The sequence below is a fragment of the Aulonocara sp. 'chitande type north' Nkhata Bay genome, linkage group LG15 (assembly GCF_057382095.1).
Source record: "Aulonocara sp. 'chitande type north' Nkhata Bay isolate Kocher_YH1m ecotype deep benthic linkage group LG15, A_spYH_male_GT1.1, whole genome shotgun sequence".
Taxonomy (NCBI): Eukaryota; Metazoa; Chordata; class Actinopteri; order Cichliformes; family Cichlidae; genus Aulonocara; species Aulonocara sp. 'chitande type north' Nkhata Bay.
The window spans coordinates 5,434,867-5,502,915 of NC_141358.1; the positions used below are offsets into that span (position 1 = coordinate 5,434,867).

The 68,049-nt window shown below is 42.9% G+C and overlaps 3 protein-coding genes across 5 annotated transcripts; 1 reads left to right on the forward strand and 2 right to left on the reverse strand.

Moving 5' to 3' along the window:
• Window positions 1-2,220: 2,220 nt before the first annotated feature.
• Window positions 2,221-33,420, reverse strand: actr10 (actin related protein 10). The gene is made up of 13 exons (XM_086263840.1): window positions 33,011-33,420; window positions 31,955-32,027; window positions 31,779-31,861; window positions 31,574-31,682; window positions 30,599-30,706; window positions 30,353-30,420; window positions 30,098-30,177; window positions 29,250-29,285; window positions 28,589-28,668; window positions 28,408-28,481; window positions 28,153-28,234; window positions 3,368-3,569; window positions 2,221-3,195 (listed from the first exon to the last, which is right to left on the reverse strand). The coding sequence occupies exons 1-13, from the start codon at window positions 33,085-33,087 to the stop codon at window positions 3,014-3,016; spliced, it is 1,254 nt and encodes a 417-aa protein (XP_086119966.1). The 5' UTR covers window positions 33,088-33,420; the 3' UTR covers window positions 2,221-3,013.
• A 2,173-nt stretch (window positions 33,421-35,593) lies between these two features.
• armh4 (armadillo like helical domain containing 4) lies at window positions 35,594-44,734 on the forward strand. Of its 3 annotated transcripts, none has more exons than XM_086263519.1 (8): window positions 35,594-35,940; window positions 37,048-37,952; window positions 39,198-39,569; window positions 40,107-40,259; window positions 40,387-40,539; window positions 40,719-40,750; window positions 41,195-41,329; window positions 41,459-44,734. In XM_086263519.1, exons 2-8 carry the CDS (start codon window positions 37,070-37,072, stop codon window positions 41,531-41,533), a joined length of 1,803 nt encoding a protein of 600 aa, XP_086119645.1. In that variant the 5' UTR covers window positions 35,594-35,940; window positions 37,048-37,069; the 3' UTR covers window positions 41,534-44,734. The 3 variants fall into 3 exon arrangements, with proteins under 3 accessions (XP_086119645.1, XP_086119644.1, XP_086119643.1); XM_086263518.1 differs by having other exon boundaries at window positions 35,597-35,940; window positions 37,051-37,952; window positions 41,195-41,344; XM_086263517.1 differs by having other exon boundaries at window positions 35,598-35,940; window positions 41,195-41,344.
• Window positions 44,735-44,804: 70 nt separating this feature from the next.
• Window positions 44,805-52,335, reverse strand: naa30 (N-alpha-acetyltransferase 30, NatC catalytic subunit). Its single transcript, XM_086263520.1, has 4 exons — window positions 51,254-52,335; window positions 50,445-50,568; window positions 50,180-50,235; window positions 44,805-48,403 (listed from the first exon to the last, which is right to left on the reverse strand). The coding sequence occupies exons 1-4, from the start codon at window positions 52,082-52,084 to the stop codon at window positions 48,266-48,268; spliced, it is 1,149 nt and encodes a 382-aa protein (XP_086119646.1). The 5' UTR covers window positions 52,085-52,335; the 3' UTR covers window positions 44,805-48,265.
• Between the last annotated feature and the right edge of the window lie 15,714 nt (window positions 52,336-68,049).

Here is a 68,049-nt window from a genome sequence, read left to right on the forward strand (position 1 = left end):
ATTTACTTTGAGTGACAACTACAATGACGTCTGCAGAGAACAAATCTGTTAATAGATTTTTCACATTACATATATTTTAAACCAAGAACTCAGACTTGATGCTGCCTTGTGTAGTGGATTAAATGCTCAATGAAAATAAATTCATGTCAGTTTCATTTATATAGCGCCAAAGTACAACAGTTATATTAGTTTTACAATAGTTTTTATTTCAATGTTCCAGATTTCTGGAACATTGAAATACAAACTGGATGGATTTCCAAGCATGACATTCCTGTGATTTGATGTTAAAGAGCTAAAATAAAGAGATCTAATGCTTTATTCAGGCTCGATTACAATACTGAAATACTAACTGGCACAGCACAGGGAGCACAAGGTGCATCTCTACTGATGTGGCTCCACTTCTGGATCTGGTTGTTAGTTTGAGAAGTTTATGGCTCCCAAACATTGTTTTTGCACTCGGGACCTTCGAGTGTTGCGTGTTTAGTCTCGGCACACATGCAGCAGACCTCAGGTTATCAGAACTGATGTGACAGGAATGAGCAGAATGTCTCAGAGCTACCCTTTCGCCACGTGTATGTGCACTCATGTGTGGCTGTTATCAGGACGTCTACTTTAGCTGATATATAAATGTCTCGTTTTACTTTACACAACACCTGCTCTCTTGCAGTTTGCTGATCCTCCTACTTACAGTTGACGTTGATTTCCTGATTACACGCATGTCCGCAAGTGCTGCGAGCTAGCCAAATCACACTTCTTGTTCTCGGATTCTGCAGGGCATGGCCTTACATTTATAAGGCGGGCTCAGATGTGCTTTCACAGCCACTGTGATTTATGGGATACTTAGTCTGGTGCGTTCTGAAAAATAGCCTCTGTGGAGGCGATACCAAAGACGGAGGATGTGTTCCCTCTCACCACAAAACTGATGTTGGTCTTGTTTGGTGCTCTTCAGAGAAAAATTACATTCAAATCTTAAATCTTAAATGAACAATGATAATCTTGTTATTTTAAAAAGAAAGCAAATATAGTGTACTCACCAAGCCTAGCACAGGCCTACAATGCAAGTTCCAACTTCATATATTTGTGGATTCTTCAAGGCAGCTTTGCACGACTTCTTATTTGTCTCTTATACCAAGTCCTTTTGAAGCCCTTCAATTCATCCACTGTATGAAATAGGCTGTTTTAGTGTAGTTTCCCTTCCTTACCTTTTAAACCAACTTTCTTTTGACTGGCTGCCTCTTACAAACAGAAGGTTTGAATGGCTTCCATGCTGACAGCCACAGCTCTATGGCTAAAATGACTGCATAAGGGCTGTCTGATCTCATTAACGTCAAAGATTTTGAGTATAGAAAAAAGTGAAGCCTGAGCTTTTGGCTCACATTACTTGCACATATGGTGAATTCATATGGTTAAAATTATAAAAAGTCATAACCGATCCTTTTTGATCAAATAAAGATTTTGTGTAATGACCGCTTATTGCAATCTAAAAGGAAGGGCTGAACCAATATCTGGGGAGTCCCCTTTCCAAGTTCCCACCTAGGCTTCCAAATCAGATAGACAAGAGGTCAGACAGAGAGACGGACAGCTGCTGTTTCCTGTCTCTGGGAACCACGCTGATACTCCAGTCCCACTTCTATTCAGGGGAACGTGGGGTTTCCCTCAGCTGCAGCAGAGGGAGCAGGTGGGACAGCGCTGCTCTGTATGTGCAGATGTGGGCAAGTCTGTTTTTAGTTGATGTTCAGTAAAGGATCATTCATGTACGATCAAACTTCTGCCTGTGCCTGAGCATTCACCAAAGCTTTCACTTTACACTCCAAATTGAAATGACGGCTTACTGCCGTCACTAAAGAAAATGAAAAAGAAACAAATGCACACCTTCGTTTCATCTGCATCACTCAGTGTTTATTCCTGTCACTGAAATCCAAACATTTGATTTCCCACAATTTTGTTTGCCAGTCTTGATATACAGGTGCATTGTGGGTAAATGCTACTGGTTCCCAAGCCGTCAGACAGAGCAGCACTGAGTGATTAATGTGACCCAAAAGGCCAAACAGATGTGACTCGGTTCCAGGACATGCAGGCATTAACAGTGTGTCGGGGCAGGGCTGAATAAGAACATAACCTACACCGTCATCTAAACACAGTGCAGCACGAGTGCAGAGGCAGTGGATATAACTCAATTTCTTCATTTTTCTTTTTTAATCCCAGAACTACACAAACATCCTCCTGTCAGTCTGGATATTTATTTATAAAACATTACAGTTACCACTTTTCATGGGAGAAAAATCACTGAAAGCATGTTTGACTGTGTATTTCCACAGGGTTTGAGGACTACAGAACAACACGATAAAACACCACACACACACACAAATCTTCTCAGTTACTCAGCCTGATTACACTTCATCAATATTGCGTACGTGTGGGCAAACACTTTGCATCACGCTGACCCACTAAATAGAAGCAGGAAGCGTAGCTTGTGACCAAAATAAATGACTTGCACAGCAGCATTTTCTGTAAGTCTGCTGACAAATCAATGACTAAGTTTACCTTGGTAGTGACTAGAAACTTTTCAGTGGATTGTGCGACTCACTTTAAGTGCAAAAACAGTACAGGAAAATAAAAAACAAAACAAAAAAACCAACCAAAAAAAAAATAAAACAGGAGGTGTGGATCAGAGTGAGAGAAGTACATACAGATTTAGCATCTCGCTAAATGAGGCTTTAACAGAAGACGCAGCTTCGTGGAGCTCAGACAATATTCCAGATTTAATAGAGCGAGAATTCATGTGCAAAAATATTCCAAATGCTGAAAAATCCAAACATCTGCTCTTTTCTTTTGATATTCTTTCCAAAACTCTGCTTGCCTGATCAAACAGTCAAAATAAAAACACATACAATAACTGTAAGGTTGATGACCTGACATTAAAAACACGTTGAGCTGTTTGTGTCGTTAAGAGTGAACTTCAAGTGTTGTGATGTTATGTTACAGATTACTGAAATGTTGGAATTAATATATTCTACTTCTCTGTAGAGAAGGCTCTCTTCATCAGTGGAGGAGGGGTCTTTCCTGCTTCATACAAAGACTCGGGAGGAGGGGAGCTCAAGCAGCACCAGTCTGGGATTCGCCCCATCTGGTTGTAGTAGTCCCGTGACACAGACCTGCTGCCTAGGATGTCCTGAAGGGCTCCAAAGATGGCACCTGGTGAGGAGTTTACAAATGTTACAAGAGGAGCCACAAACTTTTTTTTCTTCTTACTTAAAAGTAGAAAAATGCTGGCAGTGTGTTTTATCAGAAGTGATGATTGTGATGGATTTTTTAATCCACAAGCCTTCACTTCAGCATGAATATTCAATTTAATTTCATATCTGACCTCCAAGCCACGCAGTGCAGTTGGGCTTTGCAGGGGGAGAATGAATACGGAAGCTCTTGCTGGCCAGCACATTACTGTATTTGGGTTTCTCCACCAGGAGGCGAATCTCTGCCAGCAGGCGGTGCAGGAAGCCGGGCAGCATGGCGGTGCCTCCGATCACCACCAGGTTCTCAGAGAGCACTTTACGGGTGTCGATGGGGCACTAAAACAAACACAAACAGATATTTTGAAAAAAAAAAAAACAACAAAAAAAAAAACAACAACAACAGTGGAAAACATCTGTTCTTCACTATCCGACTGCTGCTACGGGGAAAAAGAGGCAGGAGGTGGGAGTCATCCCAGCATTACAGAAGGATTCTGGTAAAATGGGCTAAAACAACATGATACATAACAGGGACTGTGACGTTATTGTGAGTGGTCTCAGGGGAGCTGCAATACATCAGAACATTATGAGCAGTTCACTATTGTGTAACATCCGACTTAAACGTTTACATCATTACAGTAAAAGTGTGAAGTTGTGTGAAGTCGGCTGTTTGGGTTTATGAGTTTAAATAGGCTGTTCTGGACTGACTGGATCCCCGTAGTGAAGAGCAACAATGCTTTTAGTTGCATTGAATGGTTGCATCACAGCAGCCAAACAAAGTCAAACTGCACAGCCCGTTTAACTGCTGGATAATGTGCAGAACAACGCTGCGGGGGTTGCTAACTTCCTCCAGCCAGAGATGCTAAAGGTTCAGTAAAGGAGAGCAAGGAACAAACTAAAATCCACCACTAGGAAAGATCAATGAAGCAAAAATCAAAGGAATTATGAAGCCTGCATTATAGTACATAACACACTGAGCTGAAGCACACCAAATAGTGTGAACAAACGTTGTAGAATCGACGGGCGGGACTGTATGCATTAGATTAGGCTGACAGAGATCACTCCCACCTTCACTATTCCCAATCTAACAGATGTTCTATCAAAATCTGGTCATGTTGGTCACGGGTGGTGCTAATACTCAGTGTAGGGTAATTTCCAATAAACCAAGTTCAAAAAAGGGGAGTCTATGGCTGACGCGTGTTCCTGGTTTCCAAAAGAAATGCTTCCAGTTGCATTATGGTTTGAAGACTGTTTTATTTATTACAAACTGAGGATGTAACAATGAACTCCTTCCAAAAAAAGGCATGAAAATTCCAAAAAATAGCAGTTATCCAATACTAGCTGTGTACACGGTCAGAAAACCGTGAGACTCCTAACCTCTCTGTCCATGCTCCTCCCCTTCCCTCTCACACAGGGTTTCATGCTACTACTGCACTTATGTAATGAATCTATGAATAATAAAACAAACATGAACTCAATCGTAAATAAAATATAAAGCAGACGTCTGGCGCTTACATTACCGGCCCCTAATTGTTCTAATAATGTATTGCCTTAGAACAATTACCACATTTTTTAACTTTACAAACTTAATATGAACCACGTTTAGACATATCCAATGTTTAAACACATGACAAAATATTATTTATAGACAAATGAATTGTCCAATACTTTGCCAATCAGCTTTGCAAAGTATATTAAGGCTGGTTTCTGTCCATTTCCAAAAGAACAGATGAAAAAGAATAAGAAAGAAAAGAAGGAAAGAGAGAAAGAAGGAAAGAGCCAGAGGTTGCTAGCACATGGCTCATCGTAGGGGCTTAGTCTTTACCACTAGCCCATTCAGATTCCACAAGCAGACAAATCTTGGTGATGGGTCTGTCCAAAACATTAGTCTTTGTCTTTATCCGTACTCGGCGAACGAGACCCTTCTTGTCTGGAACAGTTTTGATGATCTTTCCCATAATCCATGAGTTTCGTGGTGCACAGTCGTCCACAAGAAGAACGACATCTCCTTCTGCAAAGTTTCTTGATGCTGTGGCCCACCGCTGACGTTCCTGAAGTTGAGGTAGGTATTCTTTAGTCCATCTCTTCCAAAATAGATTGGACATATATTGCACCTGTTTCCATCTACGTCGTGAGTAGAGGTCATTCGGGTCAAACAATCCTGGAGGCAATGAAGGTTTTGTTTTCAACAACAAAAGATGATTAGGTGTCAGAGCCTCCAAATCATTTGGGTCGCTTGATGCCCTGGTGATTGGTCGGCTGTTGATGATCGACTCTGCCTCGCATAAGACTGTATGAAGGCATTCTTCTTCCAGAACTTGTTCTCTCACAGTAGAATTCAGCACTTTTCGTATTGATCTTATCAACCTCTCCCATGCTCCGCCATGATGTGAAGCAGTGGGAGGGTTAAATGTCCACTTAATTCCATGCTGTTGAAATAGATGCTGAAACGGTGAAGTGTTCCAGTCAGCGATTGCTTCCTTCAGCTCATGATTGGCAGCAACAAAATTTGTCCCATTATCTGAGCGAATCGCCTTCACTTGTCCTCTCCGTGCTATGAAGCGCCGGATTGCATTTATGCATGAATCTGTGTCTAATGATGAGGCCAGCTCTATGTGTACTGCACGAACCGCTAAACAAGTGAATATAACACCGTATCTTTTTAAGATGGTTCTTCCACGTCTTACTTCGAATGGGCCGAAGTAGTCTACACCAACCCTGGTGAAGGGTGGATCATCTGGCAACACTCGCTCTTGTGGAAGATCAGCCATCAGTTGTTTCCCAACTCTCCCATGCAAGCGACGACATGTCACACACTTTGCGATGATCTTTCTAATGGCTGTGTTGGCACTTGGGATCCAAAACTTCTGTCGCAATTCAGAGAGCATGTGATTGCGCCCTCCATGCCCAGTTTCTTCATGTATCTGTTGGAGGACTAAGTCAGAAATGTGAAAGTCTCTAGACAGGATAATAGGCTGCTTAGCGATTTCCGGCATAGCTGCCCAGCTCAATCTTCCACCAACTCTCAACAGATCTTCCTGTAGTACAGGGTTCAGTTTGTATAAATGGCTGTTGCGCTTCACACTTTGTCCCTTGTGAAGAGCTGAAACCTCTTCCGAGAATTTCTCCTTTTGGCAAAATCTGATTATATCGAGCTCTGCTTGATTCAGGTCTTCCACTGAAATTTGTGTAGGCTTAAAGCTTGTCCTGAAACTGTCAATCTGACTTTGCCTCAGCTGTCGATCATTGTCAAAGCTATTCTCCACGCTGGTTACGCATAGCTCTTTACGTTTTTGACAGAGACTCCAAAGTAAGGCTTTAAGTTTCAGGAACCACGCCACCGCTCTTTTCAACTTTGTCCATGATGAGAAGTAATTTATCAGTCTCTTGAATGGAGCAACATTTTCTTCCACCTCTATTTTGTTTACTGTGGCCTTCTTGATCTCAGGATCACCAGAAGTGATTTCCGGACAATTCAATGGAGTGTTAGGCCAAAACTCTACTGGACTGCGAAGAAAATCTGGCCCAGACACCCACGTTCTGTTCTTCATAAATTCATCTACTCTTTGCCCTCTTGAGGCGCAGTCAGCAGGATTCTTGTCTGTGCTGATGTGTTTCCACTGTTCCACATCAGAGCCTTTCAGAATAGCTGCAACTCTGTTTGCCACAAACGTACGAAAACGCGTGGTCTCATTCCGGAGATACTGGAGCACCACCGTACTGTCTGTCCAAAAAACTGATTCTGCAAGGTTCAGTTGTAGCTCTCTTCTCAGGACACTATCCATCCTAATGGCTACTGTAGCAGCAGTCAATTCCAGACGGGGTATGGTAGGAGGCCTGAGAGGCGCCACTCTGGACTTGCCCATCATAAATGCACATTGTGTCTCATTGCTCGTGTTACGCATGAGTAGGTAGCTGACTGAGCCATATGCATCCTCACTTGCATCTGCAAAGTGATGTAGTTGTGCAAATACATCATTTCCAAAATCTTTGGGCTTGAAACATCTTGCAACTGAGAAGTGTTCCAAAGCAGGAAGGCTGGTTAACCAGTCAGTCCACCGCCTCTTTATGTGCTCAGGTAAGTCGTCATCCCACCCGATCTTCAATCTGCACAATTCCTGCAGGATAATCTTTGCTGGCAAGACTGCTGGCGCCAAAATGCCTAATGGGTCATACACTGATCCAATGACAGAAAGAAGTCCTCTTCTTGTGAATGGGCGATCCTTGATGTTGATCTTAAATCTGAATGTGTCTGACTCAACACACCAATTGAGACCAAGGGCCCTCTCAAGTGGAAGTTTGCCATGATCCAGGTCCAGGCTTTTCATTTCTGCTGCCAGTTCAGACTTTGGGATGGAGTCAAGCACCTTCCTTCGGTTGCTCACCCATTTGTTGAGACGGAAGCCTCCGTTGGCACAGATTTTCATTAGATCTTGACACATTGATATAGCTGCCTCCTCCGTAGCGACAGACTTGAGACAGTCATCAACGTAAAAGTTCTGCAATACTGTTTGAACAACTTCAGCTCTGAACTGCCTACTCTGGTCTTCAGCACACTTCCTCAAAGCGAAATTGGCACAACTGGGTGAGGATGTGGCCCCAAACAAATGCACAGTCATCTTGTGCTCAGTCAAAGCTTGATTGCAGTCGCCACCTGTCCACCAGAGGAACCTAAGTAAGTCAGAGTCACCGTCAGGCACCTTCACCTGGTGAAACATTGCTTCAACGTCTGCCATAATTGCAACAGGTTCCTGTCTAAATCGTATGACAACACCAATGAGACTGCTGGTCAAATCTGGACCCTGAAGAAGTTGATCATTCAGGGATGTGCCCTGATAGGATGCTGCACAGTCGAACACAACTCTTAATTTCTGCTTCACAGGGTGGTACACGGCGTGATGGGGTATATACCACACTTTTCCTTCTTTGTGCGCCAGTTCACCATTTGACAGTTGTACTGCATAGCCCTTTTTAAGAAGGTCTTCCATGAAGTCTGTGTACTCTTGTCGGAAGCAGTCATTCCTGAGAAATTTAAGCCTCAAGTTACGTGCTCGTTGTTCAGCGACTGAGCGATTATTTGGCATGTTGACCAATCTGTTCTTCAGAGGTAGACATATTGTATAGTGGCCATCCATCAGTTTTGCAGATTCCATGGCCATGTCCATAAACTGATGGTCCTCTCTTGACATTTCCACTTCATCATGTTTTCTTCCCTCTGGAAAATCCACCATGAACTGTTGAAGCCACAGGTTCTCTAAACGGCTCACTGATATGCGGTTTGCATTAGCCTTGGCTGGGTTTCTCTTGTCTGCATGACAGCCAGTTTCTCTCAAAGGTCCATTCACAGTCCAACCTAGCTTGGTTCTTACAGCATACGGTCCATTACCTACACTGCTTACAACCTCCCATGGCTCCATTGCTTTAGGTACATTTGCTCCTATAAGCAATCCAATGTCAGTCTCAATTCGAGGCAGTTTTACTTCTTTAAGGTAAGGCCACTTTTCGAGATCTTTCTGTAGGGGTATGTTTTCTTTTCCTACAGGTATTGTCCTTTGTGTGAAGACATCTGGCAGATCAATAAAGTCGTCACCAGATAAACTACTGACCTCCAAGCCTGACACTACATGAGTACAGACAGGTTTCTCTTCATTCATAGTTTTCAGTAGTATGTCAGTTTTCCTTCCAGTGATCTTCAATTTGTCCATTAATGTCTCTGTACAGAATGTGGCAGAGCTTCCTGGGTCCAAGAAGGCGTAAGTCTGCACTACTACACTTCCCTTTTTGGCTTTGACCTGTACAGGAACTATTGCAAGTGTGCAGTCATCTTCCCCGGCCCCAGTTGGCCCACAATCCTCAGACTCTGCACAGACAAAGGCACTTAAGATTGTTTGACTTTCACTGTTCTTAGTTTTCTTCTCTGTGTCAGCGTCTGTGTCCCTTTTCTTGATATGCAACAATGTATGATGAGCAAGAGAACATACCTCACAGCTCACCTTTCTCTTACAAAGTTTGCTCATGTGACCTTGCTTCAAACAGCTAAAACACAGTCCTTTGCCTTTCAAAAATTCCAACTTTTCGTTGTGTGGCTTGCCCTTAAACTTACCACACAGGTCTATGATGTGCCCACCGTTACAGAACAGACATGCCTGTGGAGTGGGTTTCACATAATTTGTGTTTTCCATTGTCTTTGTGTCTTTCTCCTGAATGTCCAATGGTATGGCACTGGTGGTGAATGACTTCTTCATTACAACCCTTTTCTGATCCTTGTTACTGTTTTGTTTAATGGTGAATGGTTTAGCAGTGGTGCTATCCTTTATGTCACCAAAAACAGGGTGAAGTGCAATTTTGGCTTGTTTATTAATAAACTCCACCAAATCATTGAACTTGACTCGTCTGTCGCCTCGCTCTTGCATACCACACACAACAGATCTCCACCTTTCACGTAACTTGTATGGAAGTTTTGCTACAATGGCTTTCAGGCTTGCGACGTTATCAAGTTCCTCCATGTAACTCACTTCAGCCATGGTGTTACAGCAAGCTGTCAGAAAGAGTGAAAACGCATTTAAAGCTTCTGCATCTTCTGGCTTGATAGGTGCCCAGTTTGAGACCTTGTTCATGTAGGCTACAGCAACTTTGTAGTCATTTCCAAAATGCTCTTTAAGGAGCTGTTTAGCCTTGTGATAGCCTACATCTGGCTTCATATGAAGGCAGCTCTTTATTAGCTCTTTCGGCTGTCCATTAGTGAACTGCTCTAAGAAGTAGAGGCGATCCTTAGGACTTTCAGTGCGAGACTCTACTCCGTGCTCAAAGGCGCTTACAAATGTATTGTAATCTAGAGGATCACCACTGAAGGTAGGGATGTCTAAAGGTGGCAATGTCATCATTTTTTGTTGTTTCACCATCAGCTCCGTTATATTATTCTGACGTGTCATAACAGTACAGAGTGTTTCAACTGCTTGCTCATCTGCTACAAAATCCACTCTAGACTGCTGCGTACCAATAGGGTGATTTTGTAAAGGCATGAATTCCCCATATCCATTTTCTGTGTTGGTGACTGGAGTTTGACTTACAGGTAATGGTATGAATCCAGAATCAATAGTCGTTGGGTATGCAGGACTCACATGTGACGAGCGCTCATTTTCAAAATTCTCTAATACCTTTATTTTAGCATCAGAGGCGGCAATAGCAGTTTGCAGATCTAGCTGCTCTCTTTTTGCTTTCAACTCAGTTTCCTGTCGTTCAAGCTCTTGTTTTTGTTTGAGCAGTTGCTTGTGCAAGCAATGTGGCTCTCTCCATTTCAGCTTTGAGGCGTACTGAGGAAGCAGTGGACACTTGGCTCCCAACGGCTGACCTGCGCCTCCTGCTTTTACTGCTTAATGCAGCGGACATCACAGAAACACTGTCGGAAGGCTGGATGTCTGCATCACACTGTCTAGCTTGTTCTGTGCGCTCCTCAGCTGCTTTAACCCACGTTTCCACATGTTGCATAAATCCACGAATACGACTAGCATTAGGTTCATACCAAGAACTTTGGTCCTTTTCAAATTCTTCCTCATGCATTAATACTCTCAAACTATCATTCATCTTACACAGTTCTCCAAATGAATCTTGGTAGTCTAAACGCAATTTCTGCTTAACAGCATTCACGTTAGCATCATCTTCCATTAGCCGTTCGAGCTGATTAGCTTGGCTAGTTAGGTGGCCTAGCTTAGCCTTTCTAGACTGGGTCAACCTGTGCAGCTTTTCCTCGACAGCCTTTTCTGTCATTTTTGGTTCTCTTTTTCCACACACTAGTTCTTCATCACTCTCATTCTTCCTCCAAGTAGGCTATTGCCTTCAATCCACAGTGCACGGCGTTGCTAAACATGATCCTTTTCAGTATTCCTTTTCCCAAAAAAGGAGCAAGAAGGTTTTCTGACTAAATGTAGGGTAATTTCCAATAAACCAAGTTCAAAAAAGGGGAGTCTATGGCTGACGCGTGTTCCTGGTTTCCAAAAGAAATGCTTCCAGTTGCATTATGGTTTGAAGACTGTTTTATTTATTACAAACTGAGGATGTAACAATGAACTCCTTCCAAAAAAAAGGCATGAAAATTCCAAAAAATAGCAGTTATCCAATACTAGCTGTGTACACGGTCAGAAAACCGTGAGACTCCTAACCTCTCTGTCCATGCTCCTCCCCTTCCCTCTCACACAGGGTTTCATGCTACTACTGCACTTATGTAATGAATCTATGAATAATAAAACAAACATGAACTCAATCGTAAATAAAATATAAAGCAGACGTCTGGCGCTTACACTCAGTTTAACTCAATTTTAAACTATATCAAATGAGTTACTAGTAATAACAAGAGCACGCAGAGTGCAACTCCCCCAAACTTTGATGTCTGATAATGCCTCTATCACAACATACTTTTAAAACTTTTATAAAAGCTTGCTTTTTGTAACCACATGCTGATGTATGACCTCTGCCTGACAACCTCGAGTAACAACCTAAAATGGTATTTTTTATGATTTTTACCCAAATGATTCAAAAAGCTGTAAACACTTGAGATTTCAAAATGCTCCATGCTGTTTGAACTTGCTCTAACACTGAAGGTCAAGGTCAAACGCTCAGCCAAACTAGGTACTCATATTCCCCAAGTAAGAAGGAGAGTGAGAATGGCATTAGGGCTGGGCCATATTATACCGTTCACGGTAATACCGGTATAATGTTAGGCAACGATAGGAAAATGAAATATCGCGATAGAATGGGAGTAAAACGCGCATGCGCAGTGCCTTTGTTTTCATACGCACATGGCCGATTGTTGAGTGAAACAGATGAACCAGAATTGGTTTGTAAAAATGGTGCAACTTCAGTGATGTGGAACTGGTTTGGCGTTTGTCTGTCAGATACACGACAAAGCACATTTTTTTGCAGAACATGCAAGCGGCCGTCGTTATTGTCGTATTTGTCGGACTAAGATGCTCTTAAATCTGGGAGTAATCTGGGTCCTAAACTCCGTACCTTCAGGTCAAACGAACACTGCAGCATCACTGAGAGTTTAAAAACTGTCTAAATTCTTTCATCTTTAATAAAACGATCAGCATTGCTGCTTTACCAGGTGTAACTATGAAGTTTAACTTCCAGGCATCCATGAAAACAAAATTTATTACATTTAACGGAGTTAGAAGTTAGCAGGAAGCTAGCGGAAGTTAGCTCGCTAGTTTCGCTAGTTACCCAAGCATGATATAGCATGTTCTGACTGAGAGATTTCTGAATAAATTCAAACGTACAGCTCTGCTATCACTTCCAACATAAATGAAGACGGGAAACTAAACAGCAGTGACGTTTGTAGGGTTACTGAAGTTGGGCTAGCTGCTATATAATGATGTGCTACGTGATCGCTAGCGACACAGCTATGTTAGCATGACATAAACAGTGAAGCTGGAGGACGAACACTAACACTTTTCCACTTATAAAAGTTAACGTGCCTGATAGTTAGAGACAAATGCAATCGCATGGCAGGATGCTGTAAACGGACCAAACTTCAGTCAGGAGAACAACTGAGATAATCCATAATGTGACACACTGTAATGTGTGGTCACATTATGTGATTTAAGCTTTTAGGTGTAGTTTTGTTAAGGAAGGGCCTTAATCTTGTGATTTTTGTTGGAGATCCAACATGTGGTGTGATCCCTAGTTACGCCACAAGGGGGCACTTCCGCCCCAGTGAGATGGTTTAGTGTGACGCTACTGCTCGTCTTCAGATCTGGCAGAAGCGAGAGAGGAAACACACTACCTGTCGTCCATCTCATAATTTATCTGTTTTTTTCAGGTTAGTAAGTAATAAGGCCACACATGTGGTCCACATAATTTACATGCCAAATAAGGGTAAAACCTGACCAGCAGTTTGTTTTGCTGGGATCTGTATTCGTCTGTTTTGCTCATTGAAATGTGTTACGATCGAGAGTAGGAGCTAGCTTAGCTCGCCACATCCTAGAGTAGCTGTTAGCTTTGTTGTTTTCTAAACTTAAGGCACCCTCTTGTAACAAAGGTACACCACGGCTCCTGTATATTTGAGTTAATGTGTTCGCAGAGACAGTTTGATATGTTGTCACTGTTATTGTCTAAAGTTAGTGTAATAACCTATAATAATTCTGATCGCTCTGCAATGTTGATGTGGAGATTTCCACTACACAGATACGCCATTAGTATATGGTACAATACTGGAATGTTTGCTTTATCAAACGATGTGTGAAAAAAAGTGTGATTTATAGCTCTTAGTAACAAACAACAGAGATGACTGTTTAGATTTTTGTTTATACTATTATTATACTATTTTAGTTTATTCTGATTTTGGGCTTTGGGAATGTGAGACAGAGATGTTAAGAAGTTTTTGCAACCTGTTGTGAACACATGAATGTGTTTAAATAAAGATCTGGCAGAAGCGAGAGAGGAAACACACTACCTGTCGTCCATCTCATAATTTATCTGTTTTTTTCAGAACCAGACATAATCTGTCAGCCGCCCTCTTGCTTGGGGTGTGTTACAGATTCTTGGGGGCTCGTCCGGGATTGGCTCTCCACATTGCCATGAGCTAATCCCACAACCTACAACACCTCGTGCTGGTAAAGCTGACAGCGTGATGCCGGCTGCCCCAAAGTGAGCTGTCTGTGTGAGACAAGCTGAGACCAAGTGAGGAAGAGGGCTGGACCCAAAAGCAACCTACTGCGAGAGACTGGGGAAGACGTCGTCATGGCAGACCAGGAGAGGAAAAGCCTGGTATGGGACATCAGGAAAAGCCTACTGTCGCTGTCATCAAACGAACTTTTCCAGATTGCTTCTACAGTCAGCCCTGCTCCAGGCAAAGATGCTGCAGAGCTTTCCAGCGGAGACGCAGAGGGATGTTTCGAGTACATCCACGCCTTTATGTACAGTAAGAACTTATTAGATGCTGAGGATAGGGGCATGGGAGAACTACTAGCCCTAAAAGATGTTGTCGATGAGGTTGTTCAGTCTCAAAGTAGTGTAATTTTACCTGCTGGGTCAAGTGTAAATACAAAGCCAATGTCCCCACTTATCACTGTCCCACCTACTGCATCAGCCCAACCAGCTAACACTGATGTACTATTTTCTGATGTAACAAATGTAACCACTCCTGTAACAGCAAACGCCAAGCTAATCACTGAGACAACTAATGAACTCAGTTGTGACGTTTCACCAGAGAATGTCCAAAAGATGCTGTTAGACTATGAGGATTTGAGCCGAAAGCTTGGTAGGCTGATGCACATTCCCACACCTCAAGCTACAGCACAACTTACACTCTCAGTCCCACATCACTCTGAGACACAGATGGACGTTTCCAGACACAGAGGACCCGAACAAGTAGTATCATTGAAGGATCTGTCCTACATCCATCGCCGTGAATTCAAAGTTCAAGGAGGCCAAATTGGAGATCACTCATCCGATATAAGCTTTAACAGTGTTTGCAGACAGATAGAGGAGGGGATAAAGGACAATCTCACTGAGTCTGAGATCGTGAGAGGTGTGCTAAGGATAATAAAGCCAGGAGATTTCAAGGACATGCTGGTCAATAAAGAAGACATGACTGTGGCTGAGCTCAAGGGGTTCCTCCAGTCGCACTTAGGTGAGAGGAATAGCACAGAACTATTCCAAGAACTAATGTGTGCCAAACAAAATGAGCATGAAACCCCTCAGCAGTTCCTCTACCGTGTTATTGGACTGAAGCAAAGAATATTGTTTGGGTCAAAACAGCCAGGGACTGATATCAGGTATAGCCCAGATACAGTACAAGATGTCTTCCTACACACAGTGTATCAGGGAATAGGACACAAGTACAACGATATTCGCAGGGAGCTTAAACCTTTACTTTCAGACAACACAGTTACAGATGAGACAATCCTAAAGCATGTCATGAGGGTAACAAGTGATGAAAGTGAACGACAAAGGCGTTTGGGGTCAACACAACGCTCAAGACAAGCTGCTGCACATAGTCTACAGGTTGAGGGAGAACAGGTTAAGCAGGCAAATATAAAGAAAGACATGACAGAGCATAGAGCTAAATCAGATGAAGTACAGAAGCTTGCAGAGAAAATAGATGTGCTCACCAAATTAGTAGACACCCTAGCAGAGAAAGTGGAGAGGAGCCAGTCATACAGCTGTCTACCCCCCAAGCCACAAGCAACCAGAAGAGGAAGCCGTTATGGTTGTCCAAAATGTGTGCAGGAGGGGTTACAAGATTGTAAACACTGCTTCTCTCGTGGCGAACAGGGACACAGAGCTGTGGGTTGCCTAAAAAACCCTAAGCAGCAGGGAAACGTGAACCGGTTGCTGTGGGGGGACAAACAGTAACCGGAGTCCTTCCCAAGTCCCAATTCACAGACAGGGGAGCTGAAACAGACACCACCCACAAGGTGACGGGGAACAGTAGTTTCAAAACAACTATTGAAACAGCTGCTGTTAACAAAAAGCATAGCCGTGAGAGAACTGCTGCTGACCCCCTAAAAGACACGATGCCTACCAATGAACCTGTTGCCAAATTAATAGGTAGGAAAGCTTTGACTAAGTGTATTCTCAATGGCCTCGCAGTCAATGCTCTCTTGGACACTGGGGCCCAAGTCAGCATAATAGACCGCCATTGGAGAGACAAGTACTTACCTGATCTTGACGTTCGCCCCCTGACTGAGCTAATTGAGCTCATGGAGGATAAAAAGACACTGGAAGTGTATGCGGTCAATGGAGGGCTAATCCCCTTTGATGGCTGGGTGATCATAACCCTGAACTTACCAGGAAATGAGGACCCAGATTTATCAGTCAGTGTACCCTTCCTGGTGAGCTCGTTGCCCTTAGAAATGCCACTTTTGGGATTCAATGTGGTTGAAGTAGTGATTCAGGGAAAACCAGAAAGGCTAGCTTCCACTTTAAGTCGCCTCCTAGGTGGGGCAATGTCCATCCCAGATGACACAGCAAAGACTATTGTCCATTTTGTGCAGACAAAAAAACCTGTTTCTGCTCAGGGGCGCCTGAGAACAGGTCCGAAAGACAAAGTCATCCCAGCTGGTAGCGTAACCTGGGTAAAATGTAAAGTACCACCACAGTTTGACTCTGGCGACCCACTAGTGCTGTTCGAACCTGAGGAAAATTGCCCACAGTTACAACAGCTAGATGTGGGTGAGGGCCTCTTAGAAGTTCAGATGGGCAGAACTCCACATGTAAATTTGCCTTTAGGAAACCAGACAAAACACGACATTATTCTACCTCGAAAAGCTTTGATTGGCAGTATCCAGCCTATCAAGAAAATTGTTGAGACTGACTCACTCCCAAACAGAGACCTGGAGATTCAGAGTCCTACCACTGCACCACCTACTGCAAGTTGTTCCACTCTATTGTGGCATCCACCCGTTGATGTACATCACCTCACAGAGGAGCAGCAGGGAGTTGTAAAGAAAATGCTGTTTGAGGAGTCAGCTGCTTTTGCAAAGGATGCTAATGATATAGGCTGTATTACAAGCCTAGAGCTGTCACTAAATCTTAAAGATGACATCCCTGTGCAAAAAGCCTACAGCTCAGTTCCAAAGCCATTATTCAACGAAGTAAAGGAGTATATCCAGGACCTTCTAGCAAAGGGCTGGATAATCAAATCAAAATCTCCTTATGCTGCCCCTGTTGTATGTGTCCGCAAAAAGGATGGCACATTACGCCTGTGCATCGACTACCGGTTACTAAACCAGAAAACCATACCTGATAGGCACCCACTGCCCCGTATCCAAGATCTGATCGATACGCTGGGGGGCCACTGCTGGTTCAGTATTCTTGACCAAGGAAAGGCGTACCACCAGGGATTTATGGCAGAGGGCTCAAGGCATCTCACAGCCTTTGTAACTCCCTGGGGGTTGTATGAGTGGGTCAGAATACCCTTCGGCCTCTCCAATGCGCCTGCAGCCTTTCAGAGGAGTATGGAGGAGATGCTGGATGCATTTAGGGATGAATGTTGCATTCCCTACCTAGATGACATCCTCTGCTATGCCAAAACCTTTGAGGAGCATGTTGAGGGCGTCCGCAAAGTTTTGAAAGCACTTCAGCATCACGGTGTGAAGCTAAGGCCTGAAAAGTGTGAACTCTTTTGCAGACAAGTAAGATATTTGGGTCGCCTTGTATCAGCAGAGGGTGTGCAAATTGACCCAAAGGATCTAGAGGCTGTGCAGTCACTCAGGGCCAAAACACCGCAGACTGTTGGCGATGTGAGGCGGCTCCTGGGCTTCCTCAGCTACTACCGTAGCTATATTCAGGACTTCTCACGTATCGCAAAGCCTGTGTATGAGCTTCTCCAAGCCAAGTCTGACATGTCACGAGCACCACCTCACCAGAGGAAAACCAAAGGCAGTCAGCTGTCTTCCAATACTCCTGTGGTGTGGACTGGTGAACACCAGGGGGCACTGGAGCAACTCATTGACATGCTCACCCACCCTCCAGTCCTGGCCTACCCAGACTTCCACTTACCTTTCTTGCTACACACAGATGCCTCAGAGCAAGGCCTTGGCGCTGTACTCTATCAGCAGCAAGATGGTAAGCTAAGGGTTATTGGGTATGGCTCCAGAACGCTGTCTCCAGCCGAGAAAAACTATTGCCTGCACAGTGGGAAATTAGAATTTCTGGCGCTTAAATGGGCGGTGTGTGAAAAGTTTAGAGACTACCTCTATTATGCCCCACACTTCACCATCTATACTGACAACAACCCTCTGACTTACATAATGAGCACTGCTAAGCTTAATGCTGTTGGGCATCGCTGGGTTGGGGAGTTGTCAGATTTCCGGTTTGAGATAAAATACAGACCAGGAAAGGTAAATATAGATGCTGACACGTTGTCCCGCATGCCCCTTGACATTGAGAAGTACGTGACAGCATGTACTGAGGGGCTCTCTCATGAAGTTGTGCAAACCACATGGGGTGGGGCCAAAGCAGCCCAGGAACAGGATGTAGCTTGGGTCGCCATCCTGGCTCTTACTGCTAACACGAACCAAGACCCCCCAACTTCACTTCCAACCATAAGCAGTGAGGAGTTGGTGAAGGCTCAAAGGGAAGACCCAGCAGTGGGAGAAATCATTCGGCTAAAAGAGACAAATGCTGTAATGACAAACGAGATACGACAAACAGTAGGTAAAGCTGCAAGGAGATTGCTTCATGAATGGAGCAAACTGTGCCTTGACAATGGACTTTTGTATCGACGTACTACTGAAAGACAGCAACTTGTTCTCCCAGCAGTTTACAAGGCCAAGGTACTAAAATACCTCCATGACAACATGGGACACATTGGTACTGACCGAGTACTGGCCCTAGCTAGAGAGAGGTTCTACTGGCCATTTATGAAACAGGAAGTTGAAAACTATGTCACAAGGAAGTGTCCCTGCATAAAACAAAAAAAACCGGTTGGACATGTCCGTGCCCCAATGGGCACAATCACTTCAAACTCACCTTTGGATCTTGTATGCATAGATTACCTGCACCTAGAGCCCAGCCGAGGTGGATATGAATATATCCTGGTCGTAGTAGATCATTTTACAAGGTTTGCTCAAGCATACCCGACCAAAAATAAGTCAGGCAAGACAGCAGCTGAGCGCATCTTTGGTGATTTCATCCAGCGTTTTGGATATCCCGGCAGGCTGCATCACGATCAGGGTCGTGAGTTTGAAAACGAGCTCTTTCGGACTTTAAGAGAGAAAGCTGGAATTGGACACTCAAGGACCACACCGTATCACCCCCAATGTAATCCCGCCGAGAGATTTAATCGGACTCTCTTGCAGATGCTTAGGACACTCGGCGACAAAGAAAAGCAATGCTGGAAAGATCACCTTCAGCAAACAGTGCACGCTTACAATTGTACGCGGCATGAGTCAACAGGGTATTCCCCTTACTTTCTGTTGTATGGGCATCACCCCCGTCTCCCAATAGACTTGTTGTTTGGCCTGGTTGGGGAGAAAAAAAACTGTGTCTCACAAACATTATGCTGAAAAGTGGGCAGAAAAGATGACTGAGGCGTACAAGATAGCCAGTGACAATAGTAAACTGTCCAGCGCACGAGGCAAATCCTACTATGACAAAAAACTCAGGGGTGTCGTCTTGCATCCTGGGGACAGGGTCCTCGTTAGAAATCTTGGTGAAAGAGGTGGGCCTGGAAAACTCAAGTCATACTGGGAAAAGAGTATCTACGTAGTCAAAGCACAAGTAGCTGACAACCCCGTGTATGTCGTCTACCGAGAAGCAGGAGATAAGGATAAGACTAGAGTGCTTCACCGTAACTTGTTACTACTTGTGAATGACTTACCAGTTGAGGCCCCACAGCACATTCCTGAACCTACACCAAAGAGACAAACAAAATCAAACAACCTGCCAGGGGACAGAGGCAGGAGGAGGCAACAGACTGAAACAAGTGACTCAGACTCTGAAGAGAGTACTGGAAAATTCTGGTTGAGGCTTCCTGTAAAAGAAAGAGAGCCCATCAAAGGAAAGACTTACCATAGGATATCTACTGCAGAACAGCCCCACCCAGCCTCCGGTGAAGAAAACAGTCATGCGAAGGTACCCATCAGGGAAGAAAGCTGTATTGGCCGGCCAGTCAGCCAAGATCAAGTCAGTCTAGGAGACAACTTTCCAGAGGCGCTTTCACTACATGACCCAGTTCCATCAGAAAGTGCAGATGATGAACTGTCAATTCCAAATGAGGACGAACTGTCTGCACGCACCCCTCCACGATGTTCTACTAGCGACATGAGAAGGTCGACTAGGGAGAGGAAACCAAGGCAGATGCTGACATACCAAACACTGGGTGAACCATCGTACCAGCCTCATCCTACAGTTGCAACGCTCTCCTCACCCTACATGCCACCATGGACAGTTCCTTATCATATTCCAACACCCACATGCTTTACACCTCACCTTTCATATGCTTACACACCTTACATATACACACCTTTGTTATATTGAATAAGTGTATGTGTCAATGTTTTTGAGAAAAATTGAGGTTTGAATGCCAGGAGCCATTCTTATTTTGTCAGGGAGCGTGTGACACACTGTAATGTGTGGTCACATTATGTGATTTAAGCTTTTAGGTGTAGTTTTGTTAAGGAAGGGCCTTAATCTTGTGATTTTTGTTGGAGATCCAACATGTGGTGTGATCCCTAGTTACGCCACAAGGGGGCACTTCCGCCCCAGTGAGATGGTTTAGTGTGACGCTACTGCTCGTCTTCAGATCTGGCAGAAGCGAGAGAGGAAACACACTACCTGTCGTCCATCTCATAATTTATCTGTTTTTTTCAGGTTAGTAAGTAATAAGGCCACACATGTGGTCCACATAATTTACATGCCAAATAAGGGTAAAACCTGACCAGCAGTTTGTTTTGCTGGGATCTGTATTCGTCTGTTTTGCTCATTGAAATGTGTTACGATCGAGAGTAGGAGCTAGCTTAGCTCGCCACATCCTAGAGTAGCTGTTAGCTTTGTTGTTTTCTAAACTTAAGGCACCCTCTTGTAACAAAGGTACACCACGGCTCCTGTATATTTGAGTTAATGTGTTCGCAGAGACAGTTTGATATGTTGTCACTGTTATTGTCTAAAGTTAGTGTAATAACCTATAATAATTCTGATCGCTCTGCAATGTTGATGTGGAGATTTCCACTACACAGATACGCCATTAGTATATGGTACAATACTGGAATGTTTGCTTTATCAAACGATGTGTGAAAAAAAGTGTGATTTATAGCTCTTAGTAACAAACAACAGAGATGACTGTTTAGATTTTTGTTTATACTATTATTATACTATTTTAGTTTATTCTGATTTTGGGCTTTGGGAATGTGAGACAGAGATGTTAAGAAGTTTTTGCAACCTGTTGTGAACACATGAATGTGTTTAAATAAAGATCTGGCAGAAGCGAGAGAGGAAACACACTACCTGTCGTCCATCTCATAATTTATCTGTTTTTTTCAGAACCAGACATAATCTGTCAGCCGCCCTCTTGCTTGGGGTGTGTTACAATAACAACTGAGATAATCCATCCACAATACGAGGTTAGTCATTAATATACTGCAACAACATGGGAATAGAGCAGCTGCCAGAGAATTCAACATTAATGAATCAATGGTACAGAAGTGGAGGAAGCAAGAAGAATGAGTTTAATAAAGTTTGATTTATCTGACTGCCTTGTTTCGCTTAATGTGCCTTATAATCCCATGCACCTTATGGTCCGAAAAATACGTACTGCACACTGTAGTTTAATGTTGCAAAGCACCTCTTTTTAACTTCAGTGGATATTATACATGGTTATGCTCAGGATATGTCAGCCCATTTCTACTGGAAATGCCTTTTGGTTAAACTTTCAGCAAGGAATTTGTATTCGCACTGTTAAATTTTTATATAGCTTTAATGTACATAAAAACCAGCTTCTTGTTTAAGTGAAAATAAAAGGAAGGTTGTCTTTTTGCACTAGTAATGTTGTGGAGTTGTATTTTGTCTTGCATCAATTATATCGTCAGTTATATCGTTATCGCAAATTTTCAAATATATATCGTGATAAATATTTTTGGCCATATCGCCCTGCTCTAAATGGCATCATGCTATGATACAGAGCTGACAGTGATGGTACAGGGGTCTGGAATTAAATGGGATTTGCAAACAGGCTCAGAATCAGTAAATGCCTGGACAAACTTCGATGCTCCTCGTATTTAGGAAAAATTCAATCTGAGAGAGCTGACAGAACCTTCCTCTTATAAAAACAAGGCTAGCAGGGGCAAGCAAACACATTTTAAGTTGCCCCGTGTTTACAGTCAGTGCACTCCAGTCATGGCTCATAGAGCAGGATCTTTAAAAGTGTTGGCTCACTTTAATGTGTTTAATGCAAATGCATCCAAATCCAAAACATTAGATGTAATAAGGCAGCGTTGTGTAAGTAGTGACACCGGCAACCTCTGGAAAGCTTATCAACTCCTTTTTTTCCCTTTTGTTTTACAGGAGCAGTGCAGCAAGTATGAGTATTTTGCTTTGGTGGGAGTTTCCAGTGCGGATGGGTTTTACAAAACAAAAAATGCCACCGTTTCCACTTCAAGTCAATTATCACTAGAAAAATATACATTTCCTGCGAAAATGCTGTGTGGATGCCTTAACGCTGAAGATGTCTGCTGAAAAAAGCTGAAAAAGTTGGAAAAAAAAAAAACAAAAAACGTTGCCCTGAGCAGGATTCGAACCTGGCCCTTCTGGTCTCAAGGCGGCTACTCATCTCACTGCGCCAAACTCTCTCACACAAAGAAGAGGTGGAGAGACTGATAATTCTGCTGAAATGAGCAGAAGCTGCAGAGAATTGTGGTGATAAGAGGTGAAAAGGCTAAAACTTTGCAGAAAAGAGGTGAATCAGCAGAATTTCTGCTGAAAAGAGGTTTTTTTTTCTGAAAACAGCTGAGATTTGTGCTAAAAAGAGGTGAAAAGGCTGAAAATTTTGCTGAAAAGAGTTGAAAAAGCAGAATTTCTGCTGAAAAGAGTTAAAAAAGTTTAACTGTTAACCGAAAGAAATGTTGCCATAAGCGGGATTTGAACCCGGGCCTCCCAGTCTGAGAACGGAAGCTCATCTCACTGAGCTAAAACACAGCTCAACCCGGCATGCAAAATCAGTGACCACATTGATAATGTGTTCCATTCATTTCAATAACACACATTAGCAGAAATAGCAGAATTTTTTAAAGTTTAAACATAGTATTTCTGCTAAAACTTAGTATTTATACTAAATAATATTTTTTTCCTGCCAAATCATAGCATTTGTGCTGAAACACAGAAAATTCTGCCAAATCATAGTATTTGAGCCAAATCATACAATTTGTGCTAAAACATTATTTATGATTTAGCAGAAACACTGGGAGTTGGTAGAAATACTATGATTTACATGAAATACTTTGACTTAGCAGAAGTACTACAATCTAGCAAAAAAGTACTACAGCACAGCAGAAATTCTATCATTGAGCAGAATTACTAGGATTTAGAAGAAATACTAAGATTTGGCACAAATACTATGTTTTAGCACAAACACTGATGTAAATGGTAAATGGTAAATGGCCTGCATTTGTATAGCGCTTTTCTAATCCATAGGACCCCAAAGCGCTTTACACTACATTCAGTCATTCACCCATTCACACACACATTCACACACTGGCGATGGCAAGCTACATTGTAGCCACAGCTGCCCTGGGGCGCACTGACAGAGGCGAGTAGTGGCTCAAGAACCTTTATTGTGCAATTATACTATGATTTGGAAGAAATACTATGTTTTAGCACAAATACTATGATTTACCAGTAATACTATGTTTTGGTACAAATACTAAACTTTGTCACAAATACTATAATTGAGTACAAGTACTATAAGATTACAGAAATACTATGATTTAGCAGAAATGCAATATTTTTGCACAAATACCATGATTTGGCACAAATGCTATGATTTAGCAGAAATACTATGATTGGGTACAGATACTATGATTTGGCAATAATACTGCGTTTTAACAACAACTACTGAGATTTGATTGAAATACTATGATTTAGAAGAAATACTATGACTCCATACAAATACGATGCTTTGGCACAAATACTATGATTTGGCACAAGTACTATCATTTAGTACAAATACTATGATTGGGCAGAAGTACTATGTTTCAGTACAAATACTATGATTGGGCAGAAGTACTATGTTTCAGTACAAATACTATGATTTGGCAGGAATACTCTGATTTAGCAGAAATACTATCTTTTGGCAGAAATTCCTGCTAAAAGGTACTATTTCTGCTTTTTAGCAGAAATACTGTAATTTGGCATAAATACTATAATTTGGGATAAATACTATGATTTGGCACATATAATATATTCAGCACATATACTATAACATAACAGAAATTCCTCCACTTAGTAGTAATACTATAACATAACGGAAATATTATGATTTGGCCCCAAAACCATGATTTTGCACAAATACCATGATTTTGCAAAAATACTATGATTTAGCAGAAATACTATGATGTAGCAGAAGTACTGTGCTTTAGCAGAAATACTATGATTGAGGAGCAGTGTTGGTCAAGTTACTTGAAAAAAGTAATCTGTAACTAATTACTGATTACTTCCCCCAAAAAGTAATCCCGTTACTTTACTGATTACTTATTTTCAAAGTAATTAATTACATAGTTACTTTTTAAAAACACGATTTACAACCTGAAGAGGTGATAAAGCGATAGATCTTTCAGCCCAATTCTACTTTTTCTACATAATCCATCATACAAAATGTAATCAAATGGAAAAGTCTCTTTTTTTAACTTGTTTTATCAGTTTTAATATTTTAACTTTATGCATCAAGCAAAAATTTAATTATATGCAACATTCTCTGACTTGAATAAATTAGTTTAACATTTAAACCTATTTTCTGCACATTCCAGCACATAAAATAAAATATTTTTTGTGTTTACACTCAGTCTTTCAAATAAATGCAAGTAAAACACAGCAGAAAATAAATAAAGTCAAAGACTCAGCGGTCCTGTTGCTCTATTTTCACCTGTAAAGCAGGACTGCGGTAGGCGGAGGTTTACCCTGGTGCAGAAGTGCCGCGGCGGTCAGTGGAAGAATCCGCGAGTTTCTCTGTGAATTTCCCATTACGTCGTTGCGCACTCGGTGCTTGCTCGGAAGTTTAGGGGTTTTTTCGCTGTAAAAAGAAGTTTTCTTCCCACGCACGATGGACGCTAATGTTTTTGTCACTTTTTATGGAATCAAAATCAAAGTAAGGTCAGTACTTCCACGCTTTAAACGCTGCACGCTCATACTCTCTCCCACAATCGATATGTGATCCATTGTTGATCTGCACACAGCTGTTGTCACTAACGGCGCACTCGCTTACGTCACTGTCGTGAGACATTCTCGCAAAAAAATCACGGTTTTAGTAACGCAGTAACGCAGCGTTCCTACGGGAAAGTAACGGTAATCTAATTACCGTTTTTGCAATAGTAATCCCTTACTTTACTAGTTACTTGAAAAAAGTAATCAGATTACAGTAACTGACATTCAGGATTTCCCTTGAACAAATGGCCATAATTTCCTAACCGTAGAGGCTAGAACGGTCATTCAGGTATTGTTTTGTTCAGAAGAGATGGGGGAATCTTCAGGTCTTCATAATTCAGAGATAAAATATAAATTATTAAAGATATATGACTTGTAATACACTGTAACTGAGTAGAGGCGAACCAAAAACTGCCTTGACTTGCTCTCAAACAACCTTTGGTAACTCTAAATCTATATGGAGCATCAAAATCATTCTTTCACCGTAAGAAACAGCAGGCTTTGGTGAATAGTCATGGAAATTTTCAGGGATCTGTGGAAATCCATCAAAAAGATATGACAAGAGAAAAAAAGTGCCTCATTTCCAGAGTTTGAAATCTGAAGAAATCTGAGCGGGGGACAAATTTCCTACCCTCAAACAAGTCTAACTCATCTCAGAACGGTAATAGGTGAGAAAAAAATTCTTGAATTGTGAGCATCAGGAGTGTCTGAAGATATATCGGGACAAGCCTTAAGTCTTGCTTAAAGCATCCACACAATTATCATTTTTAAAACACGTCTGTAGTCATCAAGTTGGAACAGCATTAGTTTCTGTTCTCCAGTAAGTGACAAACGGCTGCCACGGGTTGTTAGAGGACTGCACTAAACACACTTAAAGAAAACCTGTTCACGAATGGTAGACAAGGGAAAGTGATACAGGACAAAACAAGCATGACATGACTTTCACCAAGTTCACTGGGGAAAAGATTTCAGTGCTGGACAATGTGAGTACTTGTGTGCAAAGAGTATTTGGAGCTGTGTTTACACCTACAGGCCAGTGGTTCTTGTTACTAAACAGGGAATCAAGGAAGCCTTTTAGGTGAAAAGGGAAAGACCATCTCTGAACCGAGGAGGGCGCCTAGGGTACATTATTCAATATCTTACAATGCTGTGATTACAGTCACTCCCCAACTCTCCAAGAGTGAATGGCACTCTTGGAGACTGATCAGTGGTTATGACAATTTGCATATTGACGATCATGAAACTGAGCTCATTGATAGTGGTGCTGGTTTCACTCATTATGCAAATATACTGTTTATAAAGTTGGAGAAACCTGCAGACAGCTGAGACTGAAGGAGTCACTTGGATGAGTGAAAAACTGCTTCCCCTAGAGATGGAAATCACCAGACAGCTGACGATACAACATTAACACAATACTTCACCCGTGATAATATATTGCCGCAATTTTTAACATTTCGCAATAAGCTGAGTAATTCAGTGACACCATCATCTTTTTCAACTGCAAATTATTTCCTCCACGTTTAACTTCCCAGTATCCGTTTTATCCAATAAGATAATGTTAGCTCACTTAGGTTATGTCTTGCTGCATAATGCGACTGTAAAGCACACCAACACAGAGTAAAACCTGCCATAAATGTTGCCATGAGACAGAGTAGGTTTGCTATTCGTCTACAATTGAAAGGGGTCAAGTTGGCAATTACATGCAATCTGTTTCTGATAATACACCAATTACATCTGTTGCTGCCTACATACGCAGAAATCACATTTAACAGCAGTTCACTTTTAAAATATAAATTTTTCCTTAGTAACCTTTGTGCTCTTCAGGAATAACAAGAATGCAACCAGCTGAAAGCCAGCTGAGTTGAGTTGAGTTGAGTTCCCTCGAGATGTGGTCACTGATAAAGACTTAGTGAGAACTGTAAAATAGATTTGTGATGTAAAGTGGTTGTGAGTGTGCGACACTGTCAAGTTTACAAAACCGTGTAGTCACCACAAGTTGTGGGGGGGGGGAAAAAAAATGTAGTAAAATCTGGAAGCAACCACCAATTCATTTATTTATTTTTAAATGCAAGGGGTTTTAGTGTGTGACTGAGCCATTAGCTTGTTCTGAATTTTAGGTGGTAAATGTGTCCAGTGTTGGATGTTTTGTTCAGTAGAGGGAATTTAATGCGAGTTAGCTGTCTTGTTTGTAGTATTCCCAGAGTATTTTAATTTATTAAATAAAATGTCTACATTCTGACCCTCTGTATCGATACAATATCACCACACAAAATATCACGACACTGTGCTGTATTGATTTTCCCCCAACCCCGAGTTTATCCAACTGAGAACACTATGTCCAAAATCCCAAAAGGTTGATTCTGTTCATCTGGATGAAGCGTTTTCAATGGGAGAAACGTTTCGTCACTCATCCAAATGACTTCTTCAGTCTCACCTGACTGCAAGTTTCCCCAAACTTATAAACACTACATTTGCAAAATGACTGAAACCAGCACCACTAACAATGGGCTGGGAGGTCAGTTCCTTGATCATTAATATGCAAATTGTCATGACCATTGATCAACAACCACTGATCAAAGACCATTGATCAATGTTCATGAGTACCATTTCCAGACAGATGGGCAACGGTTGCAATCACAGCATTCTAAGATGGTGAAAGATGGACCCTTAGGCCTCCTCCTCGATTCACAGATGGTCTTTCCCTTTTCATGTAAATGGCCTCCTTGACTCCACGCTCAAACCAGCGTTCCTCCCTGTCCAGGATGGATGTTTTTCAGTAGAGGCTACGTCCAGAAACAACTTTCAAAGATTGCCTTACCTAGATGATTGATCATGCATCAAAACATGTGGAGTGAAAGCTTTTCTTAAAACGACTAGCCCAAGCTAGTATGATCTCTGCTGTTAGTGGTCCTCATGACCACAATAGCTTGCCAATGTCTCAAAAGTAGCCAAAAACCATATAACATATATTTATACCAAGGTATAAATAGTACTTTCAGTAAGTATCAGCACAGATAACATATTAACGATACACATTACTATGACTAAATGAGAAACTTGTCTTTACCTTAACCAGAGTATCGAGTATCAGAGTGGCCACACTCTTCTCCTCGTTGTCCTGTTCAAACAGAATCTCCATCACTGAGTCCCTGGAAAAAAGGAGAAAATGGCTTTATGATAATTATAACAGCAAGCTGAGGGTGATTACACAGTCATTTTAATTATAAGAACACGTGGAAATACCTGAAGCTGTATAACGTTACAGGAAAATAGAAGGCTCTCTCTGTCCAACTCTTTCTTTAAGCAGACTATGACAGCATACCTGATGGATCCTTTGATATGCAGGATTTTCTCTCCATCAAGCGGGTAATCGACATCTGGAGGAGGGGCGGGCCGCTATGAACACATTTAAAAGTGTTTCATTAAAAAGTGCAGCATTTGTCATTTACTCAGCACAAATGTTTGGGCAGTTGTGGTAAGCAGCATACAAAGAGCTGACTTACCTCTGCTGTGCCATCCAAGTTAAATTTGGCTTCTTGGATTTTGAGGCCTCTTTGCAGGTCACTGACAAAGCAAGTTCTCACTGCAGGAAACAAAACAGCACTGGCGGTCACATAACCAAACTTGTAGACAAGAATGTTTGCGACCAAGCATAAGGAGTTGAAGTATTTTCCTTTCACTCCTTCCATAACTGTGGTTTTTGTTCATGACTTACAATGAATTAAAAAGACATAAAGACCCAAATAAGCCTAAATGAAACATTTATTACATAGCTGACAACCCCATTTTGCAGCACAGTCTCAGTAAATTATACTTTTGCATCATTATAAAAATAAGTGGATGGGTGTTTCGCCTATTCTTAATCGTTCATTGTTCCAGAAAAAAGCCACACAAAAGGCAAAGGAATTTTTTACTTGTAAAAAAATTTAAAGACACACTTTTGTCTATCAACAAAAAGGCTGTAGCCTCCACATCCTAGAAACACAGACAGGTCTCAAACTGTTCTCAGAGTAAAAACAAGGAATTCTGTTGATTAGAAAATGTAGGTCAACCTCGCTGCAAGAATATTCCAGGGGATGAAGGATGGACAGACAGATTTGTTTGTGTATAGACTGTCCATGGTGCTCAAGGATGGCATAAATAAGGAATGTCAGTCAAACCTACCCTTGATGTCTTCCACTGTTTCTTCTGGGATAGTCCCTGGTTAAGAGATTAAAAATGGAATATAAGAAATGAACATTCAGTTCCTTGAATTTACTTATGCATCAATCAGCCAATTTTCCTATTTCTCTTTCCCGTTTGATTTATGATGCTGAATCAGCACTTAGAGAAGCCGATACTGCAGCAGAGGACAAGTGTGACTGCTGGGTCTGAAACGAATCCAGCTATGAAAAACTTCAGGAAAAGCCACCACTGCTGAAACAGAGACTTTTTTGGTGTTTGGCACTACTATCATTACACAGTTTTGGGGAAATACAGTTTCAAAGTCAGTGGTAGAGAGTTAATTACAGAGATCTTAGTGGCTTTGTGCTCACTGCAGAGATGTTTTATGACCCATCTAGACAGACACCCTGTTGTCTTTTTAAATTTATTTAATATATATATATATATATATATATATATATATATATATATATATATATATATATATATATATATATTTTTTTTTTTTTTTTTTTTTCCTCATTCTGCTGCAGCTGTAGATCTCACAGCTCAACTCAATATACTCAGTCTGGTTCCCTCCATCAAGAAAAAGTGTGGAGAGAATCTCTAAAATAGACTGTATGCATAATGCATAATTCACAAACTGAAAAAGCGATTCACTCAAATGTCACACAGAAACAAGTTCTTCCTATGAATAGTAAATGCTACATAATGGGTCACAGCCATTAAATTCTTCTATTCTTGGCACTGTAAAAACCAATCAGCAGTCCATAACAGAGTTATGCCTTCACAAGTGTCCCCATTTAAAAGAAGAGGACAGACGGTATGTGCTGACTTTCTGTATTTACCAATGGCGGCTTGTACGCTCTGCCCTGTGGTTGTGTCTGTGTCCACGGTGCACTGTTCCACGAGAAAGCTGTCTAACTCCCTACAATAAACAAACACATGCATTTTATGCAACGAAACAAGAGATTGAAATGATTCAATTCAACAGTCAGAGATTTTCAATCATGATGCAGGAAAGAGAGACTCAGATGGATTATTTTCTCAGTTAAATGTGTACAAATCACTACACTGATGCTGTTAGAACCTTTAGTACTTACTTATGGATGCCTTTTCCTCCCAGAGGCAAAGCTTCCCAGGCTGGCAAAATAGGAGTACACTCACAAACCTGATTTCCAGAGTTAAGATCAGCATCATAAATGTCCTAGACCTGAAGCTAACAGTACAATAATGCCTGCCAAATATTAAATTTGTGTAAGATGCATCAATTAAAACATATAGCATGTATATAGCAGACCATATTGTTCACTGTTCTAGAGACCACGCTCATGATGGGAAAAGGATACGGGCAGCACCAGCGTCTCTGTGTAACCACAGTCCATCACAAGTGCAGAGTTGATGCCTAAAGTCATGATGGCCATGAGGTGACTGGGAGCAAATAGCACAGATGGCACCTAGAAAATGAAATCATTCATGGAGTAAAACTTTAGAAATTCCTCTACTAACTAAAATTTCCTTGTTAACATAATCATTTTGTTTATCAGTTATTAGATTGTTCTAGTTTATTATAAAGTTTAGGTGGAAATCATGTAAAATTTGAATAACAGGTTGTTAAAGTGTTGAACATGATATGTAGATTAGGCTACTATCTATTACCCATCTGACAATGCAATTGCCACTGATAACAGTCATTTATGAGTCAGGCATCTAATTACACTGACTATTATTTCCTATTATCCATTACATAGAGCATACTCAATGATGCCATGACTTTCATACACAACCTTGAGCATGAACTACAAAAAACAAACAAACAAACAAACAAAACTTAAATATGAGGCACCCATAGGCAAAATAATTTGTCTGCATCAAGTAACAGTAGTTATCATAATAAATGCATTAGTTACCTCTTCTAAATCAGGTCAAATTAATTAAATATAAGGAGGGATTTACACAAGAGCTAATTTTAAGTGGATTACACTGTGATCATCAAGTGTGGTTTTAGCTCAGCTGCAGGAGGAGAGAAGAAGCGCAGCAGTTCAGGGAACTAGGGCAGGTAGAATGACGGGGACACCTGCTGTTCTCTGCTAATCAACTTTTGTGCACTCGTGTGCCAAGAACTTGATGACACACATCACAACCTCAAAGCTTATGCTTCCATGACAGCTGTGCACCAAACTGAGAAAAGAAATCTTTCCTGACTTGTTGTTTAGAGTTGATGGTGCTCTGTCGTGTTGGGTTTTTGTTTTTTGTGCACAGAGTTGCAAACAGATACTTTATATTAACTGGTCTGATCCCAGCACGTGTCTCTGCTTTCGTACCTCAAACTGTTTGAAGAAAACCTTTGTGAGTGTCTCCCTGAAGTGGGATGGGCAGAGGATGGACTCGATGATGACCACTCTTCTGTCGCGAGGGTTCACCAGAAGGTGCCTAATGAGGCAAATGGGAAAACAAACTCTGATGTGATGTAGCCGCAAGAAAAAAAGAACTTCAATAACCTAGTCATTTATTGGAGAAGAATCTCACCTGAAGTACAGTATGTGGATAAACTCTTTGAGAATGACATAAAGCTCTTCTGTATTGATGTTGTACTGAACCACTTTGACTGCCTGAATATGAGAAATCAAATACCAAATATTTTTGTTTATTCCATTTCCACAAATAATTCTACATAATTCCACTGCAGAACACGGCAGACTCACCTGCTGCTGTCCCGGTTTGCGGATCTCGCTCGGAATTATGAACCTGGGCCCCGTTTCCCCTGCAAAGCCACATCTGTGAGAAAAGGAAGCTGTCAGCTAGCATAATAGGAGATGCTGAAAATATAAATATTTATATAATAATCATTACCAGTAACTGTTTTAAATACTATAATTTTAGTTCCCTCAAACTTTATGAAAACCAAAAACGTATTTCTAAAAGACACAGTCATTTAATAAAAAGGGCAAAAGCACCACAGTTTAGTTGTAAATAAAACAACAGTGCATATTTATGTTGGATGTTCTGTGGCAGTAACTGCAAACAAAGACGACAGTATTTGAGAAGATAATAACAGTCCTCTTGATCTTCACATGACTTAATGTCTGTTTGCCTTCCAGCAAAATATAACAAAAATGACACTGAAATGCTTTCAGTAAATAAAGATCCATTTGCTCACTATAAATACCCGTTAATATACAACACATGTGAGGACTGTGACTGTGAAGTTACAGAGGCAACGTTTAGATTGTTTAGACATATGCAGAGGAGGGATGGTGGACAAAGGATGTTGATAATGGAGCTGCCAGGGAAGATGTAGTGAAGGAGGACACGCAGAGAGTTGGTGTGACAGCGATAGGCAGTCCTAGAAATAGGGTATGAGAGACGGCAGGTGATCTGCTTTGGCGAGCTCTAAAAGAAGCAGCCGAAAGAAGAATGTTTAAGGTCTAATGAGAGAGCTTTTAAAATTATTAAATTAGCATTGATAGCACTTGGCATTAACTTAAAAAAATGCTAGCTGAATGCTGACAGTTACTTAACCTAGCCTAGCATTGGCTACGTGGCTAACAAGCTAGCCCACATCAGCATTCACTACCAAAACTGTAGTAGGTTTTTTGGGGTCAAATTTAACGATGTGTTAGACTTTAAGTCTTCAGTTCCCTAAAATAAACCTATAGTTGAGAGGCGGGCGAGTTATTTCAGAAAACAAAGATGCATTTTAGCATATTTTGCTAGCTGAGTGGCTCTATTAGCAGGGCGGGCTAACGGTTAATACTCACTTTGTGTATGCTGCTCCTAAGTCAATAACAATCGCAGTCTTCTCTCCTCCGCTTCCGAGCCCATCAAATAATGGCATTTTAAAAGCTGCGTCGGCTTTGGACGAAAACTGTATAATTAGCGCCAGCAGCCTCAAATTAGCATCCCACTACAGGTCTGTTGTCTTCCTGTTGGACTGGGCGGGGCCTTCAGAAAGTAGTGACATCACGCGAGGAGGGTGCCTGATTAAAATGCGCTTAACTCAGTAAAATTTAAGAATAACGCCAAAATAATGTTTTGCTTGCAGAGCACTTATTGAAACCAGTGTTAAAATTGATGTACATTCGATTTTAAGAAAATTAAACACGATTTTTTAAAATTCTGTGAGACTCAAGTGTAGCGATAAAATGAAATAAAATACAATAAAAAAAACTATTTGATAAAAATAATTTGAAATAAACTCTGTTTAGGTGGAGGTAGGCCAGACGAGATCTGCAAAGAGTGGTGCGCTCGGCCGAACGCGTCATTCAATCAGAGCTCCCTGACCTGCTGTCCATCTACACCAAGCGGTGCAAGATCAAAGCTAGGAAGATTATGATGGACCTCTCCCATCCCAACTATGGACTCTTCTCACTGTTGAGGTCTGGGAAGCGCTTCCGCTCCCTTAAGGCCAAAACAGAGAGAATGAGGAGGAGCTTCTTCCCCCAGGCTATTCGGGCCCTGAACCAGGTGTAGGACTGGACTCTCCCACACACATCACTATAAGACTGGACTCTCACACACATCACATCACCACACGCACTCTGGTTTTTCTTTTTCTTTATGCACACTTCCTATAATTTATAATCTTAACAGCAGGGTGCAAGATGCTAGCAGGCAAGGCATACATGGAACGCCATAACCAAGTGGCCGGCATAGTGTACAGGAACATCTGTGCCGAGTATAACCTGGAAGTCCCGAGGTCAAAATGGGAGATGCCCCCAAGGGTGGTGGAGAATGACCGAGCTAAGATCCTGTGGGACTTCCAGATACAGACGGACAAAATGGTGGTGGCTAACCAACCGGACATAGTGGTGGTAGACAAACAGAAGAAGACGGCCGTAGTGATCGATGTAGCGGTTCCGAATGACAGCAATATCAGGAAGAAGGAACACGAGAAGCTGGAGAAATACCAAGGGCTCAGAGAAGAGCTCGAGAGGATGTGGAGGGTGAAGGTAACGGTGGTCCCCGTGGTAATCGGAGCACTAGGTGCGGTGACTCCCAAGCTAGGCGAGTGGCTCCAGCAGATCCCGGGAATAACATCGGAGATCTCTGTCCAGAAGAGCGCAGTCCTGGGAACAGCTAAGATACTGCGCAGGACCCTCAAGCTCCCAGGCCTCTGGTAGAGGACCCGAGCTTGAAGGATAAACCGCCCGCAGGGGCATGCTGGGTGTTTTTTGTTTTGTTTTGTTTTTAATAAAATTTACCACATACTAGGCATAATTGGTACAACATCTCAGTTCATTCATGTCTGAAATAAGCCGTTTTAGTTCTCTATATCTTCACCTTTAAACCACATTATTCTGATTGGCTGCTCCTTGCAAACACAAGTTTTGAGCAAATGGCCTGTAAATGGCCTGTATTTATATAGCGCCTTACTAGTCCCTAAGGTTTACATATCCAGTCATCCACCCATTCACACACACATTCACACACTGGTGATGGCAAGCTACATTGTAGCCACAGCCACCCTGGGGCGCACTGACAGAGGCGAGGCTGCCGGACACTGGCGCCACCGGGCCCTCTGACCACCACCAGTAGGCAACGGGTGAAGTGTCTTGCCCAAGGACACAACGACCGAGACTGTCCAAGCCAGGGCTCGAACCGGCAACCTTCCGATTACAAGACGAACTCCCAACTCTTGAGCCACGATCGCCCACGATCGCACATACCTCTGTACTCACAGCCAGAGGTATGTGACTGAAATGATCACTAGATCCGTGCCATAGATCCAATAGCAAGTAAATACAGGGCCACGACTGCTGAACCTGAGACTTTTACCCTATAAAGGCACATTGTAGGGAAGAGCAGTCTGTCATGATTTATGAAATGAGACATAATCAATTTGAAAATTCTGAACACATCTTAATGATCACCCAATCACTGTCATTTTTTATTCTTTACAATAATTAGTTAACCCAACAAAACACACCGAAGTACCGATCGTATGAGGCTAGTATCGATCCAATTCCAGTGTTGGAATTGGTATTGGTGATACTATAGATATTTGGATCGAACATCTCAAATGATCACGTTAAGGATATCTTCTTCTACTAAGAGAAAAACCTTTAGTGATCAACTTATATGCCAGGAGTATCGGAACAGCTGAGACGCATTTTTTCTAAACACGCTGCGCCAAAAAATGGACCACCCCATAAGTACAGGCCCATAAGTGCTGCTTTTAATCTAATGTAGCCCAATGCATCTGGCTTCTGTGACAATTAAAGTGAATTCATAAATATTTTTATTAAGAACTCGAGAACTTGTCCACTCTCCTCTTTTCACACAGAGGAGCAGCCGAGCAGTTTTAAGTGGGGGGAGCTGTCTATTCAGCACCACCACCAGCATGAAGTGACCCTTTGGGAACAACTGCACAAGTCTGCATTAGAGACGAAACAGAAAAAAAAGAAAGAAGTGACAGAAGCATCTGAACATTTGAATCAGAGCACTGGCTGTCAGTTCATGATAAATCTTGCAGCTTTGGAGCATTTGGTGGCAGCACTTCAGAAGCAGGCGGAGGTACGTAGGCTGACTTTGAGTCAGTGACGCTGAGCTGCACAACAACAAGCCTCTCCAACATCTTGCCTTCCACAGCGCTGAATTTGTGTGCGTGTCCGACTCTCGTTTTTCTTCGCGCACTGCGAGAGAAGCTCCGCGTCCTCCGAGCAAAGAAACCCGTCATGAACTCCACAAGGTAACACTCTATTTTTAGCTCTGCGCGACTTTAATTCTTGCCTAATGCAAAATCTCGCTTTCGACACCCGAATGTGATGGGTGATGCGCCTTGGGGGAATGCATCGGTGCCCGTGAGCCTGTGCATCGCTCCTTTCTGTGCAGACTCGAGAAGTATGATTCAACACCGCAGTGTGAATTTTGTTTACAACCCAAATTCTCGGGTGATCGTGTTGTCATGTGGGGGACTGCATGAGCGTACCGGCTGAGTGTATCAACTGTATTGATTCCGTGGAAGGCAGAATAGTGGTTTATCCTGTAACATGCAGTTCTGTGCATCATCACTGCTGAAAGAATTTCACTCAGACGCTCGTCTGACTCAGGCAATAAGAAGGGTGTCAACCCTGCATGCACTAGCCATCTCTCTCATTTTGACAGCAGTGATTGATCATTAGTTGGCCTTTGTTATCACATCAAATGAAGCAGCAAACATGGTACGTGATTTTCTTTAAATGTCTTTAAATCCAGTGTGCAATTGGACCGTGAGCACACACACATCCTTTCTGAGGAACGCTCTGTTTTGAGCTGGATGCAGTTGAGTGGAAATGTACAAATTCTTCATGGAGCCATCTGAAGAGGATCCTAGAGGATAGAAAACCTGGTGCTATTTATAGGTGAAGTGTGGAGGGGTGCTGAGGATTGCTGTGTCAGGTTCCCTCTCTTTCTCTCTCTGCTTCTCTCTCCCACTGAGCAGCTCCTTCTGTTTATACAAAAACGAACAAAAGAGTCAGAGATGAAAGGGAATTTCATCCGCATTAAGAAAAGAAAAAAAATGCAAGCGCAACATCAAAGCAGAGGGAGGCAGAAATGCTCTGTTAATCCTCTTCTCTGTGGTTATCAATGGCGATCTCAAATTAAACACAGTTTGCATTCTGACCCTTTAATCTATAGTTGAAAAACTTTCTAACTTGGCCCTGCTGGGTGTCCGTCTCCATTCTCAAGCACCGCCACCGTTGCTTTGTCCATGTCTGTATATGTCAGCTGGGAGACAAGGCGTAGAAGTTGTAGGTAGGGATTGGTTACACCTCTGTTAAGCCTGTTAGCATGTGTCATTTCTGTTCACTGTCAGCAGGCACTGAGAAGAGCCAGAGATGCTGATGCTTGGGATGCTCCATCACCTCCTACTGACTGGGACGTGTCTCTGTGTCTACGGAGCCCCGTTAAATCTCCCACACTTCAGCCCTACGCACGCCGGCTCCTGTGAAGGACTGTGTGCCAGCTCGATAACAACCACCGGGTCAACACATGCTACAGATTTAAAACCTACACCATCAGATTCCAGACATGAGAGTGACCTGACAGTGAATGTAGGTGGAGGAGGAGGGACTGGCCCACATGAACGACCCAGGGGGACTGATGCAGTGACGCAGACAGAAAATGGGGACAGTCTTGATGGAAGATCTAGGCTGAGTGAGGCTGGTGGAGAGGCATGGAGCCAAAGCGCCGAGATAGAGAAGATCGGGAGCACATCTGAGATGAGAGACTCTGAAAAGCAGTCAGAGTCTGTGGATTCAGAGAGCAAAAAGGAGGATGCACCAGTTCACGGTGAGCATTTAATTCCAACAGGTGGGACAGAGCAGTCGGAAATGGACACCAGTACCCGAAAACGGACTCCAAGTAGATTACTGACCTCCACTTCAGCACCATCACACCTGCAGACTTCGTACAGCCAAAAGAGTAACCCCGCTGGAGCATATGGGACAAAAAGCTTTGATTCTCACTGGGATAAAGACACAGAAAGAAGTTTGCCAGAACCTCCAAATCCTTCTGTTTCCCTCTGGACCCAGACCTCCCACAGTCCCACCCCTCATGTTTTTACCCATCAGACCTCTTCACCTTTGGGAATTTGGGGCCATGACAGCACAACTATGTCCTCACTACCAGACCCATTTTTACCTGAAATCGGACCAAGCCTGATACCCAGAGAGGATGGCCCGGAAAGTCTGTGGACTGAAGCAGCAAGACTCGGCGGAGGTAAGGCAGGACAGTTATGCAATTAATGTTAGCATAAAATAGGCATGCACAGTTTCATTTTATTGGGGTGGCACTCCCTCTACTCCCTGATTGTTCATCAGTTGCACATGTGCACACTAAAAAGTCACAGTATGCCTTCAAAGTGTGCGAGGTATTGCTCCACAGTAATCGTCACCCCAGTAAGAATTCGTTCCAACAACATTCCAGCTTGCTAGATTTCGCAGGGTTTCATAGGGCTTCATTAAAAAGTATGGCAGAAATAGGAATGGCATATCCAGCAGCGGATTTTGCCTTTGATGATTGGCAAAGAAGGCGCCTCCTTTTGCAGACTCCACTTTGAACCCCAGCTGGGACCCATGGCAGTCTAATTACTTTCTATTCTTGACTCGAGTCTGAAAAAAAAGAACACACACACACAAAAGCCTGGAAAAGGCTGGTGGCAAGGTATGTTATACAGCTCCGTGGAGGAGTCAGCCCCCTCCTCTGTCTCTCTCTCTCTCTATATATATATACATATATATAAATATATATGTATATATATGTTTAGCCCCGAATGTCCTCTCACTCCTTCTCACCCTTCATACTCTCCATTCAGGCTATTGTGAAAGGGCCAAGCTGGTTATTATTCAGTGAGTCAGGACAGGGAATTGGATTAAAGACGTCTGTCTGAGCCAGTGTGCGTCCATGTGAGGATTGTCTGTTTGATGAGACTTTCTCCCAATGGCAAAGGAAACTCAACTCCCAAAATAGTCTTATGTAAAAGGATTGCAGCGTTCAGAAGCATTTTTCCACCTCCTTCAGAATGCTTTGGACTAAAGGTAGTAACAGTTTCTCTTGTGACAGCCCCCCTTCCTGTGTGCTAGCCTCTTATCTCAAAAGAACATTTTTTTCCAAACCATCTTCTTTTCATTGTGCCTTTGCTGCATTGTTTTGAAGCAGTTTATAATGAGAAAGCTGCGTGAGCAAAGAAGCTGTTTCAAAGGGCCGCTTTCTGTCATAAATACTACATAAGCTACAGTATGTGCTGAATACAGCTGCTGCTTCTCTGTAGAAAACATACATTTTTAATTTTAGCAGTCAGCTGAATTGTGTGTAGAGAGACAGCGAGACGCCTGTCTCATCGTCATTTGTCTTCGTTCAGTCAATAAATAAAAGCCAGCTGATCGGAAACGTTCCAATTAGATTGTGATGCTACACACAGTGATTCTCCATGTGACTCTGAGCTTGTCTTGGCACCACCTGCAGCGGAAACTGCCCTCCCAATGCCCCAGGATGAATCCACAGAGGCCACAATGTCATCGGAGGCTCTCCCTCTCATCTTTGAGCCTTTTGAAGACATCACATCTGAGAGTGCGACGGCGGCAGCAGCAGCGGTCACCCACGTGTCAGGCAGCAGCCGGCCCAGAGGGCTTCCTCGGTCAGAGGCAGGTCTGGACCAGCTGGTCACCGTAGAGAGTGACAGAGACGGTCCATCACATGCCTCACCCGTCCTTATTCCAGACTGGACGTCACCTTGGCAGACATCTGGCAGCGAGCTCCTAGAGCCATTCAGTTCCTCGGGTCCATCTGCTTCTCAGCAGCAAGTCAGAACTGAGCCGGACGACCATTCGGAGAAAGGTGAGACAGATGATGTGGCACGACCCGAATGTGGATATTAGATCATATGGAATCATGATATAAAATCATACATATAGTCTGTGTGTAATGTGTAAATGTGCCATATAAATAAAATCAACATTGCCATTCAGTTTTTTTTCAAGATTTAGTCAATTTCCTACAAATTAAAAGTATTTCACGGTGGTGCCAAAGTAGAACTATAATAGGGATCAGAAATTTTAACTGTTCAACAACACTGAACATTTTCTCTGTGTGAAGTCGCCTCGGTGGGTGGAGGTGAAGTTTTTTGGCCTTTATTGGTAGGTTTCACGTTTACATTTACCTTTTCTAAGTTTGCTTCTTGCCAGACTCCGTCTGACACTGACAAAGTTGTTGAATCTTTCATCACTACCACTTCATTGTGGCATGAATTGACCCAACAGCTGCAGAGACAGCAGTATTGTATACTGTGCATGGCTTTTGAAGTTGCGCTCTTGCAAACACGTACAGCTGTGCTCACACTGCTCCTGCTGTCCTCTTATTCTGTTTTTCATTTAGCAAACGTAGTCTCTGCGAGGACACTAAACCTGGAAGACAACGTGTCCTCGGCCGGCCCCTCCCTCTCATCTTTCCAGCAAGCAATGACAATGGTAACCATGACAACCCATCAGCCAGCACACAAATCCACATCAGAGGAGATGGACTCTGAGGGTAGGACAATTTTTTAAATGCCACCTACAAGCCACTCCATTTGCGAAAATGTTCATGTTCAGTCATAACACGTGTCCCTCTGTACATCCTCCAACGCTCCTGGATGATTTTTCATTATTCTCCACAGAGGACCTGGAAGATGACTTTGAGAACTCTGAGGAATCGGTGGAAGAAGACAGTGAAGAAGACCAAACAGAAACATCTAAAACATCCTCGACGCAGCCTCCATACAGTCTCATCCCACCACCTCCCGTCTGGGTTCAACGCAACCAGGGGCTGAGTATGAGAACACAATTTCTAACCCATATTTTTAATCAGCAGTGGGACATAACTTTTAGTATTAGCACTTCTGCAAACATGTGTTGCCCTCTTATAAAAGACCTACAAAAATAAAGAAATTTTCAGCTTATCAATTTTCAGATCTGTTGCTCTGATAAACGAATGTCTCTTTTCTCCCAGTGCGTAGCTGGGTGGAGCTAATCAGAGAAAAGGTAAGCCTACCCTCTGCTGTCTGTAAAAAAGGTCAATTTTTCTTTTACCTTGCCATGAGGCGACGGATGACTCACTGATATATCTTTTTCTTTTGAGCTGCCAGGGTTTTCTTTAAGGTGCATAGTGTAAATATTTGTTACATGTTCATAGTTTTCAGTGGGTTGCACAGTTAAAATAGTTTGATGACGATCAAAATATGGATTCGTGCCAGGTATACTTAATAAAGAATGCTTAGGTCATTTTTCATAATCAACTACAGTATGTTAGCTAATCTGTATAGGGTTGGGGGTGGATAAGCGGGAGGTGGCGGCTGGGGAGAGGGAGGTCTGGCCTTCTCTGCTGAGAATGCTGCCCCCATGAACCAGCCCCGGATAAGTGGAAGATGGTGAAAGATGATGGATGGATAGGTTTGGGTTTGACCTCTATGCCATCACCCTCTACAGGCGGGTTACGTGTCCGGGATGTTGGCCCCTGTGGGTATCGGTATCACAGGGGCCCTGCTAATTGTTGGCGCCCTCTACAGCATCAGGATGATTCACCGCAAGAGGAGGAACAGCTTTAAACACCAGAGGAGGAAGGTCAGACAGCAGGAGGTCAATAACTTACTTTCTTGTTTTCACTCGTTATTGTTGACCAGTCACATGGAGCAGGTCTCTGTGGATCTTAAATGCACAAGCTCAACCTTAAAATGATTTTTCCCTCTCCAGCAACCCCGAGAACCCGGCACCAGCCGTCAGGACCAAGCCATGCTGCTGGCCGACAGCTCTGAGGACGAATTCTGATGAGAACCTTTTGGGCCTCTTTTGTTGGTGACCAGCCGCTATTGCTCCTAAACTGGATGTTTAGCAAACACCCCCATCGCTACTGCATCTCCACTTACCCTGGGGCTGTTTGGGTATGACTCCTCTGATCCACTGAAAGGGACTGAGCATAGGGCAGTATTTGCATAGGTGGCGCACAGGTCAACCAGGCACCCACCTCCCTTTCTGAAATTATCTGAGCACTTGTCTAAATGTTGTCAGATGCTGCTGAGTCTAAGAGTGTGGTAGGATTGGTGTTTTCCACCTTTTTTGACAACAAAAATAACTAAATAAATAAAAATAATAATGCATTGAGGGAGCGGTATTCGTAGGATGGAAGTGTTGCTGGCAAATTAAAAGGGGGGGATGTGAAAGCCAGCATGTTTTCCGTCAAGTTATACATTGAATGAAAAGTGACGTGACACAAATAATGTAAATACATTACATGTAGTACATGTAGCTGACTGGGGGTCAGTTGTGTTAGTGTAAATAAAGTCTTATGTATTCCTAGACTTCAATAATTTTGGGAAAACTGCTAATTTACAGGAAGCTGGATTAGATCACTGGAAGCATATCTGTCTGTAAACTGAAACTAACAGCTAGCCTAGCTTGGTCCAACGATAACAAACATGTTGGCTAACATTTCCAGAACTCACTACGAAATCAATCTTTAAAAAAAACAATAGAAGAAATTTAAAGTATTAGTGTCCTCTTAATTATTTTCTAACCATCAGACAGAGTTAGGCAAGCTTCAGGCAAAGGTAAGCTAAAAGCTACTGAGCTAAAAAAAAGCTACAGGACTGTGCAAAAGTCTTGATACGCCCTGCATTTCTTACTATTTTGCAATTAATTTGGTAAACAGGTAGTGTTTTATTTAAAGCTGCAAACAGCTTGAACTCTCTTAAGCAGCTTTCTTGTTATTTAAGTTTTCAGGAACAGTTCTCCAGGCTTCTTGAAGGACATTCAACACTCTTCTTTGGATGTTGGCTGCCTTTTGTTCTGTTCAATAATGCTGCTTCAATAATGTTGACGTCCAGGCTGTGAGAAGCCCAATCCACAACTGATAGTATTACTCTGTCAGGTATGCTTTTACTGCATTGCTAAAAAAAATAATAATTAAGCTGTGGCTCTGACAGTACTTTGGCATTCCATCAATTTTGACAAGATCCCCAAAACTACTGGCTGAAACGCTGCCTCAAACCATGACAGAACGCAGTTAAGTGATTGTTGGACACTTATTTTTGCATCTTTCTTCTGACCTCCATGGTATTTATTGATAATTAACCAAAATCTGAAGATTTTCATTCATCACTCCGTAAGACCTCTTGCCAATGATTTTCAGTCCAGCTCTTGCATACCTCGGTCTTTTCTCCATTTCCCCCCTTCCTTAAAAATAGCTTCTCGATAGCTACAGAGAGCACTAAGATAATTTCTGATGAGGCTTCAGTGAAGACGGATCAACTGAAGGGCCAGGTCTTTGCTGGATTTTTCCAATTTCTTAAGGACAGGACTTTCAAATACTGTTCATCTGCTGTAGTTTTACGTCTGCCACTTCTTTTTTCCTCAAATATTTTAAGGCCACACTGAACACCATGCCAAGACATGCCAGTATTTTTTGCTAATAGCTCTTTAGGAGTCACCTTGTTGGTCTAAAAATACGGTTTCATATCTGTCAAACTGGAAATGGAAACAAATCAAGTGACAGGCTGCTATTAACAAACTGCCTAAAGGTACAATTTAAATTGGTTCTTCACTAAGTTGTCTATTACACTGGTTAATCTCTTGAGTTAGGTGCCTTTTTTATTCTTGAATGATTCATAGGTCAGTATTACAAAATGAACATTCCTCTGAAAATGGTCAGGTAGAAGGACTGGACTGAAATTAAGTGAAAAAGCAGCCAATTTCATGCCAAAGAAAAGCCTGGAGAACTTTTGAAGTTACACCTCTAAAAAAATAAAGTCTGTCTGTATTTATTTCCAAGCAGCCAGACAAAGAAATGAAGCGCAGCTCAAGAGCTTTGCAAAGTACTAGAAGTCTCTACCATCTATATTATCTTCACACACACTTGACAGACATCATAGTAGTATTAAACTCTTTTCCAACTCTTCTTAACCTCCTAGGACCTGGCATCCACATATGTGGACATCACATTTTTGGTTATTTAGACCCAAATACTCAATTTTGCTCTACAAGGGCCTGATATCCACTTACGAGGACATTATACTGCTACTCTTCTGTCGAAATTTTAAACGAATATCCTCATTTGTGGCCCTCATTTTTCTTAGAAACAAAAATCAGGTAACCCCCCCCCCCCCCACAAAAAAAAAAATCTGGTATTTCTTTGTTTTTACATTCATCGGGCCCCGATATGCCCAAATATCAAAGAGGAATTAAAGATGCATGCTGTGGAAGAGTTTGGGTCTTAGAAGGTTAAGGAAGTAAATAAGCATTTTCTCCCAAAATGTCAAACTATTCCCGATAGAACCTGTCACATTTGCTTGGTTTAAAGTGTGAAATTTGTGCAAATGCAAACGTTTTATTGAAAGGCATCTGTTCATATTAGTTACTGTGAGAAACACGTGCAAAATACCACCATCCTATAAAAGTATGTAGCATAATGCGATATGAACTCACTGCCACTTACAACTCCATTTTTGTCCCTAAGTGCATGACTGAGCTTCAGTCGATACATACGCCGACTTGCTGCAGAGATTTCCCATAAATTAAGTGTTCCTATTGGCTGGAAGAGCACAAACACGAGACAAGAAAGCAGATTCATATTTCCGTGTGTGCTGATCTGCTGCTGACGTGAAGGGTTTTGTCGGACGCTCTCGAACCAGAATTGTACCTTGCTTGGATAAAATGAGCAGAAGTCAGGTTAAGTTTAAAATCTCGTTTTTGAAAGATAAATTCAAGAAACTTCTCTGCTGCAGTCCAGACAGAAAAGAGGCACAAAGCAGTTCTAGGTATTTGATGCACATTTGTTATCCCAATGTTAATAAAGTGTCTTTTGTTTGGGAAAAAAAAAACATTTTCTGTAACTTCATGAACCATCTGACATGCTTAATGAACAAATGCCTGTTTATACAATATAATACTGTTTTAGGGTATGTGTGATGTAAAATGGTAGACTCTTTTCCCCCCTCTTGATGTGGATGTGATCAAATAAACAGCTCTTTTTGATGTCTGATTGTGACTTCTTTTTTTTGACACACAGATACAGCCGCTTCAGACAGCAGACAAGACAACCCAGTTTTACAGCATTAAAAAAAAGAAAAGAAAAAAAATCTAATAATTTATTTCTGTGTTCTTTTCCCACATTAAATAAAAGCTATTGGACATTTCCGGATCAAAAATAAATCAAGAGGGGACAGGAAGAGGAACAGAGAAAAACAGACATGCAAAGAAAAGGAAAACAAAACTTTTGCTCTCCTCTTTTCACACTTCGTAGATGGTAGAAAGGCTGCAGAAAGCCCCTGTGGACCAGCTGCTCGCTTGTGTGGTTTTGTGTCACACATCGACTGCCAAAACAAATGCTAATAATAATTATCTGATCAATGAACTTACATCAACTGAGAAATTAAGGGTTATAAATTTAGGATTTCAGTCACCCGAGGTCATGACAGCACAGTGGATGATCAGGATGAGGGGAGGGGGAAAAAAAACAACTGTTTCTGATGTCATTTCAGGGCAAAACTGAGTCTCTGAGAGAAAACTGGGTAATGGATGCAACGCCACAAGGCACAGCTCCAAACTGATTATTGATGACGAAGCCCTTCGGTCTGTGAGCGTGATCTGAACACAGCCACTGTGGCAGGCTGTAATGCCCATATATACCCTAATGGAACCGCGACAGTTTGGCATGACTGAGGCAAAGAGACCCAGTTCCTTCAAAACTGAAAACACCTCTGTTTGAATGAGGAAGATGGGTGGGACCTCCAGAGTAAACCACAAGTAGTTTGATAAAAATCTAAACAGTGTCTGATGAGCAGCAAAGGTAATAGTTGGCGTTCGGGGATCTATAGATTGTTTTTGTACTTTCACATCATCTCTGGATGGGGTTAAAGTAGCACAGAAATTAAAGATAAAAATCAAATCTGATAAATCACCACAATTCGCCCCAAACCCAACAGATGACCAAAAAACAAAAAAAAACATGCTTTCAATATATTCAACGTAAAGAACACTCGTATACAAATCTGAAAAAACAAAAGTTGTCCATTGTTCCAAATGCATACAGACACAAACTTACATAGACAGACCATTATGTGGGTGGCGACTCTGTAAACATCTACTCTCCCTTCCAGTCCTCGGCTCCTGGGGGTGTACCAGCTCAGCTCAGTGGTTGAAAAAGGGGGAATAAACCCTAATACATTAAAACTCCCTGTGAATGTTTGCTGAAAGCATGTGTCTGTTCTGGTGCAGCAGATTTTAAAAGAAAGAAAGAATTGAAATAGTGCCACATGGCAGCCCGCTGTGGTGCTTTCTACTTTCAATATTGTGGAGAAAAAGCACACAGATGCCCAATTGCATAATTTGTTCTTGCATTTGCAACCTGTGAAAAAAAGAGGTTTTTTCGCCCATCAACAACCACTGCAATCCGTCTTTCTGCCTTCGCTACAACACCAAGCACTAACCCTACTCCTGAAAAATAAAGGTCCACTTTTTTTTGTTCCTTCCTGTATCTAACAAGGAGTTCTTGTTGTCCTTATAAGGCCAGAACAAAATGGCAGCACCTTTTAGAGGCTCGATTTTCCTGTACGGGGCAGGGACAGGGTGGGGTGGGGGACTCTGAAAGTAGAGATGTAAAGGTCTAACAGAACATGATCCATACCATTGTCAAAAACAGCAGGAGACACACATTCATACTCACGCATACACACTGCAGCAAATTTCCAAAGAAGTGCATCTGACCTTTGTTCAAGCGAGCTTTCTTTGCCGCTTTAGTGTGTCGTCGGACTGCCCGGGCGCATCCGTTCGCAGGAAAGGAGATCTTAGAATGTTATAGCGAGGTTGGCGGTGCGTCGGGTTAACGCGCCCGGGAAGTGCATTGTGGACTCGGCCGCTTGAGAGCGGCATGAGGTTATACAGGTGTCAAGTAGACAAATGGAAACAAAGTTAAAGTGAACAAAAGAATAAAATATAATCTGGTAAGAATACTTCTCAATTTTTCGCTTTTTTTTTTTTTTTTAATTTAAATTGCACGCACACAGCACACTCATCCAGGAATCCAGCATACGTAACACTTTGTCTCGGATCTCGCGCTTTGGTGGACCGGAAGCGGCTGCAGAGGTTTGCCCACTCAGCGGGCAGATCGCTGTGGCCGCGGCTGTCGGCGCTGATAGGTTTGAGTGGCACTCACGACGAGGAGATTCAGGCTAATATTGCAAATTAGTAGGAGAGGAGAGGTCGGACCACACCATCATTGGTGAGGAGTCTCTTTTAAACATGCTGTATTCTCCTTTTTGTTTTGAGAGGGGGGGGATTTTCCAGTAGCTGTCAGTGCATTTGGGGAGAAAAAATAAGTTATGATCTGCAAAAAAACAAGCAAACAGAAAAAAAACTCCTCACCCACGTCCTGTCTAGGTTTGACGATGAAGACACCGAAGCTTAAAACGGTCCACGAGTCGGGCAAAGCTTGAGGTGCTAATGGAGTGATTTGTTCCAATCAGCTGCTCTGCGCCAACATGCGTACACAAACACAGGATGGGTTTCTTGGAGAGGGAGTTGGGGATTGGCCTCAGTCTGAGTTAGTCGACAAGCTCTTATTCCCGCACTCACATTGAAACAAAAAGCATGCATATCTTTACAGGCTTCAGTCCTGGGGGCTGAGGCAGGTGATGGAAGCAGCGGCAGCAGCAGCAGCAACGGGGGAGGGGGTGCTGCACCTGCTGGACAGGATGGGGAGACAAAAACATACCAAGCACGCGCAGTCATACAAACGTGTTCTTCACTCGCTCACAGTGAAACCAACGGCAAATGACAAAAACAAAAAACAAAAGCCACTTGCTTTCTGAAAAACACCAGGCGGTACAAACACACAAACTATAGCTTTTTCCGTCCCCCTGCCCAACATATAAGGTTAAAAAAGAGAAAACAAAACAAAAATGAACTCCACAAATATCTTCCCAGTCTGTGTTTACCGCTCCACTTCCTTGTTTCATGTGGTGATGATTTTTTTTTTTTTAAAGTTTTTTCCTTGTGTTTTTTAAAAGTCTGCTTTGTCCCAGGTTCTGCAGGATTTTGGTGTGGTGCCTTGTCCTTTTTGTTTTGTTATTTTTTTGTAGGGGGTGGAGTCTGGATGCACATCCTCACTTGAGCTGCCTCACACCTGGTCGAACAGGCGCCCCCGAGCTTCCAAGGTTGCAATGTCCCCCATTCAATGAGGTCACCCTCACTCGCCCTGCCCTTGTCACAGAAGGCAGCGGGAGACCCCCCCGTCGTGTAACACCTGGTGGGATTTCAGTCCATTTCTGCCTAAACGCTTGTTCAGAGGTCAAGGATAAAAGGAGGGTGTGTCTGCTTGTTTTATGCATACTTATGTGCATACTCCTTGGACACAGGTATATGTGTAAGTGTGTGTGTGTGTAGGTGTCTGTATGTGTGACTATAAGAGTGAAATGACCAGGGCAGAGCTGAGGCCGTCAAGCTGATAAGTGTTCGAGGTGAACAGCACCTGCTGTCCCGTCCTCCTCCCATCCCTTCTGTTTTCTGCTAGCGGAGCCACAGTTTGAGCCGCAGCGCGTCCACTCCGTTCAGGTAGTATCTGAAGAGCCGCTTGTCTCTGACAAAACCCAAGTTTTCGTAGAGCTTCAGGGCTGATTTGTTGGTGATCTCAGTCTCCAAAACAACCTGGGAACACACAAATGAGTGCGTGAGTGAGCTGACTGAATTTTGGAGCCTGTACTCGTTATTTGGTCGTTCGTGATTGTTTGGACTTGAACTCTTTACCTGAAGAATAAAAAAAAAAAAAGTTAACAATACTGAAAATGAACTCGTTTGCCATCATGGGATCAACATAAAATTTCCTCTCTTTTTCACCATACACTGCCTTTACTTGTCCCCATTTTTCAGCCATTCGAGACTGATTTTCTGTTAAACAAACCTCACTCCCTTGCTCCTAACCTGCTAGCTCCAGGCCTTTTCTAGACAGGAGGGCTGTTCAGTCACCACTGTGGTGGTCCTCAATATTAGCCACTCTAACCAGAACAGATGAAAAGCTGGTACATCTGCTACTAATTTGAGAAACAGCCCAGTCCAAGACAGTGGAGGTCCAGCAAATCCACAGGATAAGACTCCTATAAACATTGCAAAGAGCATTTTTCTCCCATATTGGCTTCTCTTTATTGGGCCCCTGTCAAATCCAGAATTAAATTTCAAATCCATCTCCTCACATACAAGGTCTTGAAAAATCAGGCCCCATCTTATCTTAAAGACTCTCAATAGAGCACTTCACTTCGCTCTCAGGCTTACTTGTGGTTCCTAGGATATTTAAAAGTAGAATGGGAGGCAGAGCCTTCAGCTCTCAGCCCCTCTTCTGTGAAACCAGCTCCCAATTTGGATTCAGGAGACAGTCTCTACTTTTAAGTTTAACATTTCCTTCTTGATAAAGCATATATAGTTAGGGTTTCTTCCTGTTAAAGGGGAGTTTTTCTTTCCCACTGTCACCAAGTGCTTGCTCATAAGAGGCTGTTGGAGTATTTTCTGCATTATCACGGGGTCTCTGAGGTGACTCTTGCTGTGATTTAACGTTATACAAATGAAATGAAATTAACAGCTGAAATATTTTCAGGGGACAGCAAACACTTTAGACATCAATATGCACTTGTACAGTATATAGTGACAGCGTTTCCTCACCTTAGAAACCTTCAACTGCAACTGTGACCAATAAATACTCAAACTCTAAACCTACCTTACTTGTGTGTTATATCTTGGTAGCTAACAAGCTGTAGGTGCAATATTTAAGTTGCTATTGCAAATCACTGCTTTTATAAGAGAAGATATTTGGATAGAAAGCACGAGCACAGGACACTAAAGACCCACCCACACATTTGCTTGTTCTTTTTCTTTTTTTAAATAAGTAAAAACATATCCTATAAAAACATGTACCGTTTGTGTGTACACATTCAAAGCACTGGATATTGCTGGGTTGTATCAGAGTGTCAGCTCTTTGGTCTCAACCAGCAAAGAGACTGAAGAAATCGTAACGCTGTATCACGTTTCATCTTCTAGAGGAATTCAAAGTCTGCAAAGGAAGCAGCGTGCATGTTTGGCTTTTCAGGGAGAGGCAGAGCATATGAAATAGTTTATGGTAGAGGATCAAGGTTACCAGCTAGTTTAGATAAGTGAAGGACAGCCCAGGAGAACTGGACCTTGAAATAAAAACGGCTTTAAACAGCTATAAATGTTCTCTCTTTCGGTTTGTGTTCCTTTCAGAAAACCTACAACTTAGAATGGAATGCCAACAGTGTAACATGTGCTTATACTATTGATTTTATGTAGGATGCATATTTTCACAGTATGACTGAATATGCTGGCACTCTGGCTTGAATAACGGCTCTTATGTAATGTGTGCAAATGTGTTAAAGTTTGGTTCATAAACAGCGCCACTGGGTCTAGCTCGCTTACCTCGTCGCAGTCGCCCTCCACCATGGCATAGATGGCCTTTTTCACCAGATTAGTACCTGAAACAAAACAGTGGACTCTAAGTAAGAAGCTAAACCCATGTATGGCCTCCATCTCCAATATATTAAAGTATAATGTTACTCATCACTCTGAGTGCAGAGTCTATCTAAACGGTGCATTTGCATAAAGAGATTTGGTTGCCCGGGACAGCAGAGAAGACGGTGAAGGGAGAGACTGAATATTCTGAAGAGGAGCGCCGAGATCTCACCGATGCTTTTCCTTCTGTGTTTCGAATCCACGGCCAGCATGGCAATGTAGCCTCGACGAAACATCTTCTTATGCATGTCAAGCTTACATACAATGGCTCCGACACACTCCTGCTCCACCATGGCCTGCGAGAAATGCACACACAGAGCAAAAAATACACGCTCAGTGGTTACGAGTGTCCACTGGGGTGGCCACTGACAGCCTAGCAACCGTTCCTCTGAAGTTCCTGTCATCCTGCCAGTTCAGCTGGCTCCACGTGCTGACCTCTGACCTTTTTATCTTTTTTTTTTAAATAGCACTTCCTCTTCTGTCACATGTGGTGATCCAGCCAAAACTGGAAATGGGATGTTTTGGACCTTGATGGCCACAGAATGAAAAGAAGGCAGGCCAGTGTTTTCAAAGCAGAAAATGCTACCATGACACAGCACATGCAGAAGGAAACCTAAGGCACATTACTCTCTGCTAATACTGACGATTAGGATTTTATAATTTCTTTATGCTACAAATCTGTACATATGAGTGGGCTGGCACATTTCTTGATTCATTAATAACCTAAAAAACTGAATCAATGTTGGATCTGTAACAGCAGAAGACAGGTTGTTTACTGCCTGCCAGCAGTAAAATGGAAACAAAGCTTATGAGCTGAAATGTTATTGACATGTGTGTGCTTTAGCTTCAGTGGAGGTCAGCTGTGACAGGCTTGGATGTGAAAAACAAAGCTGTCACACCCAACTCCTATAATGCTCCTGCAACTCAGAGTAACCAGTCAGACTTCATAACTGTGAGCGGTGCGTTCAATCTACTACTTACCAGAAAGCAGAGCTGCGGCCAGTTGTGGATGAAGTACCTGTACGTGTAAATTGAATAAGGCTCAGATAAGTCCTTGGTGATCAGTCTCATGATCCACGGCATCTGAAGTTCAGACTCGTAGCGGACATAGCGGATGCCGTGGTTATCCCCGGGGGAATCGCTCAAGTCGAGCCGGGCGAGCTCCTCGGCCGGCGGCTGCTGCAGGTCAGCCTGGCTCTCCTCACCGCCGGGCCCAGCAGCGTCCGGCTGCTCGTCACTCGAAGGTCTAGAGGGCGGCGTGTGGTCCAACTCTTTTCCCGCTTCGCAGGCCGCCTCAGCTGTAGTGAAACCCGGCATCCCGTTCACGCTATTGTTACCATGAGGAGAGTGACTGCCGTTTTTGGAACAGGGGCTGTGGCCTTCGTGTTGGCAGTGCTCACTATTGTTCCTAGCGGCAGGAGCCTCCTCGTTGCTGCCAATGCTGTTGTCACAGTTGTCTACGGACGATCTGGGATTGTCAGGCCGGTTTCCTACGTGCTGGTGACTGTCAGGGTCCTCTGAGGGGCTTGCCAAGCCGTTCAACTGCTGCTGCTCTCGGGCTTGCATTTTGAGGTGAAGCGCCGCCGGGCTAGCTCGCGCTAGCATGTTTTTCTGCTTCTTCTTGACCGACCTTTTGACTTCGTTTACCGACTGAGACTTCGTCCCTGTACCGGCAGGCACACACTGCTCCCCGTGGCACGCCGGCACGCCGTCTTCCACCGCCGGTTCCGCGCTCCCAGCCGCGGGGAAAAGAGGAATTTCAGCCGGGGATGCAGGCAGTGCGCTACTAGGCCCAGGCGGCACTGTGGCCATCCCACTGCATTAAGGTGGTGATTGACACTTGGAAAACGTTGAACACAATTTCATCCACAAGGCGAAGGCATATACAACCAATGTACGAGCTAGTTCATCGAATATTGCATAAATCCAGGGTTTTCTGGGGCGATAACGTTTCCGCTGGCGATGGTTGTCGCTGCTTTCTCCTCGATTTCCCTGCTGCCGCAAAGTGCCGTCGCAGCAAACGCCATTGCAACGGCATTCATACACGTTTTACGACAGTAGTGTAAAGCATGGCTGTTGTACGGTTTTTCCCCACTTCCATTGCCCCCTGCCCCCCGAGCCTCTTTTTGGTCATCCTTGTGAAACTTTTTATATTGTTTGTCAAATTTATCTAACCAGTCAATATTGATATTTACCTCCTTCTGTTCGCCTTTATGTTCTGTCTGCTTTAAATAATACATATGTTTGTGTCGTACCCTGCATTGCCACACTGTACTCACAACATTGTGGTAATGCAGACCTCTTCAACACTGGATAAGTCAAAGGTGACTGAAGAAGTCCTTTTGCTGCCCCGTTAAACCCAAGAACATATCATTCCTTACCAGCAGAGGGCGCCAAACCGAAGCTTTAGCATATGGAATAGTTTTGTAAGCGCAACAACAGCAACACTGCATTTTCTCCACAAGATGTCGCCATTCGACCAGTTTGTCGCTTCATCCTGCAAAGATGGTGCAAGTTTGTGCGTGTATGTCCAGTAGTATCCAATCATGGCCTACTGTCCTTTCCAGAAGCATACTGTAGGCTGCTGTTAATTCATCATTCCCAGGATGCTGTGAAGCAGGAAAACCACAACTCTGCAGCGGTTCATATTACACTCAACATGATAATAATACAAAATAATTTGTTTTCTGTTTATATTTACATTTAACCATTTCCCTTAGTCTACTAAGGAACATATTCATATTCTTCTTTCACTTTTATTACGTTTATTTCCTTTTAAGGTTTCATTTTTCCTTAACCTTTATTAGACACAAAAGTACAGAGAGCTGACAGAGAAGCATGGAAAGAGTGGAGGGAATGACATGCAGGAAATGGTCTGGGGCAAGCCTCAGTAGCAGCCTTTGGCATACGGATCACCTGCTCAACCACAAAACCTATATACATTTGTCTTTGTAATCAAAATAGTCTAGGCTCACATTAGAGGAATAATCTCCAGATAAAATTTGCCAGGTGCACAAGTCATGAGTTTGAGTATTGGAACAGAGTTTGTGATATCATGTGCCAAGAAACCCCCCCAGAAAATAACAACCAAAAACAAAAATTTTACAGGAGGCAGCAGCCTGCCTGTGGAGAGCGAGAGGAGAGAGATTGTGTGCCAGCATAGGAAGGAGAAGACAACAACGCAGAAGACTGCACAGGGGTCCTTCCCCTGTTACACTGTGAGGGTGAACACAAAGTGTGAGGTCACTGAAACTCAAATGTAGCGACAGGAAGTCAAGTGATTCTGAAAAATGTTGTTACTGTACTATTCTGTTGCACACAATGGGCCATGTTTTATTACCACAGTACCTGTTTCTGAGTATCGATGCTCCTCATGCCCTGGTAACTGTGTTACACATCTTTGTGTCACCACGTGCTTTTCCCCTCACAAAACACACACATTTAGGTAAGCCTGAAATCAGCATGACATTACAGAGTATTAACTTTGATATTTTTAAAATAGCAGTACAGTGCTCTAATTATTCAGTGTCAGCAGGAATTCATAGGACAAGAACTTCAGGAAACGAGAAGATAAATTATGCATTTCTAGTATCCACACAGATTCTGACCAAATATTTATATATGTTGACTCCCCTTATCTGTAAGGTTGTTTTTGGTGGTGATGACTTATTTATTTGAATCAAAGGTTTTGGGTGAGTTCATTCTAAGAGCTGTAAAAACTGTAATGCTTAGCTCTTGTCATGGGGTCAAATTTGACCCCATGGTTTCTCCAGGGTTAAAGTCCTGCTTTTTCTGTAATCGATGGTCAACATTTTGGATGTTTCTTCTTGCTCTACGTCTCTTCCTTACCTCAGGGTAGACCTTGACAGATACTCCAGCTTTTTCTCAGTTTTTCTGGCAGATTTCTTGCAACATTTATACTCATCTTAAGTGGAGGGAATTTCAAATGAATTCAAATCTGCAGCAAAAACACTGTGACCTGCCGTACCTTTCCAAAAACCCTTTAAATCACGCATCAAAATTCAGCTTCTGTGTTGATGACTAAATAGTTTCCACAAGACACATATAGGTGTCTTTCCTCTGCATCCATATATCCTTACTCTTGTTCCTCTCAACTTCCATAAATATGTTTTCCAAAATTAAAATTATTGGCTTGCACCTGTGGCCACAGAACACAATTTAAACTATACTGCACATTTTGTTCACAAAGACGTGCCCGACTAATATTTGCTCAAACTGTGGACAGTTTTACCAAAACGAGGCAAGGATTTGAAAATCGTCTAGCAGTATCGCTCTGTAGCGCCCTCCAGCTGTAGCTCCAGGTACTCTGAAGTGGATCGCTTTCTCACAAAGACACAGTTGAGTCCAGTCGGCCTGCCACAACCAGACCATGACACAAAAGGTCTAAGTGGGAGCGCTAGATGCTAGAGAGCCTGACTTTGCTCTTTCATGCTAACACGGATTGATCTTTCAGTCGTTGTCCGTCCTACACAGCTGCCATGAACATACGCGAGTTTTGAAAGGGAGTCATATTTTACGTATAAATATACATTACAGAGAAAGAGGCCGAGATAGGAGGGAGAGAGAGAGACGTCTCTTTTAAAGCTAAGCCTTGGGGCTGAGAACTCTCTGAAGAGCTGGAATCAGACATGCACAATCAGTTCCCCTCTTCAAATCTCCTTTGCAGGCCTATCTACTTGAACAGGCTTCTCTTAATTACTTTCTCTATCACTTAGGCGAGCCGTGGCTGGGACGAGGAGCAGCAGCGTCTCTGCCAGAGACATTTGGCTGGTTTGAACCCATATTTTTATAGGCCTATCTTCTTTCTCACAAGCCTGTCCCACACCTTCTCCCCGCACCACCACCACAACCGCCGCAGCCACCGCCACCTTTCTTCCCTCCTTGCCTTGCTTTCATTGCACGCTGCTCTTGTCTTTCCGTGGCTCTCCCCTATTCCAAATATCTCCAGGGTGTCAGTTGCGTCATGTGACTGGTGCGCTTGTGATTACAGCAGTTGGCAGACGTGCTAATCTATGAGGAAGAACCCAAAATATCTGGAGAAAACAATGACAGCATGTAAAAGAAGCATAAGGTCAGTATGGAGATCAGCGTAGAGCGAGAACACGGTAAAGACAACTCAGGGTTGACACTGAAACCTGAATTCCCTCCTCTTTCAAATCTCTCCGCCTGTCTTCCTGTCTGTCTGAACCGCTCTCAGGGGCTTGAGGCCAAACTTTGGACCCCCTCCTCTCTTCCTCTCTCATGCTCCTGCCTGTCACATTGGCTTGCTCCCCTCACTCTGCTCACTTCCCTGTGTCCTCCTTCTTCTTCTTCTCCTCCTTCTTCGATTTTTTTTCCCTTCTCTTTTTGTCTGGCGTCTGGTCCACTAGAGCTGTATTTAATTAGTTTCTGTTGGGTTAATTAGGGGCTAAAGTTAGGGGGTCGGACCAGAACAAAAGCGGGTCAGGCTGGACGGATGCAGGTGCTCAGGAGTGGTTGCCAGATTCCACCGTTCAGATTAAGATGGCCTTGAATTGTCTGGAGTATTGGAGAGCAGGCGAGCCACTAGTAAATCGCAAGGAGGGGAGGTTTTCCACCTCACACGGGACGGTGGGCTCCATATGTACCCACGGCAGCATCACCGTTCTTGTTTATATGAATTTCAGCATCATTTCTACGCGTGTGCCACGCCGGCATTCATCACAGAGTTGGTCCAATGTATGGCGCGTGCAAATGATGTCCTCGCCAGTCTGTTGTATGTTCTCATTCATATCACTGCCCGCCACCATGTGCCCCCCACCCCCAACCCTTTTTTCCCCCAGCAGTGCCAGCTATACCCTGCTCCTTTGGCTTGCGTGGAATTAGAAGAAAAATATGTGAGGAGGACATCAAATGACCAAACCAAGCAAGTGAAGCATACATAAAATGGGCAGCAGCAGCCTTTGAAGTGTACATCAGTGGCCCGAGTGAAGTGATCACATAAATTAAACGCATAAAGACAGCAGTGTGGATGTGAGTATAGACTGCTGCGCTTTCATCTCACCTGTTTACTAACTGTTCTTTTTGGCACACTGTTTGAAACTCACACATGCTGTATGCAACTCATACATTGCAAAAGTAAAAGAAAGACACCATTCGACTTTTTTGAAAGGGAAGGAGAGGAGAAACGAGAGGAGAGGGATCTCTGGCATGGCTGGAGCCCCCTCAGTGTGTGAGGGTCCTGGGGCCCTTTAGACAGGCGCCAGCCCAGCAGGGAAGCAGAGACAATCACGCAGCACCAGATTCAATGCACAGAGATTGAGGGATGGGAGAGAGATGAGGAGTCACAGAGGGGTAGATTGAAGGGGGAGCGGGACAAAGAGGACAGCTGAGAAAGGTGGAGGACACGACAAGGAGATGAGTGGGAAGAGTCCAGGTAGAAATCGAAGGAGCGCAGAGCAAACAAGCTAAAAAGAATTGGATGGAGAGGGGGAGAATGACAGCGCAGATCAAGAGGAGAAGTAAAAGGAAGAAAGAGCGAGCCTGACAGAGATAGCATATATTCCCTCTGTAACAGTCTTTATCACCAGCCCAGATCGTGGCGTATGAACAGTGATCCAAGTCAACCATCTGCTGAGGCTAGATAAGCCTGGGAGAGCTGGGTATTGAGCTGTCACTCAGGGAGGAGTGCAGAAAAGGAAAGAAAGGAGGGGAGAGAGAGAAACAGAAGAGAAATAAAGACGGGACAGGAGAGAGATGGAGAAGAAGGAGGGAGGGAGGGAGGTGTCTGCGCAAGGTAGGAAAAATGAAAGGAGAAGATTTGTGCGGAGTGGAGAGCACCCGTCTTGTTAGAGAAAGACTTAACGTCAACTAGATGTCCAGCCCCGTCCCGTCTGATCTCGAATAATCCTTCAGTTAATAAGAGGAACAATAAAAGTGTTTTCTTTCTCGCCAGCCTACACGTCCCACACGCACACATATATCACACTGTGAGACGCATCGACTCACATCACTCCTCATCACGCTAATGATGACAGGATGTTTGTTTGTTTTCTGTCACTGGCAGCATGTGCATATTCACATTTGTCACGTTGTAAAGTTCTAATCACGAAACAGGGCTTCTTGCCATTTCAAACAAATCTGCAATTCGCTTATATTAATGTGCAAAAATGCGTGGGGGGAGCTGTGTCCCCGTGAACATCACCTCCATTGGTCGGGAAGATCCCAACACTGGTTTAAAAAATTAATTCTGTCCTCATTTACTTGATGTTTGTTTGATTTCCTTCAAGTGAATCAATCCCAGTTTTATATGCATGGATCTGTGCATTTATAGTGTGATACCCTGGTAGATATAGGGGGGTGAATTAAGGCCAGGAGGGGGGTCAGGCCCGGGAGTGGGGGTTAGGAGGGGATTAGCTGAGGCCGGTTGGATCATTTTACAGCCGGAGGACCCCCCCTTCACCCTCTGCAGTCTCCTGGACAATAAGGATTAAACTCCTCTTGTTCCTCAACTCTGGAAAACGGCAGGGCGACAAAGACACTATTCCTCCTGGGTCCCCTGGCTGTGGCTGGGAGCTAAGGAAAGGAGAGGAGGGTGGGAGGGAAGAAGTGATGGAGTGAAGGGAAGGAGGAAGGGAGGGAGGAAGAGGCAGGGGGTCCGTCATAAAATTAATCCCTTCACAATTTCCTCTGGGTGCAAAGTGAGATATGAGGCAGACATGTCTAATGAAATGCTACAGTCATCTAAGGACACAGTGATAAAAGCATATATTAAACTAATGGAGCCCGTCATTAGTGGCTCTATTAAGCGGATCGAGATAGTGCGCTCTCTTTTGGTGATCTGCGTGGAAGATTAATCAATTCTAAGAAAAGCCCACCTTTTCACAGTTTCCTATTTTAATGCTCTTGGCATTTATGTGGCAATATTTTAGTTACGTTACCCATAATCCTCAGAGCTGGGACTATTCTCTATCTGTTGTTTTTATTACTTTTTTGCTCACTTTCATGCTTAGCTTGGGACACAGACTGGAATCATAGGTAAACAGCCAGCCAGGCTCCAGATGAACATAACATTCATATTAACACACTTATAAAGCTCAGTCAGTAATGTATTAAATCCACAGAGTGTATATAAACAGTGGGCATAGCCAGGTCACGTGGTTTGCCCCATCCTGATTGCCGCTTTTTGAAACCAGATCTCCAGCATGGGATGGATCTAATCTGACAGCATGCTCATATATTAGCCGCTTCTTGATCACAGTGAAAGTTTATTATTGTTGCCCTTCTGGAGACTCACGGAGATCGTAATATACAAAATGAACATCATGCTGTCGTTCATATGACGTCAGAGTAGCGATTGAAGTGCGTCATGAATGTCTTTTACTGGTACTTACATCTTATTTCTTAAATCTGCACAAAAACTTCAGTCTAAAAAATTTTCTGCGCTGTTAGTACCTCAACAGGTCATTTCTATGCTTCAGTTTTTCTACAGATGGAACAAATACAGCATAAAGTGATGATCAGCTGTGTCTTATAACAATGCCTTAACTTTAAATTAACAGTACAATGTTCAGCAACTTAATGGTAACAAATCCCAAAATGTCTACACATGCTGTCAGATTAATACACATTTCCAGTCTTTTTTCTGAGCTAAGCTGGCTTCCAAAATGTCAAAGCTATTGATTCCAAATTAAATCGCTGGACATAAATCCCAGGTGCAATATATCATTTGGGTCCTCTGCGAATAAAAAAAGTATCCCGAGCTAAATAAGTCAAAGGATAAATCCTGTGTAAAGGCCCAGTGTTGAGCACAGTGCGATCATAGCCTGAGGCATGGCGATTAGGAAAGCTTAGATGTCAAAGAGTCCACCCAAGGACGTACTACTGGGCTCAGTTTGTGGCACGGTGCCCTCCTTGTTTGCACTTACAATTACTGTTTCGTCTGCTTTGGGGATGAAGGACAAAAGTAATTCTGTGATGTTGTGATGCAGAGTATCCAATTTACTGGTCAACGACCAAGTGAGAGGAACATAAAAGAGAAAGACAAAAGAAACAGAAGTCCATGGGTTTTAATCTGAGAATAAAAAAAACGAAAAGAAAAAGAAAGAAATGAGGGAGTCATAGAAATGAAAAGAGAAAAAGGCTGAGGAGGAGGGCAAGCAGCACAACAGAACCAGGGGGAGTAAGAGGAGAGGAGGGGCATTTCTTACAAAAAGGGGTTTCTTTTTTTTTTTACTTATAGGGAAAAAGAGCAAAAGAAAAGCCTCTTCTTGCCTCCTGGATGCAGTGTCAAACCCAATCAGTGTCTGGTCTGGCAGTGCTGCTTGTCTCCCAGGCACCAGCTCACAATGGAGGAGAGCCTGGGCCGCCACACCTCTCACTTCCAATCTGCCTCCTCCAGGACAGGCCTGAAAGCGGGGAGGGACAACAATGCACCTCAAATGTTCAAATTCTCATAAAAAAAGTGCCTATGTGGTGAGAATTGGATTAGCTAGTAAAAGAAAGAAGGGAAAAAAAGCACTCTGGTAGCTTTAGATCAGTTCATGCTGACTTGGACAGTTAATATCAGTTTTTATTGTTAAAAAGCTGGAATAAGTGGGGCTTAGGATAAATGTCTGGGTGTAGGTAGGGGTATTGTTCTTAAAGATTTTCCGAGCAAGAACGGGGTCTTAGTGTCACGGTGTATATACGTAAAAGCCAAACACAAACATGGATAAACCGCAACGACGATTACAACCACCAACAATCCCTGAGCTGCGGAGTCCTGTGCTAATAAACGTGAGCAGCAAGGTCTGATCCTTAAAAACCTCGCCACTCAAAAAAAAATGTCTGTCTTGAATAGACACCCCCTTAAATGGTATTGTTGAGCAAATCCGGTATTAAAAGGAAAGGGTTACTCTGCGTTTAGACTCTTGAAGACTTTAGTTAAGCCAGTGCCGCTGCCACTTTTGCAGCCCGGGCTTCATCGGGCCCGAGTAAACCTGTCTCTCGGTGGCGATTGGCTGAAGGCGAAGGGGCCATCTTTTTCACACGCTTCATCCCTCGCCACCACACCAACCCCAAAGCCCCCCCTTTCCTCCCAACACCCCCGGCTAGTGTTTACCCGTCATCAAACAATGGCTGGTTACTGGCAATTAAACAGCATTTTCTGAGGAATCCGCTGCTCTGGTCTAATGGCATTACTGTTGGATGATTCAATCCTTGAATAGTCAACAGGATTTTGCCTCTCACCAGGAAAAATACTGCTTCATCGAATTACCCGTATTACATAGATTTACCCAAAGCTTATGATTCAGGGTTCACAGATTACCGCTTTTCTAAAGATGGCTGGAGAAAGGCGCGATAGGCTGGGAGAGTGATGACTCCAGTGCCTCCAAGCTGGCCCCTGCCTTTCACTGGCACACTTTTCCCCAGAAGGCTGCTTATCCAGAATGCTTTGCAGATTTGGAGAGATTATTAATTTATGTGAATGCAAACACTTTTCTTTTGTGCTTCGTTCGTCTTGCTTGAACTTTATCATCTTAGACGATGCGAGCACCAGTAGCACACGCGCACAACATACACACAAGTACAGGCTAGACACAAAGATATAGGAGCCAAGCTGCACATTGTGCCCTTTGACCTTCCGTGGGTCGAGTCGAGCCGGGCAGCTCGAGGAACCGGGAAGATTGGCCAAGTCCATTATCTCACAATGAAGGGCTAATTACCAGGCCTGCAAGCCTCAAATCACACGGCAGCAGACTGCCTGTCTCTGTCCTCCGCTCACCCAACATCTTAATTGCTCTTTTATTCTTTCTCTGTTTTTTACTGTGCCTCTCTCCCCGACTCACTCCTTCGTCGCCTCAGCCATTTCACACATAAAAGCAAGATGCTAATTGCCTGCTATGGAAATATTGGGCCTGTGATTAGCCAGGCAGAAGGTTTGGCTGGCCTGTCTCTGTGTGAAACAGTGTCGAGCCAGCATGCCCGATGCAAAAAAAATTTAAAAAATAGAAAAGTGCGGTAGTCAGCGGTGAAAGGAAATTCATTTTTCCCATCACTCGCATGCGGAGCAGGGTTGAAAGCAGGAGGACTGTTATTGTGCTCCAGTGGCAATTTGTCAGACTGCTATGTTGGCAATAAGTTGACAGAAAATCAGCTTGAGCAAAATTTCAGAGAAGTTATTTCAATTACTTTTAGGCTAAGTTGGTGTTTTGCTGTGACAATGACATTATAAGGTTTAAATATTTGGACTACATTCAGTTAATAAAGAGGTGGGGTTTGGGAGTGGGAGGGCACCAGGTTGATACACATGATTAATCGTGTTCAGGTAAAGTGTTGTTATCGCCAATGATTAATTCACCCGAGGCCTTTATTAAGTTCTCCCCCTTGTGACCCTCTGATTTATTATCTCATTCACTAAGTAGTTTGCTGATAATGGCCACACATAATCATCTAACAAGACAACAGGGGTTTGTTAATGGACTCCATCTAGAGACCCATATACATATGGAAATGAGACCCAGTGGGGGAATTTGCAGGACCCACTTCCAGCTTCTGTGCCATCTAACGGCTTATTTTCAAAATATTTTCTCCAATTAAACCTCAACATGGCGAGGAAAATGCGTTTTGTAAGCGTGCGTGTATGTGCTTTGTCATATTGTATCCGTAAACTAGCTAAACACAGCTTCCTTGGGAACCTCGAGCTCTTTTCTGCGCACTTCAAATTGTGCTTGGTTATTTTGATAACTCATTCAAAGAAAGTCACCTGCCATTTGACCTTGGTTTTTGTCCCAACCAGCGCTCTTTGAAAACCTTGGCGGATATTGAAATGCTCTTTCAGACAAGTTCTCTTTGCAGTGGCTCCTCAAGAGCTTTGTCCAAGATGTTGGAAAAGCTGGAGATGGTGGTGAGGGGGGAAGGCTGCTTTTTTTCCCAACAGTGGCAGCAGTGGAGTGGCAGCGGTAGTGCAATGATTGGTGGTGACGGCGGCAGTGGTGGTGGTGGTGGGGAATTTGGGGACAGAGAGGGGTGCAGGTCGGCTGTTCAAAGGCTGGCTTTTTACATTGTTGGTCAGTTGGGGATTAAGGTCCTCTGTGCAGCAGAATAGCCCCTCTAATTAAAAAGGATAAGAAGGCAGAAAAATAGCGAGAGGCACGGGAGGAAGCAAAGAAAGAGGGAGAGGGGAGAGCAAATTTGCAGAGAAAAGAAAGAAAAGAAAAACTGTTTTCAGTGTCACTCCCGCAGCCGGGCCCATCAATTCAGACTGGATTAACTTTACACTCCTCCTCCTCATTTCTCTCTGCCACTCTCTCTCCCCAGTCTCTTTCTATCGAGCAGTTTCCGAACTTTGCTCTCCACATGCACTTTAATCTTTTGAATGCATGCTTTCAAAGCATTTAGTTGACCTCATAAAGAGCTTCACCTGTATATTTCTGGGACAATCTTACAGGAAAACTTCACGTGTCATAGCTAAAGATGATGTAACAGTTTACCAATTATAGAAGCAAAACAAACCAAAACCATAGCCAGGAGCTAAACCCAATTACCAGCACCAGTTTCATTCTGCTAAAGGCTTGAATTTGTGTGTTAGGCTGCATTGTGTGTTTGCTGCTCACTATTTGCCATCATCAGAATGTGAATAGAGAAGGCTGTGTGCTGTGCCCCAGATGCTGGCTGTCAGTAGGTGGGCTGTTTGCCGTGGGGATGCCAGGTTGTGTTTTTGTTTGGCCCTCCTCTGTCCCGCCTGCCTCCCTCCCCTCAACTGGTGGGGGGTCCTGGGCTCCTGGGGCCAGTCCCTGCTGACCAATACCCAGGTATGAGGCCTCTCAGTTTGGCTAACACTATAGCCACAGGCCGTGGGAGGTTAACGAGGTACCAGCAGGCACTAGGCATTCAACTCTCCCATGGGGAAACCACAAGTGGTGGATGTATCTCAATGAAGGGCATGAATATGATGTGCTATTAGCTATGACAGCCATGAGGCAGTGGACTATAATGGGAAAATTGTAATACTGTGCTGCAGGTGCAATATGAAGTACAGCACTGACACCAAACTATCAAAGAAGAATCTCCAAAATGTCATTTCACCGGAAAAGTACATGTAGCCGAACCACGCTAGCATTTAAAGGTGTTAAAATTTGCTATTTTATTTAATGTGTTGTTGCAATAATTGGATTTTGTCATGTAAATCTGAGCATGGCAATAAGTCCCCAGCCACACAGGCCTGGAGACTGGTTCTCTACCATCTATCAACCACTGTTTGCTAGGGAAAAATGTGTGCTCCCTGACAAGCTGGCAAGTGCTTGTTAGAGGTTGATGGTAGTTTCTGGGAAATCAGCTGCCTAAAACACAGTCCCAAAGGCCTATGGTCTGATCAGTGGCTATGTGTATTCTCTTACTGGGGGGGCAAATGTCTAATTGCAATTCCTTTGGTCACTAGTACCTAGCTGTAGTCACTCTGCAAATTTTTTGCTAACTACTAGCTGAGCAGTAGTAAAGTTTGTCTCTGGTTTGCATCCTGTAAGTCGTACAACCACTCGGCTAGCAGTTGGCCAATGTTTGCAGACAACCCAGCATCTTCCATGCAAACTACGAGTGACCTCAGCAAAGCAATCATAAGGAGGTTTTTGATGTAGCACCATCTTTGGTGCCAATTTTACCTGGCAACAGCCAGCAACCTCTAGCAACTATTTACCAACCATTTGGGGAGCAAACATTTTTCTCTCCCAACCAATAAGACACAAAAAGCTCTATACACTTTTTTTTGCCAGTGTGACTTCACATTTGAGTTGCTGGAAAACAGCTCCCCCTCACAGGATAAGAAGGTTTTTGTCTCCGTTGTTCAGCTGCTGCCCAGAGCCTTCTGTTAGTACAATAGTTAAATATCGAGGGACGCTCGGTTTGTCTTCTTGTAATCATCAATACATGTATGGCTTCTTCCACAATGTCTATCAATAAAGTTATCATTGTCAGGTGCAGATGGCAAAAGAAAAAAAAAATCACGATAATGTCCAATATAGTTTCCCCCCCATCAGCGTGTAACAGATGGGATTGACAGAGTGGGCCAAGTCATTGATTTGACCTTGATTTAGGCCTAGACCACTGAAGTGAGAGGTAGTCAGAGGAAATAAAGATTAAGAATATTAATCCATGAAGCGATACAATTTGGTATATTGTGTTTACATCATGTAAATGTTACATTTACCCCCATTTATACCCCATGAATTAAGAGAACAAACTCTTTCATTAGATTGTGATTATGATATCTTTAAACAAATGTTTAATATTTAAAGTCTGTCACCCTGATGTACAAGGAACAAACAAATGGGTGCTGGAAAAGAGAAGTGGCAGCAGCTCAACATACTTCCCTCATGCCAGCATTATCCAGTACACTCTGAGAGAGAGCAGCGTTGCAGTCCCACGATTCTTAGCCTTCAATTCGTCTCCCTAACAGCAGGAGAAACCGTGACTGCGTCGATTCGCCGGGAGACAGGGGGAGGGCATATTGCCACAGACATTAACAAGCGACTTCACCTTTTAACAACCACGGCTCCGTTTAGCTGAAACGCTCCCCAGGGCTGTTAGATATTTTCCGATGAATTATATATCAGAGCTGAAGATGAAAGGACTCTGCGTGAGCCAAGAACATCGCTGTGGGACAACAAGGAGACCAGATATTTAAGCCCGGTGAGGCTGTTTGTTTTAGCGTGCATCCATGAAGGCAGAAAATGGGAAAACTCCACGGCCTGCAGTGAAACTGTAAAGGCTATAGGCCTATAGAGATTTGGAAAGATCCAGAAATGACCAAAGTAGGCACTTTAAAAAAAAAAAGAAGAAGAAAAAATAAGGGTAAAATCACAGTTTTATTTATTTATTTATTGATTGATTTTAAAGCCTTTATGCAAGGAATTGACACGAATGGTGCTGAGATTTGCTGTAGCAGCACACAGAGTGCAGGCCTTATTGATTTCAGGCTTGTCTAACAACCCAGCAGCCTCGCAGTCTGTTCATCTGGCACATAGACTCCTAATTAGTTGTCTAACCTGCTGTTTGTTTGGGAGCATCAATCAAAGCCTTCATTTAGGGATGAGGAGGCCAAAGTTTTGTCGGAAACTGATGATTTTTTTTAAAATCCAAACTGACCTGGGATCCAGGATTAAGCCCGAGCACAACAGATGAGCGAAAAGAAAAGAGCATAGAGGGATTAGCTTTAGTGGTAATCTAATCCCGAAATGCAACCTGCACCTCCTTCCTACAACCACAGAATTTTTTTAAGCACACACATTGCTCAGGATTTGACTGTAGGGAGTGGGGGCGCAAAGTTTCAACCAACATTTACATTTATTTTTTCTTCATATGTTCTTCATGGAGTTACACAGAATCAAACCACAACAGATCTCTCCGAAATTATTATTATTATTATTATTATTATTATTATTTTTTTTTTTTTTTTTTTTTTTTTTTTTTTTTTAATATTTTGTCTTCAGCCTCCATGTCAATCCATCTACTATAATTATGTCATAATAGCACAGCTGGTTTATTGTAATATTTGATGGTCACAGCACTGATGGCAACACACCTTAGCCCATAAATACCATGCCATATTTTACCTGTGTCAAAATATATCAACGTATATGTAATTACATTATTTTTTAATTCCCTTTGCTGGGCATCAGCGATGCTTCGGAGCCAGCAATAGGCCACTTTTCTCCAACTGCATCTTTTGATACCCCCCTGCCCATCATATTTTGTCTCATTTCCATTGGCTGCTAAAATTCTTCGCCCCCTCCATCTCTTCCTTCCTTCCTTCCTTCCTTCCTTCCTCTCTCTCTCCTCTCACACACGTTTTTTCAGCATAAATACCGAGCATCTCTCGGTATTATCCACATCCAAAGGTTTACCGCAGGCACATAAATCCTTCACAGGCCCATGACCAAAAACCGAGAGCCTAACAACTGAAGTAAGTGGCCCATTTAACTTCCGCCGTTAATTTAGATTGACTCTATTTTTTTTTTAATTATTATTATTATTATTTTTTTTTTTAATTGACAATGAAAGCCACTGGGAGCTGCTTGCCATGAAGCTAGCCTACAGGGAGATAATTGAGGAGGCGTGCTCAGGGGGAAACTTTTTTCCCTGTCTTGCCTCTGCCGGGCTGCACGCCTGAAGCAAAGACGCAGTGAGCCGAGGAATAGCGGGACTGTGGAGCAGTCCGCAACTTGTGGACGTTTCAGTAGAAGCCTTGGATAGAATTAAGCTTAAACACATCGAAATCAGTTCGTTTTTTGTATCTTATTCAGGGGGAAAGCCCCTCAGATTATTTATAATAATAACAACAACAACAACAACAACAATAATAATAATAATATAATACAGCTTTAATTACAACCTGCCTGATTTGTTTTTTTTAAATGTGATAGCAGTGCATTAAAAAACTTTGTTTAATAATAATAATAATAATAATAATAATAATAATAATAATAATAATAATAATAACAGAGGCCCACATGAGCGTTTGTCAGTTTGGGAAAGTGAGTTGTGCGGCTGGTTGTGATGGGGCTTGGGGGTAATGGGGGGGGGGGGGGGGGGGGTGTCTGGCAGTCAGCTGGTCTGATAAATACAATGCCAGTCTTTGTTTTATTTTCGTGACGCAGAAAATTAAGGAAGCCTGAATGCGGAGTCGTGGCTGGCGTCCTGTAATCAGGCCAGCGCGTGCCGTCCGGATTATCTCGTTAATTTCTTACAGAAGGAAGAAAAAGGGGAGGAAAAAAATATACCAGCCAATAATAATTAAATATCCAGGCAGGGTATTTATTATTGAACGGGGTTGAAATAAAGCGACAGATTGAGCACAGGAGTGGCCGTTATGTTGGCTGTATAAAAACGAGGGGTCCGGCTCGGAGCGCCCCGAGTCCTTGTAAAACTTGTAAAACTTATTCTACAGGTAGGTGTAAGTGGAAACGAGAGGCCTCGGACCGGCTGCAGATGTCTGCGGAAGTTAGCCCAATATATTAGCAATTAATAAAATATTAAGGTGTGCTTATCATCTGATCAAAGAGTAAGTATGTCTTTAACAGGACCCTCGAAGTAAAACTGTCACATAATGCAAAATGTTTTTTCTTTTTTTTCTTTATTCGATTTTTAATTTAATGTATTTTTATGTTTGTATTTATTTGTGCAATTTAAGAGTTTGTTTTTGAATGCCTAAATTTTTTTTAAAAAATAGCTTCCACGTGAGGTTGAAATTAAAATGCTATTTTTTTTGGGGGGGGGGGGGGGGGTTGTTGTTGTTGTTGTTTTGCTCGTAAAATTGACCTCCTCTAAAATGATTGACCATCAACAGAGAAGGCTATCTCTTTGTTTGTTTAGATTAAGTCCTCCTCTCTAATCAACACGTTTCGATAGTCTCACCTTTCCAAATCTAATTCATTAAGGAAAGAGGGTGTGTGTGTGTGCGTGTCCATACTTCAAGGAGGAGTTTCAACCTTCACTTTGGAGTAAATGTCTCCGTGTTTCAAATTATCTGTTCTTCGTATTTTAATGTCGTTACATTTGAATGCTCAGGGAGGTTTTTAATGGAAACAAACAAAGGGCCGGTATAAAGAAGTAAAGGTGCTCGGTTGTGTTTGAATGAGCTGCTCAGTTTGCAGCGCTGGCTTCTTTTGTTTGTTCCCTGAAGGCTTTTGTTATCAGCATTACTTATCGGTCAACACTGGGCTTTGTCTCTGCAAATGTCCCCCAATCAGCTGTCTATTTAGCTTCGCCCAACCTGTGGGTCTATGCTAATTGTGAGCCCGGTTGGGGCCCAGTGTGTGCGC

Bases quoted from the DNA above. Each gene is read 5' to 3' on its own strand.
- actr10 (XM_086263840.1), bottom strand. From the start codon at position 33,087: ATGCCATTATTTGATGGGCTCGGAAGCGGAGGAGAGAAGACTGCGATT. The intron at 31,862-31,954 runs GTGAGTCTGCCG...TCTCATATTCAG, and splicing joins GCAAACCGGGACAGCAGCAG to GCAGTCAAAGTGGTTCAGTA. The intron at 30,421-30,598 runs GTATCCTTTTCC...TCTGGAAATCAG, and splicing joins CAGAGACGCTGGTGCTGCCC to GTTTGTGAGTGTACTCCTAT.
- armh4 (XM_086263518.1), top strand. From the start codon at position 37,070: ATGCTGATGCTTGGGATGCTCCATCACCTCCTACTGACTGGGACGTGT. The intron at 39,570-40,106 runs GTGAGACAGATG...TTTTTCATTTAG, and splicing joins GGACGACCATTCGGAGAAAG to CAAACGTAGTCTCTGCGAGG. The intron at 40,260-40,386 runs GTAGGACAATTT...TATTCTCCACAG, and splicing joins AGAGGAGATGGACTCTGAGG to AGGACCTGGAAGATGACTTT.
- naa30 (XM_086263520.1), bottom strand. From the start codon at position 52,084: ATGGCCACAGTGCCGCCTGGGCCTAGTAGCGCACTGCCTGCATCCCCG. The intron at 50,236-50,444 runs GTGAGATCTCGG...GTTTTGTTTCAG, and splicing joins ACACAGAAGGAAAAGCATCG to GTACTAATCTGGTGAAAAAG. The intron at 48,404-50,179 runs GTAAGCGAGCTA...GTGTGTTCCCAG, and splicing joins TGGAGGGCGACTGCGACGAG to GTTGTTTTGGAGACTGAGAT.